We start from the raw sequence: 67577 nt of genomic DNA, 5'->3' as shown, positions 1-67577 counted from the left end.
ATGGGTGTAGATGAATATAAATACGATGGATGGAGTTTTATTTTTAAATACATAGGTACAACTGGTAGTGTATACCGCCTAAACCTTTCAGAAGAAGAGAAATTTCAAATTATACAACGTGTCAAGAGTTCTGGACTAGATGAATATGAAGACCATGGATGGATGTTTAAATTTAAATATAAAGATACAACTGGTAGTATATACCTCAAGGACCTTTCAGAAGCAGAGAAATTTCAAATTATACAACGTGTCAAGAATTCTGGACTAGATGAATATGAAGATCGTGAATCAATGTTTAGTTTTAAATACAAAGGCACCACTTATAGAGCAGAACACAGAGATTATCTTTCAGCAGAAGAAGAAAAACTTCAATTTATCAAAGACATTAAGAACTCTCATGAATCGCTCGTTAGTGAATGTGATGGATTGGGGAATGAGAATACAACTTTAGTGATTTACGTTGATGAAAATAAGGAGATAAGTCAAATGTATTTTCATAATCTAGACAAGAATATATTCAAATGGTTAGATAAGACACTTATAAGCAGAAGTAAACCTGAAGAAGATGTGGATGACACAGCAGGAAAAGAGCCTGAACCAGAATCAGCCGAAGAGGATACTCAGCAACCCAGTAATTTCTTATCCAATATTTTTTCAACAATTAAATCCATTATTGATTCTATCTCATCACTCTTTTCATGGTTATTTGGGTCGAAAGAGAAAGAGTCTAATCAACAATCTGATGATAATCCTTCTTTGTTTAAGCTCGATGCTAATGAGTTAGATCACGAAGTTAAGCCTGATGCCAATGAGTTAGGTCACGATGTTAGAGATCACTTATCAGACAATTATAACCATTACAACTCATCTGATGGGCTAATGTAATATAGCTAATTTACAGTATCTGTTCAGATGCATGGCTAATGTACAAATATTGAAACAAAAATTCCAGTGCCCCTGTGATGTCATTCCAGTGCTTGACACTGGAATCCAGCTTTTAATCGAAAATGTTGTATAGTACACAATCAAATTTTCTGGATCCCAGTGGGCTTTATTGCATCGCTCAAGTGAAAAGAACTGGCAGTTACTGACAAAATTCATTATAAATAGCCATTTAACTGTTGAAGAAAAAATATGCCACAAAAAATGAGAGTCAGTAACTGCCATGAATATAACAAATTTCTCCAAGAAAGAGGAAGCATTTTTTGTTATATCAATGACGCCATAGAAAATTGGTACGAGAATTGTCCAAAAATGCAGGGCGGCAACTATATTTATAGTGATAAAGTTGTGATTTTGGTGCATATAATCGTCAGTTTCTTTAGAATTGGTTTAAGACAAACAGTCGGGTTTATAAAAGGGTATTTGCAACAAATAGGAAGAGATTTGCAGCTATTCACAAGCATCAAAAGAAACTTAATATTAAGATAAATGATTGCAGAATTGATAAAAATAATATGGAAGATATCGAAATTGCTATAGACAGTACAGGAATTAGTATATACAACAACACACAGCAAGGAAAATAGCACTGACAGAAAATATCGTGGCTATGAGCAAACGAGAAAATTGCACGTAATGTTGAATATAAACAACAAAAAAGCCATAGCTGTAAAATACAGTAACGGTGTCTACTCTGATCACTATGGAGCTTGTGATTTGCTAAAAGAAGTTGATTTTCAGCATGCCATAAAAGCACTATATGCAGATAGAGCATATGACAGAGAAAAGCTCTATAAGCTGTGTAATCAATATGGTATAAAAACGAAAATTCCTCCGAAAAACAACGCAGCAGAGCATCCAAAGTTAGACTATATGGCTGAGAGAAATTCTGCAGTCAAGCTCATAAAGTCATATGATGAAGATGGTATAAAGAAGTGGAAAAAAGAGATGAGTTATGGAAAAAGATCTTATATAGAAAGTTTTTTCTCGCGACTGAAACAAACATTTGGATTTAGTTTTAGGAACAAATCTGAAATGAATCGTGAGAGGGAACTGCTACTCAAATGTTATTTGCTTAATAAATTCACTGATATTGGTATGGCTAAATTTGAGATAGTTACATGAATTTACCATAAATCACCATCTCATAAAGTGTGATGCAACAAAGCCATCCCAGTGTCAAGCACTGGGATGACACCCATTTGTTCCTATAGTTGTCTTTTCTCGTCTACCTTATTTTGCCACTCTGCTGAACAGATACAATTTACAACCACCCCCCTACCCTTTTTAGTTGTTCAGCAAATATAGAGAGGTTAAAGGGAGTGGTATTACTTAAACAACTAAATAAAAAACCAGGTAGATCATTCTGAAATTCTTGCATTTTTGTCCATAATTTTGTTAAATAACTTCCCTTTTGGTCATATCGAACCAAATTTCTTTTTCACACCACCTTTTAAGCCACTTTCGTTAGTTTTTGTCATAATGCGATCAAACACTCCCAATAACCTCTTTAATAGGTTTGGAGTTAGCGAAGAGATAAGATCAACAGATACGTTATTGTTTTTGTCATCACCACTTGCTTTATAGTCTATTGAAACGATTCCCCTACTTTTCCCACCAGTAAGAAGTTTTCCAATTATAGGAATTTTTAACAAAGATTTATTAATTGAATATGCTGGTATTACTTGTCCTGCAACCTGGAATTTATAATTTCTAATATCGAGCTTACCACCAGTGCTAATACCTAACTCCGCCCCTTCAAGCCAAGATTCTTCAATTTCAATAGTGCCATCTTTGTATGAAAAAGGTGCATTACATTTGTAAAAGTATACACCTTCATTTTTTATGGCATTTACAATGCCAGGCAATGAAGACATCGACAATAAAGTAGTAAGTAGTGGAGCATCTTTGATGTAGAAATTGCTAATGGATAACGTACCATAATGTTCTCCACTTTCTCTCTGAGGAGAGAGATAAAAAGACAATTTGCCGTTTTTAATTGATTTACTAATGCCTAAGGAACGCAAAAGCATACCTGAATTATCCGCATATATTTCGAGCCCTATTCCACTGTATTCTGCTAGTATGTTGCTGCTATCTTCCAGAAACTGCCCTGTAAATTGACTTCCTTTGCAATTACCTTTAGTACAGGTTACATTCAGCTTAGCATTTTTGATAACGATGCCTTCTTTCATAATTACATTGTCAACATTCATACTAATCTCTATATCTTTATTTAATCCATTACTGTTTTTGCCAAGCAAGCCTAAAATATCACTTAAGTTAATTTCCTCACCATAAATAGTTATGGCATTTTTCTCCTTACCTGATTCAATTTCTATACTAAAATCATTATCAGGCAATTTAAAGCTACTAGAATTTAAATATAAATTTCCATTTTCTACTCTTCCGCTGAATTTTATATCTAGGTCATTTCCTACAATGTCTAATTTATCTACTAACAATTCACCTGCTCCTTTTAACCTTGTAGAAAACAAAATTTTATTGTGATCTTCAAAGCGATTTTTCCACCCTAAGTAGCTTGAATGTGATTCAAATTCTGATAAATCTATATCACCATTAACATACCCCGTCTTATCTTGATTTATCACTGACTCTAAATTTGCACTGACATAGCCACTATCAAAATTAAATATTTGAGCGGGTAAATCTCCGGTCAAATTCCAGGCGAAACTTTCATTCCTATTGCTACTTTTCAGGTCAAATAATAGCTGTGTGTTATTCACCATACCACTACCATTTAAATCTATAAAGTCACTGCCAAAACTAAGCTTAATATCATATTTACCAAGACTTGCATTATAGACGGCCAAATTGTCAATTTCAGAATGAAAATTTGCTGAGAAGTCTACTTTTTTGTCATCAGCATTTAGATTAAAAATGCGAAAATTAAATACGGATTTTGCCATTCCACTTACTTTATCCCTTTCAACCTTCACCACATCATCCAGCTTAAATCTTATAGGCTCATATAAACCATACGCATCACTTACAGCTTGGCCATTAATGGTTAGAACTGAATTTTCCTTATTTAGAGATTTCATTTCAATATCACCACCATTAACAGTGAAATTCTGAAACTTAGCGCTATTTACAGTAATTTCAAGATCGTTATTCTTGATAATCAAATCACCCTTTAATTCCTTTACTTGCTCAAAATCTTCATCAAATTTTACGCTACCGTTTTCTATATCAGCAACAATTACAATGTCTGACAGATCGTCATCAACCAATTTGCCATTGAAACTTACAATGGTATTTAAAACATCCCCATCAATATTATCACAATACCAGCTTTTAAATTTACTATTCACTACACCATCTGGTACATAAGTACATAAATCTTTTGCAGCAAACTTACTAATATTAATTCTAAGCAAAGCATGACTTGTACTAAAGTTCATTTTGCCTATTAAAGAGAGATACGTGCCATTTAACTTAAAATGAAAGTTTTTTACACTAATAATTCCATCACTATATGTTAAATTTATATTTACATTAGTTAAGGCCAAATTTTTGTTCAAATAATTTTCTGTATTCAATACGTATATATTTCCATCTACAATTTCATCCTTTTTATTAATTTTCACTGAGAAGCTTCCTTTGAATCCTATATTTTTGTCCAAATTGTAGCTTTTAACTAATGTAGAAAACTCGCTTAATAGTCCCAATTTTAGATCATAAAATGTCCCGTACACATTTAGCAAATTGTTGCGATTTTTTATCGTAATTGATAAATCATCCAAAAATCCCTTTTCATCTTTTGTATTCACATGAATATCTAAAACATTAAAATCTTCCCCCTTCCCTATATATAATCTATCAATAAAAAATTCATCTTCTGTGCTTTTATCAATAGCGATGTTAGTAAATTCAATTTTTGAATCCGCATTTAAGTCAAAAAAAAATTCCCTTATTGTTTTTACTGAGTTTTGCAGATTAAAATTTACTGTTTTAAAGTCAGCTTCTTTCTGATTGATACATACATGCACATTATCAGCCGAAACCTGAGAGAGATTTGTGCTAGCTTTAAATAAGGAACTTAACTTAAAATGTACAAAAAGCTCAGGAACTTTTATAGTAAAATTAGGGTTTGCTATTGCCAAATCTGTAATGACTAAATACGGATCTTTGCCATCTTTCTGCCAAACAACTGAGGTATTCTCCATATTAACGCTTGAGCCAACAAATATTTTTGATATTTTATGTTTAACATAAAAATTAATATAATTAATATTGATTTCTAAAGGCTTTAAAAAAATAAAGAAGCACAATATGAACAATAAAGCTACGGAAAATAATACAGTAATTTTTTTAAGCATCGATTATTGCTTTTCTCGCTAAACTATCAGCCTCCTCATTATACTTATCGCCACTGTGTGCTTTAACCCACTTCCAATCAATTTCGTGTTGTGAAGCAACGTTGTCTAGCTCTTTCCACAATTCCATATTTTTTACTGATTTTTTATTACTTGTTTTCCAGCCATTCATTTTCCACTTATTTATCCACTCTGTTATGCCATGTTTAACATAAAGACTATCCGTATATAAATTAATATTACAAGAAAATTTCAATACTTTCAGCCCATTGATCACCGCTGTTAACTCCATTTTATTGTTTGTGGTATTTTCTTCTCTACCATAAATGTCTTTTCTATAATCTTGAAATAATATGATAGCTGCCCATCCTCCCGCTCCAGGATTACCAGAACACGCCCCATCCGTATATATTGCCACTTCCTTTTTGCTCATCTTTAACTGTAATGAATTAATAAAGTATATAGTTGCTTCTATGAAAGCACAATTTCTAAAGGTAGTTTAAGCTGCACCTTTAAATTTTATTATAGAAACAAAAAAAAGTGTGACAACGAGCATTACCAAAAGGAAAAGTAAAAAACAGTTTTTATGCTTCTGCCGTTCTTTCATAATTAAAATAAATCAATAGAACAAAAAATAATACTGGCGAATAGGGAAAATAGATAAGAAATTGAGTAAGAAAACATTTGTTTCTGTGAGTTGTGGTTCTTGAATCTGAGAATTGATATAGCGTACCAAATAAAGATGCAACCTGCAAAAATTGCCATGCTTAGATAAAGTAAAGCCTTTTTCAAAAATAGAGCCGGAAGCAAGCTAGTTAGCACCAGCAAAACACTATAAATTAATATATATTTTCTTGTTTTTTCCGGACCATAAACAATATTGAACATTGGAATTGATGCCTTTGCATAGTCTTCAGACTTATTTAAAGATAGGGCCCAAAAGTGTGGTGGAGTCCACATAAAAATTACTAAAAATAAAATGAAACTTTCCCAACTTACAGAATTAGTCACAGCTGCCCAGCCAATCATTGGAGGGAAAGCACCTGCTGCACCACCGATAACGATATTCTGCGGAGTACGCCTTTTTAGCCAAATTGTATATATGAAAACGTAAAATAATATGCTAACAGCAAGCAAAGCAGCAGAAATATAGTTTACTGCTATTGCCATGATAAATACTGACAATATTCCAAGAGTTATACCAAATTCAAGCGCACTTTCTGCAGAAACTCTACCTGAGGGTATAGGGCGGTTTTTTGTCCTTTCCATGAGCAGATCTATGTCTCTGTCATACCACATATTTATAGCACCTGCAGATCCTGAGCCAAGAGCAACACATATAAGAGATATTAGTGCTAGAAAAGGGTGCATACTACCTGGTGCAGTAACCATACCAGCAACTGCAGTAAATACCACAAGATACATTATCCTTGGCTTCAGCAAACGCCAAAAATCCAGTATTGTTGATTCAACATTTAGCAAAACACTTGTGTACATTCTATTTTACCACTGGTGGTTTTTCGAAAGTATGAAAAGGCGGTGGTGAAGATACCGTCCATTCCAAGGTGTCACCTCCCCAAGGATTATCTCCAGCTTTCTTGCCCCATTTAAAAAGATGTATAACTATAAACACAAAAAACATAACTGAAACAAAGGACATATACGAACCAATTGAGGATATATAATTCCAAGGGATAAACGCATCAGGATAATCAGGTATACGCCTTGGCATACCAGCTAATCCTAAGAAATGTTGAGGTAAAAAAGTGATATTGGTGCTAATAAAAGTAAGCCAAAAGTGGATTTGACCTAAGCGCTCATTATATTGTTTACCCGACATTTTACCAATCCAATAATAAAAGCCAGCAAAAGCTCCAAATAATGCAGCAAGTGACATGACATAATGGAAGTGAGCAACAACATAATAGGTGTCGTGCAGGAGCTTATCTATTCCACCATGAGAAAGAATTATTCCCGTTATGCCACCGCCAACAAACATAAAAATAAAACCTAGTGCAAATAGCATAGGGTTTTTAAACTCAATTGCTCCGCCCCACATAGTTGCAATCCAGCTAAAGACTTTTACACCAGTTATAACACCGATAAAAATTGTGGTAGTGCTAAAAAATGCAGCAGCGTCAGCACTAAGCCCAACAGTGAACATATGGTGAGCCCAAACCATAAAGCCAAATACTGCTATACCTATCATTGCATAAACCATCCCTATGTAACCAAATACAGGTCTGTGAGAAAAAGTTGATACAACCTGACTTATGATGCCAAATGCAGGAAAAATAATTACGTAAACTTCTGGATGACCAAAAAACCAAAATAGATGTTGAAATAACACAGGATCGCCACCACCGGCAGGATCAAAAAAGGAAGTACCAATATTGCGATCAGTAAGAAGCATAGTTATAGCACCGGCAAGCACTGGTAAGGCAACAATCAACATAAATGCTGTTAGCAAGACAGACCAAACAAACAGTGGCATCTTAGTTAATGACATGCCTTTTGCGCGCATGTTAAATATAGTAACTATAAAGTTGATCGCCCCAACAATTGACGACATACCAGCAACATGAAGTGCAAGTATAGCAATGTCAACTCCTGCACTTGGATGGGACATTACCTGTGATAAAGGTGGATATAAAGTCCAACCTGTACCTGGACCTTCACCAATAAACACTGAGAGAATGAGCAAAATAAAAGATGACACTAATAACCAGAAACTCAAATTATTCATACGAGGAAACGCCATATCTGGTGCACCGATCATAAGAGGCACAAACCAATTACCAAATCCTCCCATGAGGGCTGGCATTATCATAAAAAACACCATTATCAACGCATGCCCTGTAACCATTACGTTATATAATTGATAATTATTGTTAAGTATATTAATGTGCATTAGCTGAGTGCGAATAATCACCGATAATAATCCACCAATAATTCCAGCTAATATGGAAAAAATAATGTACAGTGTCCCTATATCTTTATGATTGGTGGAAAACAACCAACGCTTTACGCCCTTTGGTACGTCACTCATATCTATACTCCAAATTTAACTCACTAATTTTCTATTTTCAATCCACTTATTAAAATCTTCTTTGCTTACTGCTTCAACAACAATTGGCATAAATCCATGGCCTTGACCACACAATTCATAGCACTGCCCGTAATAAACACCAGACTTTTTGATATTAAACCACGCCTCATTCAGCCTACCTGGTATCGCATCAATTTTTACACCAAAAGCCGGCACTCCCCAGCTGTGTATCACATCTCCTGCTGTAACTTGTAAACGAACATTAGTATTAATGGGTAAAACGATGTTGTTATCAACAGAGAATAGCTTTAAATCTCCTTCGATAAAGTCTTCTTTTCCCTTAATATAACTATCAAATGACACACCTTGATATTCTGGGTATTGGTAACTCCAATACCATTGATGGCCAATAACTTTCAGTGTTATATCAGCTTTCGGTATTTCTTCCTGTAGCTTCAGTAATTTAGCGTTTTCAAAGGCTAATATTCCAACAATGATAGTTGGTATAACAAACCAAATAATTTCTAAAGGAACACTATGGGTAGTTTTACTTATGTTTGTTACTTTGCTTTTACGAAAGCGAAACGCTATATAAGCAAGCAGCGCCCACACAAAAAGCATTATTGTAACCATCACAAGCATCACAAACGAATGTGACCTAACTACAGCCTCCATTACTTCAGTTGCAGGAGCAGGAAATCCAAATTGCCAGGAAGTAGGAGCAGAGGCAACAGATATATTTGAGTAAAATATTATCAATAGTGCAAATAACTTCACCATATCTTTTGTTTGTTTGCTGTAAAACTAAATGATATACTGTATAATAGTATATATAAACTTACTATGCAAATAGAGATTAGTGATGGTTAATAATTTTTTAGCATTCAACAAGTATAATAGTACAATACTAATTTGAGTAAAAAAGCATTTACATAAATCTATTGTAAGTAAAAATATTATAATATTTTAAATTAAGTATTTACTTTAAGTAAATTCTATAATAAGTTTAATAGTGTCTGTTACTGCTAATAACCCTCTAGCCTCACACCTAAAAGCAGTAACAGACACTATTAAACTTTATGACAAATTTGCTTATCTATAATTTGCAAGATCAAAATCTTACAAGTGTCTTTATTTCATTATACATTGCAGTTTGTTAATTAACTTTTAATGCCTATGGTGGCATTTACAGCTTGGACCAAAGGTTTATGTATTATAGAAAATAATTATAAAAAAACACACTATTTGTATACCATACAAACTTTTTTTATTCTGCATAGCTGAGTTACTAGATTCTGTAAACGAAATCTTTAGAGAAGCCAAATGGGCAAAGTTTCATGAAGGTCTTTGGCATCTCTTAGCATAGATCCCTTACTTAACCATCATACCGCGATTCATTCGCAGTATCTCAAAGCATAGATCCCGCTAACACGTAGCGGGATGACGATTGTCAGGCTAGCTGTCATCCCAGTGTCAAGCACTGGGATGACAAGGTATAAACCTTATCGTCATGCCGCCACAAACCGTCATACCGCGATTCATTCGCGGTATCTCTAGATCCCGCTAACAAGTAGCGGGATGACGATTGTCGTTTAGCTATAAATATTAAGAAATTTACCAAATAAAAAAAAAGGCAAAAGAAGCCCTGGGGTTATTATCCGCTTTAAAATATTGGCGTTTTTTATGTTTTAAACGCTTGACAAGCAAGATTAAGCTGCTTTTAATTGCAACTAACTTACGCTGCAAATGTTTAAGAAGTTTACTAAGCAGAAAAAAAGACAAAGAATCCCCGTGTTAGCTAGTCTTTTACTATCTCTGTCGAGTATTGGCATTTTTTGATGTCTTGTAACGCTTTATAAGCGCGTTTCGGCTTATATAGGTAAAAACCCAGAAATTTTTAAAGACATGCGATGCACGTAGTGCGAAAAATTAAACATGAGACGCCAAATACCCTAAGTTTGACTCGCGACATAATGTTGAACATTTTTTTTTGCATTTCCAGAGCAAGTTCTTGAAACCTAAACATTATATGTACATCATCATGATCAATTCTAATGCATCTAACTAATGCTATGATGACCTTACCCAGAAAAAGTGGAGAGAAAGTTTGGAATGTTTTTTACAAAAAGAATGATGCATCAAATTGTTCTGGAATGCAATAGTTAATAGTGACGTTGTTTGTTATAAAAAATTTCTATATATTCAAATATAGCAGTTTTGGTATGCTGTTTAGAGTGCCGAGAGGTGTCTATTGGTAACTCCCTTTTTAGAGAACTGAAGAAGCTTTCCACAACAGAATTGTCGTAACAACAACCTTTATTACTCATCTATATTCTTTACAGCTAAGAGATATTGATACCCTTGCGCAGTATATTGTGAACCTTGGTCACTGTGCAGCAGTAGATTTTTAACAGGTTTACGCTTGTTAACGGCCATTAATAAAGAGTCCATAACCAATTGTTTATTTATTGAACTGCTCATTAACTACCATGCGTGAATATAGATCGATTATTGTTGCCAAATATAGCCATCCTTCTTTGGTTTTTATATAAGTAATCCCATACTTTATTTGGTTGATCGACAATAAAGTTTTGGTCTAATATATTGGGAGCTACTGTCCGTTTGTTGTTTCTTAATTTTAAATTTTCTTCTCAATATAGCCTGAATACCATTTTTCTGCATAATACTTTGCACTGTTTTTAAGTTGCAACTTTTACCCAAAGCCTTTAATTCAGCATGAATTTTAGGAGCTCCATATCTACATTTAGAAGCTTATATATTTTTTGAATATCTGCTAATAACTCTTTATTTGCTGATTCTCTACTGCTTATTTTCCTTGTAGTCCACTTATAGTAGCCACTAGCAGAAAACCCTACATAATTCCTGCACTTTATAGTGTTTACTATGCTCTTTTATGAAAAAATATTTTACTCTTTTTGACTGGCCAGGGCTTTTTTTAAAATGTCTCTTTCCCTTGTTACTCTTGCTTTGTAAATCAAATCTCTCTTTGTCATAAGGTGCTACATCTGGAAATGCATTTGCCGCTGACTTTTTTTCGTTATATTTCTTCATCCATTTTCCTAATACACTATCCCTTATTCCTAGATCTCTTGCTACTTTTGCAACTGGTTGACCTACCTTTCTTTGTTCATTTGTCAGCTTAACAGCTTCCAATTTGAATTCTGCCGTATATTCTCTTGCCATTTCTAATCCTCCAAAATTTTATTTTACCCGAAAAAACTCCTTTCTTTCTCTCCACTTTTTCTGGGTAAGGTCAAGAAGCCTATTGTCTAATTATGTACCTAAATTTTATTACGGCACTTTCACTACTACTTTAACGAGTGAGCTACCTTTCTATAAAAGACCTATCGACTGTTGCAATTATAGGCGTAAACAAGAATGATAAAAGAGTACGGGATTGAGTAACTATGTACACTTCTGCTGGCATACCAGGGTATAGGTATACATTTTTAAATTGAGCAAGCTCTGACTTTGGTATCACTACGCGCACTGAATAATAACGCCCTAGTCTTGGATCATCAAGAGCGTCAGGAGAAATATGGCTTACTATACCACTAATTAAACTTAAACGACGTGCACTGTAAGCACTTAACCGGACTTTAACCTTTAGCCCTTCTAGCCCATCAATAGAGACTATGTTGCTATCTTTCTTTTGTGCTGACAGTACCTCTTCTATGTTTCTGGTCTGAATTTTAGCATCTATTATTAGGTCATCATCCGATGGCACTACGCTCATGATCGGAACTCCAGATTGTATAACACCACCTTCAGTATGGTATCTTATATCTGTAACTATCCCATCTTGAGGCGATTTAATTATTGTACGTGCCAATGAATCTTCAGCAACCATCAGCCTCTCTTTCAAGTCTGCAATAGACGTACTAACTTCCTTAAGTTCAGCGTTTGCTCTTTCTTGAGAATCATTTTTTACGTTTATAATTTCTAATTCGTTCTCTCCAATTTTTTGCTGCACTTGAGATATTGCAGAACGGTAATGTCCAACTCTGCCTTCAATTTCAGCAAACTGTTTTTCTAAAGCTAAAATGTGTGGTTTGCTTATATGGCCACTATCAAGTAATTGTCTTTTTGTTTCCAACTCCTCAGTTATCAAGTCATATTGCTTATGAGCTGCATTTAGTTGAAAGTTTAGCCCCGCTAATTCATCATTTAACTGCTTTATACGTTGTTGCAGTATGTCTGTTTTTCCCAATATGCTCTTTCTCTGAGAGTTGAACAACTTTACTTGATTCTTTATCACTTTATTTACAAGTTCATCGTTAGATAATTTTTTAACCTCATCAGAAAATTCTAGTGTGTCCAAATCTACTCTGATTGCAAGAAGCCTTGCTTCTGTTGCTAAAAATGATAAGAGCTTCTCTTTGATGATACTTAAATTCGCCTTCTCGTTAACATCACTTAATAAAACTAAAGGCTCATCTTTTTTAACCGCTTGGCTCTCTTTTACTAAAATTTTGCTTATTATTCCTCCACCCAAGTGTTGAACTATTTTCCTATTTGAAGATACAATAACTTCTCCACTTGCATGCACCGCACCGTCAATTGGAGCTATAGCCGACCAAATACCACCTATCCCAAAAAAGATGAGTATTACTACCAGACCAAAAAATAGTGGTCCCCATGTTACTTTCAGGACTTCATTTACGTTATTACTTTCGCGTTTTAAAATAAAATTTATCACTGCATCAATCAATGCAAACGTCTTATCCAAAAATTTTGGGTACTTCTTCTTTTTATTTTTTGCTCCTTGCATATTTATATTATCACCATGGCCAATCAAGCCTGTCAAAGAAAATCCAGCGCTAAGCTTTTTTAACTTACTTATCATAATACTACTGTGAATTTGTGTTAACTCAAGATAACACACAAAAACAAAGAATCTATAATTTAAGCATTCCATTTAGACTGTAGAGCACCAGAATAAACTATTTAGTAACAATTCCTGCATCAATTATGTTTTTAAAATTTTTTGACGTTTAACTTTATTATAACTTTTCCTTTATTTTGTGAATATCTGAGTTACTTATATTATGTAAGAAATCTATTGCCAACCAGTCGATATTCTGTTAGGAATTAAGATAATATAAAGTTATTATGTTTGGATTGGAAAGCAGAAAGTTCCTGATCACTGGCGCATCAGGCGGAATAGGGCAAGCAATTGTAAAAATTATGCACAAAGCTGGAGCAACTTTATGTATTTCTGGCACAAAAAAAGAAGTGCTCGAAGAAGTTGCTAAACAATATGAAAAAAACATACACATACTCCCTTGTGACTTATCAAATGCTGAGGAAGTAAATCAACTAATAAATAGAGCAAGTGAGTTGATGGAAGGCTTTGACGGGCTTGTATGCAATGCGGGCATTACGCGAGACAGTTTATTACTGAGAATGACAGATGAAATATGGCAAAAAGTAATTGATATTAACTTGAGTTCTACATTTAAGCTGAGTAGAGAAGCATGTAAGAGACTAATTAAGAATAATTGGGGAAGAATTATAAATATTTCCTCAATAATAGGGCTGACAGGAAACGCCGGGCAAGCAAATTATGCGGCGTCTAAAGCTGGAATAATAGCTATGAGCAAATCTATAGCAAAAGAAGTTGCAAGTCGTAATATAACAGTAAATTGTATTGCTCCTGGGTTTATAGATACTAAAATGACTGAAGTTTTAAATGAAGTGCAAAAGGGAAAAATATTAGATAATATTCCAATGAAAAGAATGGGAACAGGGGAAGAAATAGCAGCAGGGGTCTTATTTTTAGCAAGTGATGAAGCAAAATATATAACAGGGCATGTGCTTAACATTAATGGTGGGTTATTTATGTAGCAACACTTATGTATGGACAAATTATAATTTTTACTTTAAAATAAAAATATGTGTAGGTTTAGGTTTGCGTTAATTTATTATTTAGAGGCAAAAAAATGAGCTCTATAATAGGATTTTTTGGTGTTTTGTGTGTAGTATTGCTTTTCTCTTTCTCAGGTTATGCAGATAACCCTGGTGTTGATATGGATGACACAACTAAAGTAATATGCAATATTATTGGTTATGTTTGGGGGATAGGCGGTCCACTTATGACTGTAGTAATAATTGGTGCAGCTTTGCTTGCAATATTTGGCAGGATGCCGTGGCCAGCCCTCTTTGCTCTTGGCATGTTCTGTGGTGTATTTTTTGGCGCTAAATCTATCATAACGAAAATTATTCCCAACGTAAGCGATGAAGCAAAAACTATGTTGGAAAAGTGTGGACAAAAATAATCCAAAAAGTGCAGAAATGCTTTTTTGTTATCCATTAAACCGCTTCATATCTTCAACTTGCAACAAATAAGGGCTATCTTTTGGTAGAGTTTTAACAGCTAACTCAGCGTATTTCATAAATTGCTTTAAATCACCTTCAATACAAGCCTTTTTTGTCAAGGCAAAATAATGCATTGCCGTATCAGCTTCACATTTATATGCAATGCTTAAATATTTCCAGACAAAAGCGTTATTTGGTTCTACATTCAAAATCTGCTCCAGGTAAAAAATCGCCTTTTTTGCATCACCGTGTAATAATAAAGTATGAGATAATGCAAGTTTCACTAAATAACTGTTTTTCTCAGATAAATACCTAAGCGATTCCTCATACATTTTTATTGCTTCACTTAAATTTCCAGCCTTGTATAGCATTTCTGCTTTTAATTCATATAGGTATGGATCACTGTGTGATTCTTGAATCAATGAGTTAACTTTAGCAATAGCCTCTTCTATCTTTCCTTGCCTATAGCAAACTATAGCATTTACATACTCAGAATTATCTTCATATTTATTAGATAACACATGAATAGGAGCAAAGAAAGAGTCTAGCTTTGCAACCACACGCTCAAACTTTAGTAACTTATCCGCAAAAATTGGTTTTACGTTGTTTTTAACCTTATAATTTTGTACAGCAAATATGCGTTTCTCACTAAGTGGGTGAGTGCGGAAATATTCCTCGGTGTTCTCATGCTCAATACTTTTAAAATAATCAAAAATCTCTTTCATACCTGAATTATCATAGCCAGATTCATCAAGATACCTTAAAGCATAGCTATCTGCTACACTTTCTTGCTCTTGAGAATAGTTAAAAAATAGCCTTGAACTAAACGCTACACCACTAAGCAAAATTGCACCAGCAACCTGAGGGTTAATGATAATACTAGAAACTAATCCTACCATATAACTAATCATTGCTATCGATTGAAAATAACCCATAGCACTACTCATTTGCAATATATGACCAGCAGATATGTGAGCAATCTCATGTGCTAATATACCAAGCAGGACATAAGGTTTAGCCGAATATTGTAAAAGTCCTAAATGAATGAAAATACTGTTATTGTTAATTACAAAAGCATTAATCGAATTGTCATTAATTATAAAAACTTTTATTTGCTCATGATCAATATCCGCAGCAGAAAATAAAGGTTGCGCTAGCTCTTTCACTATTGCTTCCACTTCACTATCTCTAATAATGTTAATAGAGTAAGCATTATTACAATATGCAAAAAAGAACAATAAGGTCAAAAACTTAGCAACTCTAAACATGAAAATTCTGTGCTTGTATAATTTATAGAAATTCTATATTTTAACACTTAAATTATACAAATTTATAAACGCTAGTTTAAATTTTTAACGTAACTGATAAGTTTGTCGATGGTAGTTAACTTAATTTTATGTTGTTCAGCAAATTTAAGTAACTGAGGTAAGCGCATCATAGAGCCATCATCATTCACTAATTCACAAATAACTGCTGAATGATCAAACCCTACTAACTTCGCCATTTCAACACTCGCTTCAGTATGACCAGCACGTTGTGCCACCCCACCTTTATGTGCAATTACAGGAAAAACATGACCTGGAGTTATGATGTCATCCTGAGTACCATCCTTGTTGATAGCAGCATGTATAGTTTTCGTTCTATCCTCTGCTGAAACACCGGTTGTAATGCCATAACGTGCATCAATTGATGTAGTAAATGCGGTATGATTTTCACCAATATTTTTCTTTTCCATGAAATTAAGGCCCAACCTTTTCATGTGAAATTTAGTCATTGCTAAGCAAACAACCCCTGTACCGTACCTAACCATAAAAGCCATATGTTCCGGCTTTATTTTCTCAGCTAAGACAATCAAATCGCCTTCATTTTCTCTATTTTCATCATCAACTAAAATGAATAATTTACCGGAACGAGCATCCTCTAATACATCTTCCACAGAAGAAATACCTGGTAGACTCATTGAAGCATAAGTGGCCTGTACCATAATAATTTACTTAAATTCAATCTTAACTATTTTATACAATTTCTCTCCATTTGGCACTGTCACTTCCACATATTCACCGACTTTTTTGCCGATTAAGGCACTCCCAAGTGGTGAACTAGTAGATATTAACTGCTTTGAAACATCAGCTTCATATTCGCCTACAACCTTATAAACATATTCCACTTCACCGTTATTATCACTTAACATGCTTAATGTCACAGTTGCACCAAACATTACTGAATCACCAGACAAATTTTTTACTTCTATTACTTCCGCATGTGAGAGCTTACTTTCTATCTCCATTATACGGCCTTCAATAAAACCTAACCTTTCCCGTGCTGCATGATACTCTGCGTTTTCAGACAAATCACCTTGATCACGAGCATCAGAAATAGCCTGTATCACAGAAGGTTTTTCTTCCTTTAATTTTTCAAGTTCGGCTTGCATATTCTCAAAACCTTCCCTCGTCATAGGAAATTTATTAATAATGGATGAAGCCATAATCACCACCTAAACGCAATTAAATTGAGTAACGAAATTACTCACAATGTTAAAAATATCACCTTTTATATCATCACTCATGTCATTTGACAACTTTTTTAAAACCCCAGGGTGTACAGTATGAAAATAATTAATAAGATCATGTTCAAATTTATTAATGTAACTTATTTGTATTTTACTTAACTGATTATATAGGTTAGAAAAAATATACATCAGCACTACTTGCTCTTCTATTGACATAGGTAAATGTTGTTTCTGCTTTAATAACTCGACAAGATATTTACCCTTATTCAAGGATAATTGAACACTAGCATCAAGATCAGAACCAAATTTTGCAAAATCTTCTAATTCTCTATACTGAGCTAAGCTTAGCTTTATAGAACCAGCAACTTTCTTCACAGACTTTAGTTGTGCAGCAGAACCAACCCGTGAAACTGACAAACCTATATTTACTGCAGGTCGAAATCCTTTATAAAATAATTCAGACTCAAGAAAGATCTGCCCATCGGTAATTGAAATAACATTTGTTGGCACATATGCAGATACATCACCAGCTTGAGTTTCGACAATTGGCAAAGCAGTTAAAGAACCCTGCCCTTTTTTATCAGACATTTTAGCAGCTCTTTCAAGCAAGCGAGAATGTACATAGAATATATCTCCAGGGTAAGCTTCACGACCAGGAGGACGTCTGAGCAATAAAGACATCTGCCTATATGCCACAGCATGCTTAGATAAATCATCATATATAATCAAACAATGCATTCCATTGTCACGGAAAAATTCCCCAATAGTACAACCAGCATAAGGTGCTAAAAATTGCATAGGCGCGCAGTCAGATGCACTAGCCACAACTACAGTTGTATACTCTAATGCTCCACTTTCTTTCAGCTTATTTACCACTTTTGCTACTGTTGAAATTTTTTGCCCAATAGCAACATAAACACAGTAAACTTTTTGATTTTCGTTTACCTCATCGTTAATCTTCTTCTGATTGATAATAGTATCAAGCGCAATAGTAGTTTTACCAATTTGTCTATCACCAATAATTAATTCACGCTGCCCTCTACCTATTGGAATTAGCAAATCTATAATTTTAATTCCTGTTTGCAGTGGCTCATGCACAGACTTACGATCAATAATGCCTGGCGCTTTAGATTCTATATCCATTCTGTTTTTGGCTCTAATTTCCCCACCGTCGTCCATAGGATGGCCCAACGCATTTACAACTCTCCCTAACAATTCATGTCCTACAGGCACCTGCACAACATCACCACTACATTTTACAACGTCCCCTTCTTTCACATCACGGTCATTACCAAGCACAACTATTCCAGCCGTATCATGATCTAAATCGAGAACTATTCCTTCTACACCACTTGCAAAAAATACCTTTTCACCGAATTTTGCTTTTTCCAGCCCATAAACCAATGCGATACCATCTGTTACTGAAATTACTTCACCTATATTTTCCCGCTTTATAGGATTATCAAACGTCTCAACCTTTTCTCTTATTATACTTGCTATCTCAGAAACATTCATACTGTTCTTCATACAAAATTCCTTACTTTTAATATTTCCATTTTACTTAAGTCAACTAACCTATCCAAGTAACTTTTTAGCGAAGCATCGATCAAATTAAAACCATACCTAACTACGAAGCCACCTAGTATAGAAGGGTCAACCACATTGCTTACTTTTATTATTTTACCAAGAAAGCTCAAAGATTCAGTAATTATTTTTATATCAGATTCCTTTAAAGTTTCTGCTGACTTTATAGTAATTTCGAATTCATTTTCAATTTCTCTTGCAAGACTTAAGAATTTTTCTAATATAAGGATCAATAAACTAGAGCGTTTATTTGCAAATATAACCATAATAAATTTTACTAAATTCTCACTCAAGTGCTCATTTATAGAAAGCATCACTTCTTTTTTGTGTGCAAAAGAAATCATAGGATGAGATAGGTACACAAAAACATCACGTTGATCCTTAAAAAAAGCCAACAAAAATTCTACTTCTTCCCTTATAATACCTAACCTGCTTCCTGAGACATGAAATAGCACTCTAGCGTAAGATGAAACTAAATTATTGTATTGGGTCTTTTTCATATTAAATCCAGTAAATCTAAATTAATTCAGCTACAAATCTTTCATTCTTCAATCCAAGCATTTTTTATATAAACAGGTCTTCTCTTTAAGGAAAGAAAATATAAATCATATCTGACTGAATAATCTAAAAAACTAAGGTTTTTACTTAAGAAATACTTAGAAGAATTTATAATAGACTGACATTGAAGATGAGATATCGGTATTTCTTTTCCAAGTAAACTTGTTTTAACTTCTATAAAAATCAGCTCCTTTTTTTTAGATACAATTAAGTCAATTTCACCGAACTTACAACGGTAACGGCGTTTTATAACATTATACCATTTCAGTTTTAAATATACTAAAACTAATAACTCGCCAAAGTAACCTACAAAGTAGCGTAACCTACTTACCACAAGAAGAACAATTATGATAACAATTAACTTTGTGTAACTACTTTGCCTCCTTCTTTATTTTTACTATAAACCTTACCTCTTGCTGCAATATCCCTATCAACCAGTTCTATCACTGCCATTGAAGCGCAATCACCCTTTCGAGTGCTAAATTTTATTATTCTAGAATACCCACCTTTACGATCTTGATAACGGCTGGCTAAGACGTTTAATAACTTATCAACTGCTAACTTACTATTATGAAGGCGTGAAAGCAAAAGTCTTCTACCATGTAAAGTATTCTTATTCTTAGCAATTGTAATAAACTTTTCGACATATGGACGAAGTTCCTTAGCTTTTGGTAAAGTAGTTACAATCTGCTCATGGTTAATTAATGAGATAGATAGATTCTTTAACGTCGATAATCTATGTTCAGTACAACGAGATAGTTTACGTTTTTTTATTCCATGTTTCATATATCACCTAATCTTCATCAGTATGTTGTTTAGCCAACTCATCTATATCCTTAGGTGGCCAGTTTAGCACATTCATACCCAAAGACAAGCCAAAATTAGTCAAAACTGCCTTAATCTCATTCAAAGACTTTCTGCCAAAATTAGCAGTTCTTAACATTTCACCTTCTGTCTTTTGCACAAGATCACCTATATAAGTGATGTTTTCGTTTTTCAGACAGTTATGAGACCTGACAGATAATTCCATTTCATCTACCTTACGCAATAAGACAGGGTCATAACCCAAATCTTTAGCACCACTAGACGAAGAAACCTGCGATTTTTTATAACTTACATCAGAACTAATAAAGGGCTGAAGTTGCTCCTGTAATATTCTTGCAGCAGAGTCAACAGCTTGACTCGGAGAAATTGTACCATCAGTTTCAATTGACAATATCAGCTTATCCTTATCAGTCACTTGGCCAACACGACTGTTCTCTACCCTGTACGAAACCCTGTTGACAGGGCTATACAAAGCATTAACTGGAATAAAACCAATTAAATCCTGTTCACTCATAAGCTTCAAAAGTTCATTTTCTTTATATTTAGTTACAGGAAGATAACCTTTTCCGCTAGCCACGTATATGGTCATGTTAAGCTCCACATTTTGCCCCAGCGTACATATTAACAAATCTTTATTAACAATAGAGCATTGATCATCAGTTTCTATCATCCCAGCTAATACCTGGCAAGGCCCTTTAGCGTTTAAATTTAAGCATTTATTAGAAGCACCATTTAATTTACACCTCAACATACCCATATTTAATACTATATCAGTTACGTCTTCTCTCACCCCTTGAATTGAAGTGAACTCATGAGTTACACCTTCAATTTTTATTCCATAAACAGCACTACCTTTAAGAGAAGATAACATTACACGTCTTAATGCATTACCTAATGTTAAAGCAAAACCACTTTCCAACGGTTCTAGCACTATATCACTTTTTTCACTTGAATCATCTGATATTACCTTAACTGAACTAGGTTTAATCAATTTATCTAAATTGCTACAGAGAGAAACATCATTATTATAATACATAAAACAACCTTTTCAAATATCCTATACTCTTCTTTTTTTTCTTAACCTGCACCCATTATGAGGAATTGCGGTTTTATCTGCAATTGAAGTCACAGTCAACCCACAGCTCTGAAGTGCTTTAACCGCAGCTTCGGTACCAAAGCCAGGACCACGAATTATTACAGAGACAACCTTCATACCAAATCTCTCTATTGCATTCTTCGCAGCAGCCTCCGCAGCCTTACCTGCAGCATAAGGTGTGGATTTTCTCGAACCTGAAAAACCACATGCACCCACAGAAGTTTGACATAGCGTATTACCATGAACATCAGTTACATTTACAAAAGTATTATTAAAAGTTGCACGAATATGGACAACACCAGTAATAAACTCCTTCTTACTCTTACCAACCGTTTTGACTTTTTTCATTAAAACTCACAATAATAATAAATTTTATTTTTTCCCAGCAATAGGCAACCGAGATCTACCTTTACGAGTCTTAGCATTAGTATGAGTCCTTTGCCCTCTCACAGGTAAACCTTTTCTATGTCTCACCCCTCTATAGCATCCCATTTCCACTAAAGATTTTATGTTCATAGCCACTTCTTTTCTGAGCTCACCTTCTATAACATAATTTTGTCTAATGAAACTGCTGATCTTTTCTATATCTTCATCTCGTAATTCTGAAACACGTTTGCGCTTATCAACTTCGCAAGCGTGACAAATTACATTCGCAGTAGCAATACCTATACCATATATATAAGTTAATGCAAAAGGAACACATTTCCTCACTGGAATATTTATGCCTGCAATACGTGCCACTGGTACCTCGATACTTTATTAATAACAACTCTTAATTTATACCATAAAACAACTCAGAGTCAAACCAAATTACAAGAAATTTTACTTTCAATCTCTTGCGTTACCTCATCAACACTCAAATTAGCGTCAATTGTTAATAATTTGCCTTTATAATACTCGCGTAAACCTTTCATTTGAAGGTGATATTCACTTATTCTCTTATTAATTGCAGACATATCAGCATCATCAATTCTTTTCTCTAACCTCGTACTTTTACATTTAGCACAAGTAGTACTCTTAAAAGAAGATACACTATATATGCTTTTACAGTCCAAACACGCGAGACGATTTTTTAACCTATCGATTGCAATATTATCGTCAAGCTGTAGCTCAACTACAATGTCAACATCCCTATTATATTTTTCTTGCAAAACTTGAGTCAAAAAATGAGCCTGGTTTAAATTTCTCGGAAAACCATCTAATAAGCAATTATCATCCACTAATGCAAGCTGGTCACGTAATAATCCACATATAATTTCATCTTGAATTAAATTACCAGATTCCACGGTACCCTTTATTTTTTTACCTAACTCACTACTGCTAGATATAATATTCCTTAATAAATCCCCTACTGAAATTAATTTTAAATTATATTTTGCTATTAACAAGCTTGACTGAGTACCTTTACCAGAACCTGGAGGACCAAAAATCGTAATGATCATCTTACTTTCCTCGTTTTAGACTCATATTTCTTTATCCAGTTGTCGTACCTATTTGAAAAAATATAAGATTGTATTTGCATAATAGTATCAGTAATAACGTTCACTATAATCAGTAAGCTCGTCCCACCAAAAATAAATGGTATATCATAATAATATCTCATAACTTCAGGTACAGTACATATGACTACCAAATACGCAGAGCCAATGAATGTCAACTTAAAAACTATATCTTGAAGGTAATCAGAAGTATGTTTCCCAGGCCTTCTACCAGGTATAAAACCACCATTTTTTTTAAGAAAATCTGCGTTTTCCTCTGGATTAAATATAAAATTGGTATAGAAAAAATTAAAAAATACTATCAGCACCAAATAGGCTACAATATATACTACTTTATTTGCCATAAAGTAATTCAAAATAAAATCAGAAAAAGCGTGCCCCTTATAGAAATTTGCAATTGAAATAGGTGTCAATAAAATTGCATTAGCAAAAATGGTTGGTACTACACCAGATAAATTAATCTTCAATGGAATATAAGTAAAATCGTCATTATGTAATCTTTTAAATTGCTTTTTAGGATGTTGAACAATAACCTTTCTATAAGAAGACTCTACAAAAATGACTAAGAGTAGCAGCAAAAAAAACAATACCAAAACAAAAAGGATAATAAATAACGATACGCTACCGTTTTTATTTAACGTTAACAAAGATGACAAAGCGCTGTGTAACTCTGATATTATACCCGTGAAAATGATTAATGAGATACCATTGCCTATACCGCTAGCGCTGATTCGTTCACCAAGCCATATTAAAAGCATAGTTCCACCTAAAAGGCTGAAAACACCTATTGTACGAAACATAACACCAGGTTCGATTACAACCAATACCCCTTCCCTATTCATCCCTTCCAATCCAACCAAAATTGGAATTGATTGAAATACACAAATTACTATGGTCAGATAGCGTATATAAGAATTCATCTTTCTACGGCCTGACTCTCCATCATTCTTAACTTCCTTCATTCCTTTAATCGCAGAAGAAAGTAACTGAATAATGATAGAAGCCATTATATATGGCATAACGTTCAATGCTAGAATTGTCATTCTAGCCAATGCACCACCAGAAAATAAATTAAATACTCCAAAAACGCCTGAGCCATCTTTGGGAAATATATCATTAATTACATCAAGATTAATTCCAGGAATAGGCACATAAGTACCCAAGCGATAGCAAATTAAAGCTATTAGCGTAAAAAATATACGCTTTAATAAATCGCCTTTATATAACAACGTAGGATCCAAGCTATTAAATGCTGATTTATTGCCCATGACTTACGATAGTATTTCCACACTACCACCAACTGAAGCTACAGATTTTTTTGCAGCTTCTGACGCAAAATCAACATGAAACACAAATTTTTCGCTCAACTTACCTTTATTAAGAAGTTTAATTTTATCCTTAATAGACTTTATAAAACCTAATTTATACAGCCTCTCCTTATCTATAACAGAGTCTTTCACTATTTTTTTAGCTTCCATTAAGCGCTGTATATCGCCAACATTAATTATAGAGTATATGCTCCTACGTATAGGCTTAAAACCTCTTTTAGGCAAACGAGTATATATAGACTGTTGTCCACCCTCAAAACCATTTATAGAAACTCCACTTCTAGCCTTCTGCCCTTTATGCCCTCTACCGGATGTTTTACCTTTACCACAACCGATACCTCTACCCAGCAACTTAGGCTTCTTTTTCTTAGATAATTTAGTAAATATAGAGTTTAATTTTACAGCATTATTCATACTTTACCTGTTTCCAACTATCTCGCTAATCTTTTTGCCTCTTTTGCTTGCTACCTGACGAGGAGATAACATACTATCAAAAGCCTTAAACACCGCACATATAACGTTATGAGGATTATTTGATCTAGTGGATTTAGCTACCACATCCTTTATACCTAACACCTCAAAAACTGATCTAATCGCTCCACCAGCAATAATACCTGTTCCGGCTCTTGCGGTTCTTAAAACTATCTCACCAGAACAAAATTTAGCTTTAATATCATGATGCAAAGTTCTACCTTCACGCAAGTACACTCTAATCATTGATTTCTTTGCAGCATTTACAGCTTTGACTCTTGCTTCAGCAACTTCTGCGTGCTTACCTATTCCACACCCTACCCTACCCTTCTCATCGCCAACAACAACCAAAATTGAAAATGAAAATCTTCTACCACCTTTGGTAACCGTTGTCACTCTTCGTACCGAAACTAAAAGCTCTGATAAATCATTATTATTTTGTAAATTCTTTATAGCCATATTCAAAACCTTCTAAAATTCAAATCCAGAACTTCTTAAAGCCTCAGCAAATTGAGAAACTAATCCTGTGTATTTATACGCTCCACGATCAAACGTAAGCTGCTGCTCTAATTTCATGCCAGACAGACGCTCAACCATTAAAGAAGAAACCTGTTTTATAGTTTCAGCGTTGACTTTCCCTTTACATACATCCTTAATTTTAGCATCCAAAGTAGAAGCTGAAGTGAGAGTTATTCCTTTTACATCATTAATTAACTGGACATAAAAATGCCTATTAGATTTAAATATGGATATACGTAAACGTTCAGCGCTCTTGTCAAGCTTCGCTCTATTACGTAACTTCCTTTTTTCAGAATTACTTAAAAAATTATACGATCTTTTCATTTTTATTACTTCTTTTTACTTACAACCTTACGCAGCATAAATTTGCCTTTTATTACAACACCCTTACCTTTATAAGGATCATATTTTCTAATTTTGCATATATCAGACGCCACCATATAGACCTTCTGCTTATCCATACCACTAACTACTAAGTGAGTTGGCTTTATGCACTTAATCTCAACATCTTTAGGCACTTTATATTTAACATTATGGCTATAACCAAGATACAAAGTCAAATACTTACCATCACACTCTGCCTTATATCCCACACCGTTAATCTCAAGATTAACAGAAAAACCATCAACCATGCCGTTAATGATATTATTAATATTACTCCTATAAGTGCCCCACATAGGCTTTATTTTATCATAATTATCTTTATCTTGATCAACTCGAGTAGACTCGAGTAAAAAATAAAATAGCACAGTTATCAGAAAAGAACCCAATGCTTGGCCATCGAGGTTGTAGACTTGCCATTTCTCATCCTGAAATATATAGCATGCAGATTAGGGCAATACTTAGTGCTGCAAGTGAATTAAAGAAAGAAAAGAAGATAGAAGTGGAGCCTGAAATCATGATTCCTTTTATCATGAGCGAGAAAGAATTTATTCTGATATGCGAGCTAGCAAAGAAAGAATCCTCTGTTATCTCACAGACGCAGATTCCAGCGTCACGCGCTGGAATGACATCAGACAAGGCGTACTCAATTGGAACAATGATAGAGCTACCACGAGCGGCACTGATTGCTGATAAGTTAGCAAAACATGCAGAGTTCTTTAGTTTTGGCACTAATGATTTAACGCAAACAACCATGGGACTTTCAAGAGATGATTCAGTTAATTTCCTCGATTCCTATAAGAAAAACAACATATTTGACAATGATCCATTTGAAGTGCTGGACATCGAAGGGGTAGGGGAGTTAATCAAGATGGCCATTGAAAGAGGCAAAAAAACCCGAAAAGAAATAAAACTGGGTATATGTGGAGAGCATGGAGCAGATCCAAAATCTATAGAGTTTCTCATCGAATCAGGGGTGGATTATGTTTCATGCTCACCCTATAGAGTACCGATTGCAAAGTTAGTGGCAGCACAGTTTAATTAAATTAAAATTTTACTAAATTCTCACTCAAGTGCTCATTTATAGAAAGCATCACTTCTTTTTTGTGTGCAAAAGAAATCATAGGATGAGATAGGTACACAAAAACATCACGTTGATCCTTAAAAAAAGCCAACAAAAATTCTACTTCTTCCCTTATAATACCTAACCTGCTTCCTGAGACATGAAATAGCACTCTAGCGTAAGATGAAACTAAATTATTGTATTGGGTCTTTTTCATATTAAATCCAGTAAATCTAAATTAATTCAGCTACAAATCTTTCATTCTTCAATCCAAGCATTTTTTATATAAACAGGTCTTCTCTTTAAGGAAAGAAAATATAAATCATATCTGACTGAATAATCTAAAAAACTAAGGTTTTTACTTAAGAAATACTTAGAAGAATTTATAATAGACTGACATTGAAGATGAGATATCGGTATTTCTTTTCCAAGTAAACTTGTTTTAACTTCTATAAAAATCAGCTCCTTTTTTTTAGATACAATTAAGTCAATTTCACCGAACTTACAACGGTAACGGCGTTTTATAACATTATACCATTTCAGTTTTAAATATACTAAAACTAATAACTCGCCAAAGTAACCTACAAAGTAGCGTAACCTACTTACCACAAGAAGAACAATTATGATAACAATTAACTTTGTGTAACTACTTTGCCTCCTTCTTTATTTTTACTATAAACCTTACCTCTTGCTGCAATATCCCTATCAACCAGTTCTATCACTGCCATTGAAGCGCAATCACCCTTTCGAGTGCTAAATTTTATTATTCTAGAATACCCACCTTTACGATCTTGATAACGGCTGGCTAAGACGTTTAATAACTTATCAACTGCTAACTTACTATTATGAAGGCGTGAAAGCAAAAGTCTTCTACCATGTAAAGTATTCTTATTCTTAGCAATTGTAATAAACTTTTCGACATATGGACGAAGTTCCTTAGCTTTTGGTAAAGTAGTTACAATCTGCTCATGGTTAATTAATGAGATAGATAGATTCTTTAACGTCGATAATCTATGTTCAGTACAACGAGATAGTTTACGTTTTTTTATTCCATGTTTCATATATCACCTAATCTTCATCAGTATGTTGTTTAGCCAACTCATCTATATCCTTAGGTGGCCAGTTTAGCACATTCATACCCAAAGACAAGCCAAAATTAGTCAAAACTGCCTTAATCTCATTCAAAGACTTTCTGCCAAAATTAGCAGTTCTTAACATTTCACCTTCTGTCTTTTGCACAAGATCACCTATATAAGTGATGTTTTCGTTTTTCAGACAGTTATGAGACCTGACAGATAATTCCATTTCATCTACCTTACGCAATAAGACAGGGTCATAACCCAAATCTTTAGCACCACTAGACGAAGAAACCTGCGATTTTTTATAACTTACATCAGAACTAATAAAGGGCTGAAGTTGCTCCTGTAATATTCTTGCAGCAGAGTCAACAGCTTGACTCGGAGAAATTGTACCATCAGTTTCAATTGACAATATCAGCTTATCCTTATCAGTCACTTGGCCAACACGACTGTTCTCTACCCTGTACGAAACCCTGTTGACAGGGCTATACAAAGCATTAACTGGAATAAAACCAATTAAATCCTGTTCACTCATAAGCTTCAAAAGTTCATTTTCTTTATATTTAGTTACAGGAAGATAACCTTTTCCGCTAGCCACGTATATGGTCATGTTAAGCTCCACATTTTGCCCCAGCGTACATATTAACAAATCTTTATTAACAATAGAGCATTGATCATCAGTTTCTATCATCCCAGCTAATACCTGGCAAGGCCCTTTAGCGTTTAAATTTAAGCATTTATTAGAAGCACCATTTAATTTACACCTCAACATACCCATATTTAATACTATATCAGTTACGTCTTCTCTCACCCCTTGAATTGAAGTGAACTCATGAGTTACACCTTCAATTTTTATTCCATAAACAGCACTACCTTTAAGAGAAGATAACATTACACGTCTTAATGCATTACCTAATGTTAAAGCAAAACCACTTTCCAACGGTTCTAGCACTATATCACTTTTTTCACTTGAATCATCTGATATTACCTTAACTGAACTAGGTTTAATCAATTTATCTAAATTGCTACAGAGAGAAACATCATTATTATAATACATAAAACAACCTTTTCAAATATCCTATACTCTTCTTTTTTTTCTTAACCTGCACCCATTATGAGGAATTGCGGTTTTATCTGCAATTGAAGTCACAGTCAACCCACAGCTCTGAAGTGCTTTAACCGCAGCTTCGGTACCAAAGCCAGGACCACGAATTATTACAGAGACAACCTTCATACCAAATCTCTCTATTGCATTCTTCGCAGCAGCCTCCGCAGCCTTACCTGCAGCATAAGGTGTGGATTTTCTCGAACCTGAAAAACCACATGCACCCACAGAAGTTTGACATAGCGTATTACCATGAACATCAGTTACATTTACAAAAGTATTATTAAAAGTTGCACGAATATGGACAACACCAGTAATAAACTCCTTCTTACTCTTACCAACCGTTTTGACTTTTTTCATTAAAACTCACAATAATAATAAATTTTATTTTTTCCCAGCAATAGGCAACCGAGATCTACCTTTACGAGTCTTAGCATTAGTATGAGTCCTTTGCCCTCTCACAGGTAAACCTTTTCTATGTCTCACCCCTCTATAGCATCCCATTTCCACTAAAGATTTTATGTTCATAGCCACTTCTTTTCTGAGCTCACCTTCTATAACATAATTTTGTCTAATGAAACTGCTGATCTTTTCTATATCTTCATCTCGTAATTCTGAAACACGTTTGCGCTTATCAACTTCGCAAGCGTGACAAATTACATTCGCAGTAGCAATACCTATACCATATATATAAGTTAATGCAAAAGGAACACATTTCCTCACTGGAATATTTATGCCTGCAATACGTGCCACTGGTACCTCGATACTTTATTAATAACAACTCTTAATTTATACCATAAAACAACTCAGAGTCAAACCAAATTACAAGAAATTTTACTTTCAATCTCTTGCGTTACCTCATCAACACTCAAATTAGCGTCAATTGTTAATAATTTGCCTTTATAATACTCGCGTAAACCTTTCATTTGAAGGTGATATTCACTTATTCTCTTATTAATTGCAGACATATCAGCATCATCAATTCTTTTCTCTAACCTCGTACTTTTACATTTAGCACAAGTAGTACTCTTAAAAGAAGATACACTATATATGCTTTTACAGTCCAAACACGCGAGACGATTTTTTAACCTATCGATTGCAATATTATCGTCAAGCTGTAGCTCAACTACAATGTCAACATCCCTATTATATTTTTCTTGCAAAACTTGAGTCAAAAAATGAGCCTGGTTTAAATTTCTCGGAAAACCATCTAATAAGCAATTATCATCCACTAATGCAAGCTGGTCACGTAATAATCCACATATAATTTCATCTTGAATTAAATTACCAGATTCCACGGTACCCTTTATTTTTTTACCTAACTCACTACTGCTAGATATAATATTCCTTAATAAATCCCCTACTGAAATTAATTTTAAATTATATTTTGCTATTAACAAGCTTGACTGAGTACCTTTACCAGAACCTGGAGGACCAAAAATCGTAATGATCATCTTACTTTCCTCGTTTTAGACTCATATTTCTTTATCCAGTTGTCGTACCTATTTGAAAAAATATAAGATTGTATTTGCATAATAGTATCAGTAATAACGTTCACTATAATCAGTAAGCTCGTCCCACCAAAAATAAATGGTATATCATAATAATATCTCATAACTTCAGGTACAGTACATATGACTACCAAATACGCAGAGCCAATGAATGTCAACTTAAAAACTATATCTTGAAGGTAATCAGAAGTATGTTTCCCAGGCCTTCTACCAGGTATAAAACCACCATTTTTTTTAAGAAAATCTGCGTTTTCCTCTGGATTAAATATAAAATTGGTATAGAAAAAATTAAAAAATACTATCAGCACCAAATAGGCTACAATATATACTACTTTATTTGCCATAAAGTAATTCAAAATAAAATCAGAAAAAGCGTGCCCCTTATAGAAATTTGCAATTGAAATAGGTGTCAATAAAATTGCATTAGCAAAAATGGTTGGTACTACACCAGATAAATTAATCTTCAATGGAATATAAGTAAAATCGTCATTATGTAATCTTTTAAATTGCTTTTTAGGATGTTGAACAATAACCTTTCTATAAGAAGACTCTACAAAAATGACTAAGAGTAGCAGCAAAAAAAACAATACCAAAACAAAAAGGATAATAAATAACGATACGCTACCGTTTTTATTTAACGTTAACAAAGATGACAAAGCGCTGTGTAACTCTGATATTATACCCGTGAAAATGATTAATGAGATACCATTGCCTATACCGCTAGCGCTGATTCGTTCACCAAGCCATATTAAAAGCATAGTTCCACCTAAAAGGCTGAAAACACCTATTGTACGAAACATAACACCAGGTTCGATTACAACCAATACCCCTTCCCTATTCATCCCTTCCAATCCAACCAAAATTGGAATTGATTGAAATACACAAATTACTATGGTCAGATAGCGTATATAAGAATTCATCTTTCTACGGCCTGACTCTCCATCATTCTTAACTTCCTTCATTCCTTTAATCGCAGAAGAAAGTAACTGAATAATGATAGAAGCCATTATATATGGCATAACGTTCAATGCTAGAATTGTCATTCTAGCCAATGCACCACCAGAAAATAAATTAAATACTCCAAAAACGCCTGAGCCATCTTTGGGAAATATATCATTAATTACATCAAGATTAATTCCAGGAATAGGCACATAAGTACCCAAGCGATAGCAAATTAAAGCTATTAGCGTAAAAAATATACGCTTTAATAAATCGCCTTTATATAACAACGTAGGATCCAAGCTATTAAATGCTGATTTATTGCCCATGACTTACGATAGTATTTCCACACTACCACCAACTGAAGCTACAGATTTTTTTGCAGCTTCTGACGCAAAATCAACATGAAACACAAATTTTTCGCTCAACTTACCTTTATTAAGAAGTTTAATTTTATCCTTAATAGACTTTATAAAACCTAATTTATACAGCCTCTCCTTATCTATAACAGAGTCTTTCACTATTTTTTTAGCTTCCATTAAGCGCTGTATATCGCCAACATTAATTATAGAGTATATGCTCCTACGTATAGGCTTAAAACCTCTTTTAGGCAAACGAGTATATATAGACTGTTGTCCACCCTCAAAACCATTTATAGAAACTCCACTTCTAGCCTTCTGCCCTTTATGCCCTCTACCGGATGTTTTACCTTTACCACAACCGATACCTCTACCCAGCAACTTAGGCTTCTTTTTCTTAGATAATTTAGTAAATATAGAGTTTAATTTTACAGCATTATTCATACTTTACCTGTTTCCAACTATCTCGCTAATCTTTTTGCCTCTTTTGCTTGCTACCTGACGAGGAGATAACATACTATCAAAAGCCTTAAACACCGCACATATAACGTTATGAGGATTATTTGATCTAGTGGATTTAGCTACCACATCCTTTATACCTAACACCTCAAAAACTGATCTAATCGCTCCACCAGCAATAATACCTGTTCCGGCTCTTGCGGTTCTTAAAACTATCTCACCAGAACAAAATTTAGCTTTAATATCATGATGCAAAGTTCTACCTTCACGCAAGTACACTCTAATCATTGATTTCTTTGCAGCATTTACAGCTTTGACTCTTGCTTCAGCAACTTCTGCGTGCTTACCTATTCCACACCCTACCCTACCCTTCTCATCGCCAACAACAACCAAAATTGAAAATGAAAATCTTCTACCACCTTTGGTAACCGTTGTCACTCTTCGTACCGAAACTAAAAGCTCTGATAAATCATTATTATTTTGTAAATTCTTTATAGCCATATTCAAAACCTTCTAAAATTCAAATCCAGAACTTCTTAAAGCCTCAGCAAATTGAGAAACTAATCCTGTGTATTTATACGCTCCACGATCAAACGTAAGCTGCTGCTCTAATTTCATGCCAGACAGACGCTCAACCATTAAAGAAGAAACCTGTTTTATAGTTTCAGCGTTGACTTTCCCTTTACATACATCCTTAATTTTAGCATCCAAAGTAGAAGCTGAAGTGAGAGTTATTCCTTTTACATCATTAATTAACTGGACATAAAAATGCCTATTAGATTTAAATATGGATATACGTAAACGTTCAGCGCTCTTGTCAAGCTTCGCTCTATTACGTAACTTCCTTTTTTCAGAATTACTTAAAAAATTATACGATCTTTTCATTTTTATTACTTCTTTTTACTTACAACCTTACGCAGCATAAATTTGCCTTTTATTACAACACCCTTACCTTTATAAGGATCATATTTTCTAATTTTGCATATATCAGACGCCACCATATAGACCTTCTGCTTATCCATACCACTAACTACTAAGTGAGTTGGCTTTATGCACTTAATCTCAACATCTTTAGGCACTTTATATTTAACATTATGGCTATAACCAAGATACAAAGTCAAATACTTACCATCACACTCTGCCTTATATCCCACACCGTTAATCTCAAGATTAACAGAAAAACCATCAACCATGCCGTTAATGATATTATTAATATTACTCCTATAAGTGCCCCACATAGGCTTTATTTTATCATAATTATCTTTATCTTGATCAACTCGAGTAGACTCGAGTAAAAAATAAAATAGCACAGTTATCAGAAAAGAACCCAATGCTTGGCCATCGAGGTTGTAGACTTGCCATTTCTCATCCTGAAATATATAGCATGCAGATTAGGGCAATACTTAGTGCTGCAAGTGAATTAAAGAAAGAAAAGAAGATAGAAGTGGAGCCTGAAATCATGATTCCTTTTATCATGAGCGAGAAAGAATTTATTCTGATATGCGAGCTAGCAAAGAAAGAATCCTCTGTTATCTCACAGACGCAGATTCCAGCGTCACGCGCTGGAATGACATCAGACAAGGCGTACTCAATTGGAACAATGATAGAGCTACCACGAGCGGCACTGATTGCTGATAAGTTAGCAAAACATGCAGAGTTCTTTAGTTTTGGCACTAATGATTTAACGCAAACAACCATGGGACTTTCAAGAGATGATTCAGTTAATTTCCTCGATTCCTATAAGAAAAACAACATATTTGACAATGATCCATTTGAAGTGCTGGACATCGAAGGGGTAGGGGAGTTAATCAAGATGGCCATTGAAAGAGGCAAAAAAACCCGAAAAGAAATAAAACTGGGTATATGTGGAGAGCATGGAGCAGATCCAAAATCTATAGAGTTTCTCATCGAATCAGGGGTGGATTATGTTTCATGCTCACCCTATAGAGTACCGATTGCAAAGTTAGTGGCAGCACAGTTTAGTGTTAGATCTAAATTTGCTAGGTAAGTATAGTGGCAGTGTTGGCTACTCATATGGTTTGAGGTATCCGTTCAGCGGAGTGGCAGAATAAGGTAGACAAGGTGATCTAAAAAGATAATCATAGAGCAAAAGTGAAATAATATGGTAAACCTTTTAGAACTTTGCAAAAATTTACAGCAAAAAATAGAAAGGTTAGAAGCAAAAATAGAAAGATTGGAAAAAGAGAATGAAAGTTTAAAAGCAGAAAATAAGGCTTTAAAGATAGAAAATGCTGAGTTAAGAGAAAGACTCGGTTTAAGCTCAAAAAATTCATCAATACCAAGTTCCAAAGAGTTGTATAAAATAAAAAAGAATAAGCCGAAAAGCGAAAGGAATATTGGCGGTCAGGTTGGTCATAAAGGAAGTTTTCGCGCCAACATGGATGCAGATAAAGTAGTAAAGATAGAGTTGCCTAATACTTGCGAATGCGGAGGAGAAATTGCAATATGTGAAAAACCATATATTCATCAGAAAGTTGATCTTCCAGAAATCAAGCCTTATGTAGTGGAATATCAGTTAGAACATGGCCGTTGTCGGAGATGCGGAAAGAGAAGAAGTAGCAAGTTACCGGAAGGTGTTACGCCAGATACATTTGGTCCAAGGGTTAAGTCAATAATTGCAGCGTTCAGCGGATTCTACAAAAATTCAAAACGCGAAATAGCGAGTGTCGTAAATGATATCTTCAATTTGAACATAAGCGTCGGTAGCATATCAAATAGTGAACATAGAGTTGCTTCAAAATGCAAAAAAATGTATGAGCAGATCGAACAAGAGATAAGTAGGAGTAAAGTTCTACATATTGATGAAACGAGCCATTATAACAAAGGTAAACTCGCTTGGTGTTGGATGTTTGCAAGCAATACGGCAAGTTTTGTAAAATTTACAGAGTCAAGAGGAATGAAAGTTTTACAAAATAGTAAATTCTGCAATCGCAATAGCTTGGTAATAACTGACAGGTATGCAGCATACAATTATTTTGCCGATAAAAACAGGCAAATCTGTTGGGCACATTTATCAAGAGATTTTGAAAGATTAGCACATAGTTGGAATATTGAAGTTAAAGTTCTGGGTTGTTACTTGAGAAACGTGGCCACTGAATTATTTGCACTAAAAAAAGCTTTACTAAAAAGTGAGATAGATGTTTTGAGGTTTGTCAGACGTGCCAGAAAATTAAGAAAACGTACAAAGTATTACTTGAAGGAGATATCTCGTTTACCTGAAGCAATTGGAGCCTCTCGAGTTGCAAAAAATGTTCTGAGATCTGAAAGAATGATGTGGAAATTTTTAGATGACCCAGAAAATATTCCGCTGACAAATAACCACGCTGAACGGCAAATTCGGCATTATGTCGTTTATCGCAAAAACTCATATTTTACACAATCAAAGCGGGGAAATACATTCCTTGAGCGGATAATTTCATTATACTTAACTTGGAAACAAAGGGGTCTCAATCCTTTCCAAAATCTCCTATCTATTGTTTCTTAAACCACTCTCCTGAACGGATACGGTTTGAGCCCACCAGAGGGTGTCATTCCAGCGCGTGACGCTGGAATCTAGTTTTTATTATGGCCTTCTGGATCCCAGTGTCTGGGCACTGGGATGACATCCTGTTACACGTTCAACTTCATTCTCTCTCATCTCCCTATAACTTGGTAATGTAGAATTTTTTACATGCAACCCGGTGTATATTGCAACCAAAGCAGCTATGACACTGCAAACTACTGCACCAGCTACAAATGGAACCATTACAGCAGCAGTAATGAATAATCCTGTAATAACAACTCCAACAACATCTTTTGTCAATGAGGTGTAAAAATCCTTTTTGCTCTCTTTATATTTAGTTTCTTGTTCATTTGGCATAGAAAATTGAGCATCTACGAAGCCGTTAGCTTTATTATCATTATTTGGTGTGGCAGTTTGCTTAGTATTTGTTTCCTCTGGTATTACAGGCGTTTCATTTTCGTTACTATGACCTGGCTGATCATTAACACTACTTGACACAGGTTGGTTAGCATTTGCTTCTGTTACTATAGGAGGTGCTGGTACTATATTTTCTTCTACATTGGATGTTTCTGGTGTAATAAAATTTAATAGTATCTGAGTAATTTCTTCAACTTGTGTAGTTTGTTCTTTATCCATGGCCACCTTTAAAGCCTTTTGCATGTTTTCATCATTTACATGACCTAACAATAATTTAACTCCCTGGACATACTTTTGAGTAACAGCACAGAGCAAAGCGTTAAATTTTTCTTCTTCATTAAACTTACCACTATCCAGGAGTATTCTTACAACATCAGCTTGCTTAGTCGTTATAGCTTCGCTCAATCCAGCTTTTACATGTTTGAATTGACCAGTATTGCCTTCAGTTTTCAACTCTGTGAGTAATTTAATAATGTGTAGAAATATAGCACGATCATTGGTGTTGTCTGTAATATTAGGTCCCTTTGAATTAACAATATGCCCAAGTAAAGTATAATGATATTTATTTGTTTTTTTTATGTTTATCCTATTTTCTTTGAGCTTCTCACCAAACTCCTCAGCAGTTATATTAGGATTGTTAGTTACAATTTCCTTTATCTTTTCATAAGTCATGTCAAATTTTACCACTATTACTATCTAATTTATTATAGCAACTTTCCCATAACCAGTCAAGACATATTGCAGTTTCAAGCAGCATGATATATATTCAATGCTTTATTTATGGTTCTTAAAGCAAATGATGGAAGATTTAGCCTATAAATTAGTTAAAGTGACCGAAGCTGCAGCACTTGCTGCATATAAACTAGCAGGCTTCGGCGATGAAAAAAAGGCTGATCAGGTTGCAGTTGATGCAATGCGTACAGTATTAAATTCAATGGAAATAAATGGTACTATCGTAATTGGTGAAGGTGAGAGAGATGAAGCGCCGATGCTATATATTGGCGAGAAGGTTGGCACTGGAAATGGTCCTGAGATTGACATTGCTGTTGACCCACTTGAAGGCACTACGATTTGTGCTCATTACAAATCAGGGGCAATGTCCGTTCTTGCTGCAACGAAAAAAGGTAATTTTTTACATGCACCTGATGTTTATATGGAAAAGATAGCAGTAGGAAAAAATCTTCCAGAGGGTGTAGTCTCACTAAAAAATAGCATTGAAAAGAATCTAGACAATTTAGCCAAGGCAAAAAAATGCAAAGTGAATGATCTCGTGGTAACTGTACTTAAACGTGAAAGGCATGGTGAATTAATAGAGAAAATCAGGAAATTAGGAGCAAAAATTAAACTAATAGATGATGGTGATGTTGCGGCCATAGTTTCACTAGTAAATGGCAATCATGATATGTATATCGGTATAGGAGGAGCACCAGAGGGAGTGCTTGCGGCTGCAGCGCTAAGCTCTATCGGCGGACAGATGGAGGGAAGATTAGTACTTGACACGGATCAGTTAAGAGAAAGAGCAAAAAATTTAAATATTGATGACCCAGAAAAAGTCTACGCCGTAAAAGATATGGCAAGAGGTGAATCAGTGTTCATTGCAACTGGAGTAACAAGCGGAGAACTTGTGGATGGAGTTGATAACATATGTTCAACTAGTTCTTTAATAATTCTACCTAACAAGCTGATAAAGCTGCAAGTTATAAATTAGGTTAATTATTTTTCAATACACCTAAACTTTAGCTTTACAATACTGATATTAGAATATACTATTTATATTGTTTCTATCTTAAGAAAAAGGAGGTCCTGGAGTGGTAGGTTTATTGTTTCAATTATACAATAAGGTTCAATCTATAATTGACCCACATGATAAAAAGGTTCAACCTATAGTTGACCCACGTGATAAAAATGCTACAGAGGGTATTTCGCAAGAGAAATTAATTGTACAAGAAGTTTCCAAAGATGAATGTATGTTTGATAATAATCCTGAAGTACAATATATATTGTCAGACTTTGATAATTTAGATTTCTCAAATGGTCCATTTAACTATTCTTTGTATGATATAAATTATAATGAAGGTAAAGAGGCAAATCCATTCGATAAAATAGCAAAATATTATGGAAGAAAGAAAAATGTTTTTCTTTTTATCTCCATGCTGCAGAACAGTGAACAGTTAGAAAAAATAATCAATATAATAGGTGAGAAATGTAATGCTCAAGATAGAAAGAAATTCACAGAAAGATTGAATATATATTTGGGTAGAATTAGAGAGGGGGACCAGGATGCAAAAGAATTATTAAATGGCGATTTCCCTGGTGCTTTTTTTAATGGACCTCATATTGGAAAAAATCGCAATATTCATCAGAATCTTAATATTAAAATTAAACCTGGGCAAACTTTAGAAGTTAGTAGCTTATTCAACAAAAAAAGTGAATTAGAAAGAGAAAAAATATACAACGAAAAAGGTCAAAGAATAGCAACGATTGAGAAGAATGAGAAACAACAGAGGAACTACTCCTTTACAAAATTTGCAATACGTGACACCGAAATTAGTTGGGGTGCAAAAGATGAATCTGAAAAAGGCCTTAATTGCGCTGTTGTTTTAAATATAAATTTAGGTCAAGTTAGTATTAAAAAATCAACTATTGACGGTAAAGATGTTGAACCAAAGAAAATTTTAGAGTTAACTAAGCAAAACGAGGCTGTGCTTATAAAAGGTAAAGCTTTACATGAAGTTTTAGCAGCACATTTCATTAAGCAAACACCATGTGAGGAAAAAGAGAACATACAACCACACGAGAATATCATTGTACCTGATTCTGGTGCACCTAGCTCGGCTATTGATGAGAAAATAACTGTAGAGCATCCGTTCGGGAAAGCAGCAAATAAGATGGACAGAGAAGAATAATAAAGATAATCATAGAGAAAATGTGAGGTAACATGGTTGATTCTTTAGAATTGTGCGAAAATTTACAGCAAAAAATAAAAAAGTTAGAAGCAAAAATAGAAAGACTGGAATAAAGAGAATGAAAGTTTAAAAGCAGAAAGGATAATTTCATTATATTTGACTTGGGTATCTGTTCAGATGCATGGCTAATGCTGAAACAAAAATTCCAGTGCTCCCTTTCTTGTCATGCCAGTGCTTGACACTGGAATCCAGCCCTTTTACGCAGTCCCATTAAAAACGTTGTATTTTAACGTAGAATTAGCTACTTTTATACTCACCAATTTAATCTCTAATCAAAATTCCTGGATCCCAGTGTCTGGGCACTGGGATGACATCCTCCCTAGTGGATTCAAATCACAATATTCGTATAGTAAGCACTGATCACTTTTGCTTCAATATTTGCGATGCCCCTGAACAGATACAATTATTCTATTATCAGGAGGATGCCGTTAATCGCCTTGTATGATGCTACTTGTAACACTTATGCCCTGAACGGAGACAGTTTAGGCTGTTATGCCTGGCGACTTTATTGAAATAAGTTTTTCAACACTGCTAACAATAAAATTAGTTATACTGTTAGCTACCTCATCGAATTTATCATTTATCTCTTTTCCTATTTCTTGATTTTTAACATATTCGTGTAGAGCTAAAGCAGTTATAGCTGCACATGCTGCAATTAAGCCAGTTTGTGCTATAATGAATAGTGATAATCCTCCTACGAATATAGATGTTAATCCAATAGCCAGGTTTATAATTTTACTTTGTGTTGTTTGTTGCGTCGCTTGGCTTTGATCTGCCTGTTTATCCTCTAAAGCATTCGATATTGTTTTTAAGGCAACTTTTATCGCTATTGCTGCAACTGAAACCATAATTAGCCCTATAGCTATTTTTGCTAAAAGAAGAATCGACGGTAGCATCATTACAAATAATAGCGCGCCAATTCCTCCAGCTAACCACTTCTCATTTATTTTTTTTGATTGATTTGTACCAGTGTTCATTATTACCCTCCACTTTACTTATGATTTACCTATATCTAATACGAAATATGAAGGTAGTCAACTATATATTTTATATGAAAGATTGTATTAAAAGTTTTTCATGTTATTTTTTGCTGCTTCGTGGTTAAATTTGGAATTTTAGAAAGAGTTACGTATTATTTGAAATTCTTGTATACTGTTTTGAATCAGTTAAATAGATAATGAAGTGCAGGACGCAGTTTTAATTTTACAAGATGGTAAATGCTTTTGGGGAAAATCAATAGGTAAAAAAGGTAAGTGCATAGGTGAGGTCTGTTTTACCACTGGTATGACCGGTTATCAGCATACTATAACTGATCCTTCTTTTGCCGATCAAATTATAACGTTCACTTTTCCTCATATTGGTAACGTTGGAATAAACCATAAGGATAATGAAGGAAAGAAAATTTTTGCAAGTGGTGTGGTTATGCGTGAACTTTCTTCTATGTCCCACCCTTCTTCATATATCAGTTTAAATGATTGGTTAGAGAAAAATAACGTGATTGGGATATCAGGAGTTGATACTAGAGCTTTAACGAGACATTTGAGAGAACATGGATCTCAAAATGGAATGATATGCTCATCGAGTAAGGCGCATGCGTTGGACAAATTGAAGGAATACAAATCTGTAAATGGGATAGAAATAACCAATAAAGTCAGCTTGCATAGTAATTTTAAAAGTGACCTTAATGCAAAATATAGGGTTGTAATCGTTGATTTTGGCGTAAAAATCAGTATAGTTTCACGCTTAATAGAACTTGGTTGTACAGTTGAATTAATCAGACCAAGCACAGGTTTTGCTCAAAAAGTGTTGAGTATGAATCCAGATGGGATAGTGCTTTCAAATGGTCCTGGTGATCCGCAAGAAATAGGAGAAAGTGTAGTTTCAGAAATAGACATTATTATAAAATCTAAAATACCAATTTTTGGCATATGCATGGGCCATCAATTACTTGCGATTACTTTGGGGGCAAAGACCATCAAGATGGATATAGGTCACCGAGGGAGCAACCATCCAGTTTATGATGTAAGTAGTGGAAAAGTTGGGATCACTAGCCAAAATCATGGTTTTGTTGTTGATTCAGCTTCTCTTCCAAGTAATGTTGAAATTACTCACATTTCTCTATTTGATAATAGTGTAGAGGGAATAATGATGAAGGATTACTCAGTCTTTTCTGTGCAATATCATCCAGAAGAAGCGCCAGGTACGCATGATTCGCATTATTTGTTTAGACGTTTTATTGACAATATTGTGTTGTATAAAATGAAATCTGCATGATTTTAATTAGGGTAGGTTTTATTGCTTGATTTTTTAATTTTAGGCGTTTAGTATTAAATACAATAAGAGCTTAAGTTAAGATGCTAAAATAGTATTCTCTTAACAAATTTTTGCGGAGGAGTGACCGAGTGGTTAAAGGTAACAGACTGTAAATCTGTCCGCGTGAGCGTACGTAGGTTCGAATCCTACCTCCTCCATTGTGCGGGTATAGCTCAATGGTAGAGCTCTAGCCTTCCAAGCTAGTGACGTGGGTTCGATTCCCACTATCCGCTCTTTTTTTTGTTGTATTTTTATAAAATCAACATATTATTTATTGATGTATTTGTATTTTAGGTAGAAAAGTTTAAATTATGACAGCAGTAGTGGAAGCATTTGGAAAGCCGCATGTAAATGTGGGAACAATAGGACATGTGGATCATGGGAAGACAACGTTAACAGCGGCAATAACAAAGCATTATGGAAATTTTGTAGCGTACGATCAGATAGATAAAGCGCCAGAAGAAAGGAAGAGGGGGATAACGATAGCAACAGCGCATGTTGAGTATCAGACGGAAAAAAGGCATTATGCACACGTTGATTGTCCTGGACATGCTGACTATGTAAAGAACATGATAGTAGGTGCAGCACAGATGGATGCGGCGATATTGGTAGTGTCAGGGGTTGATGGGCCAATGCCACAAACGAGAGAGCATATATTGCTGGCGAAGCAGGTAGGTGTTGGATATATCGTGGTGTATATAAATAAAGCTGATGTTGCTGATGCTGATATGATGGATTTAGTAGAAATGGAAGTGAGGGAATTGCTGAATAAATACGGATTTCCAGGGGATGAAGTTCCTGTGGTAGTGGGATCTGCATTGAAAGCGCTGGAGGATGACAGCAGCGAATATGGAAAGAAATCAATAGATAAATTGATGGAAAAGTTAGATGAATATGTGGCGGTTCCACCAAGGCCTGTGGATTTACCATTTTTATTGCCAATCGAGGATGTATTTTCGATATCGGGGCGAGGAACAGTGGTAACAGGAAGAATAGAGAAGGGAGAGATAAAGACGGGAGAAGAGATAGAGATAATAGGTTTAAAAGCAACACAAAAGACGATATGTACAGGTGTTGAGATGTTTAAGAAGTTGCTGGATAAGGGAAGTGCAGGGCTCAATGTAGGAATATTGCTGAGAGGAACAAAAAGAGAAGAAGTGGAGAGAGGGCAAGTATTAGCAAAACCGGGGACGATAACGCCGCATAGAAAGTTTAAGGCGGAGGTTTATATATTAAAGAAAGAGGAAGGAGGAAGGCATACACCATTTTTTGCGAATTACCAGCCACAGTTTTATTTAAGGACAACGGATGTAACTGGGAGCATAAAATTACTAGATGGGAAGGAGATGGTAATGCCAGGAGATAATGTGAGTGTAGAAGTAGAATTGCAAGTACCGATAGCAATGGATAAGGGATTGCGTTTTGCGATAAGAGAAGGCGGTAGAACTGTTGGTTCTGGTGTTGTTTCTGAAATTTTGGAGTGAGTGTAGTAACTAAGATGAAGCAAGATATATATATTAACATTAAGGCTTTCGATTGTTCTTTATTGGAGGAGTGTGTTCGAAAATTTGTTGATGAATTAAAGCGGTCCAGTGCAAAATTATCTGGTCCGATTGCGTTGCCAAGGAAAGATTCTAAATTTATTGTTAATAGATCTCCTCACGTTGATAAAAAATCTCGTGAACAGTTTGAAATGAGAACTTCTAGGCGTTTGATTGTTTTACATGATCTTACTCCTACTATGATGCAGATGCTTACAGGTTTATCTTTTTCTGCTGGCGTAGAAGTGGATTTAAAAGTCAAGGAAGTTAAGGTTTAGGAGAAGGAAATGAAGAGAATAAATTCGCTGAGGAGAATTGGTTTACTAATGATGAATATTGGTCATACTGCTATGTATTCTGACAATAGTCGCATGGCTGTAACTTTATTGCATCTCAGCGAAACTTATATTATTGATATAAAAGGACAAGATAAATGTGGCTATAATTCAGTCATTTTAGGCACAGGAGATTTTAAAAATATAGCAAAACCTCAGTTGGAATATTTAAAGAAAAAGGGTATAAATAATAAATGTAAGTTATACGAAAGTAGATTAAATGACCTGTCGGGAATAGAATGTGGTAAAAAAGTGGGAATCAATCATTTTGTGGTTGGTCAATATCTTGATATTACGGGTTATTCTATAGGTAAAGGATTTGCTGGTGTGATGAAGCGGCATAATTTCAGTGGGCTTAGGGCATCTCATGGTGTTTCTATTGCTCACAGATCACAAGGTTCCACTGGCCAATGTCAGGATCCTGGTAGAGTATTCAAAGGAAAGAAAATGGCTGGTCATTTAGGTAACAGCAGGATAACTGCACAAAATATGAAGATATTATCCATTGATCATGAAAATAGTATAATTGCTGTGAAGGGTAATAATGTTCCTGGGTTTAAAAATTCCTATGTTTTTGTAAGAGATGCAGTTAAAAAATCTTTACATAAAGATGTTCCTTTTCCGGTAGGTTTACTGTTAGATGTAAATGATGATGCTAGTAATTTGGTAAGTTAGTTATGGAATGTAATTTAGTTAATCTATCTAATGATAATGTAGGTACTGCTCAGCTCAATCCTTTGATATTTTCTGCTAAGCAAAAATTGAGTATTTTGCATGATATAGTGAGATGGCAATTAGCGAAGAGAAGAGCTGGTACTCATAAAACAAAAGGTATTAGTGATGTCTCTGGTACAACAGCTAAACCTTATGGTCAAAAACGTACCGGTAGGGCAAGACAAGGGAGCTTGCGATCTCCTCAATTTAGAGGTGGTGGGATTATTTTCGGCCCTGTTGTGAGGAGTCATACTTATTCTCTTAATAAGAAGGTACGCAAATTTGGTTTAAAAATTGCTTTATCTCTAAAGTATTTAAATAATCAAGTAATTATTCTGGATAATTTAAATATTGATGTGAAGAAAACGTCTGAAATGTGTAAATGTATTAAAAATTTTAAATTTTCTTCCTTTTTGATAGTTGGTGATTATGGAGATGATTTGTTGCGTGCGGCTAAAAACTTGCACTATGTAGACTTAATCAAACCTATTGGGTTAAATGTTTTTGATATATTGAATCACGAATGCGTGATGTTGACAAAGGATACTTTAAAGCATCTTGAAGGTAGATTGTTATGATCAAATATAATAATATAATAAAATCTCCTATAATTACAGAAAAGGCCTCTTTTTTGAGGGAGAAGTTTAATAAATATTCTTTGTATGTTTTTGTAAATGTAAATAAGCGTCAAATAAAGTTGGCAATAGAGTCTCTATTTGATGTTAAAATTTCTTCTATAAATGTTGTTAGAATTAAGCCTAAATATAGGCGTTTTAGGGGTGTGATTGGTTGTGAAAAACAGAAAAAGAAAGTTTATTTTTCTTTGATGGGTGGTCAAAAATTAGATATAATGAGCGTTTAGTATGGGTATGAAATTTTTTAATCCTGTTACTCCGTCTTCTCGTGGGACTGTGTTAGTAAGTAAAGTTGGTTTATCAAAAGATGAGCCAGAAAAGTCTCTTACATCCGGTAAAAAGTCCAGTGGTGGAAGAAATAATCATGGTAGAATTACAACTCGTCATAGGGGTGGTGGTCACAAAAAGAAGTATAGAGTGATAGATTTTAAGCGTAATAGAAGTGGTCAAGGTATAGTTGAAAAAATAGAGTATGACCCAAATAGAAGTGGGTTTTTGGCGTTAATATCATATAAGGAGGATGATATTAAGTCTTATATATTAGCTCCTCAAGGTATGAAGCCAGGTGATGTTGTTACAGCTGGGAATGATGCTGATATTTTGCCAGGGAATTGTTTACTACTCAAGCATATACCTGTTGGTTCTTTCGTTCATAATGTTGAGCTGAAGCCAGGTAATGGTGCTGCGATTGCTAGAGCTGCTGGTTGTTATGCACAAATCATTGGTCGTGATGGCCAATATGTTTTATTACGACTCAGGTCTGGTCAAATTAGGTTGATTTTATCTTCTTGCAAGGCTACTATTGGTGTAGTATCTAACCCTGACCATAAGAATAGAAAGTTGGGTAAAGCTGGGAGAAGTAGGTGGCTTGGGATTAGACCTACTGTACGTGGAGTTGCAATGAATCCGGTTGACCATCCTCATGGAGGCGGGGAAGGAAAAACCTCTGGTGGTCGTCATCCTGTTACTCCTTGGGGTGTTGCAACAAAAGGAAAGAAAACTCGGAAGAGAAATAAATCTAGTGATAAGTATATAAAACAATTGAAAGGTTAGTTTATGAGTAGATCTGCATGGAAGCCTCCTTTTTGTCATCCTTCTATATTAAAGTCGGTGAATAATGCTTTAAACAAGGGGTTTGTTAACATGGCTATAAAAGTTCATTCCAGGGCTTCTGTAATTCTTCCTAATTGTTTAGGTTTAAAATTTGCTGTTTATAATGGTAAGGATTATATTCCTGTGAATGTTAATGATCAGAATATGATAGGTCATAAGTTTGGTGAGTTTTCACCCACTCGTAAATTTACTGGGCATAGTGGTGATAAAAAGGCGACAAGAAGGTAATTGATATGAAAAACAGAGATGTAATAGTTAAAGCTGGTTCTAGGGTTTTAAAATCAACTCCTCGTAAATTGAATTTGGTTGCTGGTTTAGTACGTAATAAAAAAGTTTCTTTTGCCACTGTGCAATTAAGATTTTGTGAAAAGAAAGCTGCAGGTCTTATAAGGAAGGTATTAAATTCTGCGATTGCTAATGCTCAAAATTATGGATTGGATATCGATAATTTATATATAAAAGAAATTTTAATAGGTAAGTCTCTTACTTTGCGTAGGGTATGTCCAAAAGCTATGGGTAGAGCTAATAGAGTTAGTAAACGTTATAGTAATATAACTGTAAAATTGGGGGAAATTATATGATTCATAAAAATAGAAAATTAATAAGGAAAGTGCAAAAATATGGGAAACGTTAATCCTAAAGGATTTAGGTTAAAAATAATTAATACTTGGTCATCTATTTGGTATGCTGAGAAGGGTTATAAACAAGGGTTGCATCAAGATTTATCTATTCGCAGTTATATAAATGAATCTTTTAAGCATGCTGGTGTTTCTAAAGTAATTATAGAGCGTACGATCGATTTGGTATCTGTAATAATACATTCTTCTAGACCTGGAGTGATAATAGGTAAGAAAGGCTCGGATATTGAGAAGATAAAGCAAAAGATAGCTGAAAAAGTAAAAAATAATGTGGAAGTGAATGTAGTAGGGGTTAAAAGGTCTGAAATAGATGCAGTTTTAATATCAAACAGCATTGCACAGCAGTTAGAAAAAAGGTTTTCATTTAGAAGAGCGATGAAAAAAGCTATTCAAAGTTGTTTGAGGATGGGTGCTAGAGGTATTAAAGTAAGTTGTTCTGGGCGCCTTGGCGGAGCTGAGATAGCTCGTACTGAGTGGTATAAAGAAGGCCGTTTGCCTTTGCATACTTTACGTGCTAATATAGATTATGCTTTTGCTGAAGCAAAAACTATATATGGCATCATAGGAGTTAAGGTCTGGGTTTATATTGGTAACTAATTAGGTATATTGAAATGTTTATTCCTAAAAAAAGTAAATATAAAAAAGTATTTAAAGGACGAATTAAGGGTAACACGAAAGGTGGTAGCACATTATCTTTTGGAGATTATGGTCTAAAGGCTATGGAAGCAGGTAGGATTCAATCTAAGCATATTGAAACTGCAAGGCGTGTAATATCTAGAACATTAAAACGCTCTGGTAAAGTGTGGATAAGAATTTTTCCTGATACCCCTGTTAGTAAAAAGCCGGCGGATGTGCGTATGGGTAAAGGGAAAGGTAGTGTTGAGTTTTGGGTATTTAAAGCTAAGCCCGGTAGAATGTTGTTTGAAATTAGCAGTGATGTTCCCATGCATTTAGCAAGATTGGCGCTTGAAAAGGCAACTGCTAAGCTTCCTATGAAGTGTAAATTTGTATCTAATCATAATTAAATGGAGTTGCAATGGATATAGCTGACATTGAATCGAGGTCCTCGCAAGAATTGCATGAAATTCTTGTGAATTTGAGAAAAGAGTTTGTTAATTTGGTTTTTCAAAAGAAGCTGGGCCAGTGCAACAATATTTCGCGTTTTAGCTTAATAAGAAAGAGCATAGCTCGTATTTTAACTACATTAAATAAAAGAAGAAGAGAGGAAAAGAATGCCTAAAAAGGTTTTTTGTGGTACTGTAACTAAGGCTAAGTGTGATAAGACTGTAAAGGTTTCGGTATTACAAGTGTATAAGGATGAGCTGTATAAAAAGGTTATAAAAAAATACAAGAAGTATACAGCACATGATGAGAATAATAGTTGTAAAGAAGGGGACAAGGTTTTAATACAAGAACACAAGCCTATTTCTACTACTAAAAAATGGGTTATTGTTAATAGCTCACATTGAATAGGATATTTATATGATTCAAAAAAATACATTGTTGGAAGTAGCTGATAATTCTGGCGCGCGAGTTTTGTTAACATAGTTATGTTAACTTTAGATAAATAAAATTAATGTTTTTAATTTTGTAACTTCTGTTTATTTCTTTACGATGTGTTCTTGTTCGCTTCTGCTCACCAAGTCAGCTCAAAAGCTTTTTCTTGTACCTTCTTTGAAGTCGAGAGAGCTTGTGATCTCTCTCTCTCTCTTGTTAAATGTAAACGAAGAGAATGGAAGCTTCGACTACATAACTTCCCCATCGCTTAAATTAAGACTCTCCTGAGTTTTACAATTTGGTTATGAAAAATATACATACATAAGTGTTAGGAATACAATTATAGTAGATTACGTTAAATTTGAAGTCTGATATTTCTTCTTTCTTTTTATATTGGAGCTATGTACATTGCTTAAATTAAATTTCCTATATTTCGGTTCATTTTTGTGTCTTAGAGATTTATAGTTTTTTATATATCCCTTATTTCTAGTTTCTTCAAAATTTTCTCTGGTTTGGTTTAAAGATGTAATGTAATTTTCCTTATATTTTAGAATGTTGTTACGTATAACTTGTTTGTCACAATTTCCATATTCAATATTCAGTGGCGTGTTTTGTATTGTTGAGTGATAGCTGTTATTATAATATTCTATAGCTTTACTAACTTTATCTTTGATTGATAGATCTTTATTTTCGAGGTATATTATTCTTATCTTTTCTGTTAACGTGTTGTGGAATCTTTCAACGTCTGCATTGCCAGTGTGACTGTTCGGTTTCACAAAATGAACTTCTATATTTTCATTTCTTAAATATTCTTTTATATTTACACTATTAAATTCATTATCAGTTATTAATTTTTCAAAATTTCCTCTTTGGGATTTGTACAAGCGCATTTTTTCGATTATAGTTTGGTTATTGCGATCCTCAAGGTAGAATGCAGTAGCAAATTTTGAAAATCGGTCAATAAAAGTTAGAAAATTACATTTTGAATTTGTATAGATATCCATATGAACAATTTTTTTTATATCGTTTGGTGTTTCTGTATATTTAAATTTTTCTTTTACTGGGTTCCTATCATATTTACATTGATTACAAATATCACAATTGTTGATATACTTTTGGATGTAATGTTGAAGTTTTGGAAAGTAAATAATCTTTTTTAAGCTTTGATAATTTTCATTTATACCTGAATGACCAGTATCATATTTGTGGAATCTTTCAATTTCTTTGTACACATCTTCTTCGTTTTCAATGTCTTTTGCATGAAATGAGCATTTTACAAATTTTACATTTTTATTACCTTCAAAAATTTGGATAATTTTGTTTTGAAATTTATTGTATTGATGATCGTTATATTCACTGAATATTCCTACTTTGCCTTTTATGATATGATGCTTCAAAATTTCTTCCATTCTATTTTCGAGATCATTTAAATTTAAATAAATTTTCTTATTTTTATTTTTATATTCAAATTCAATGGTTTTTTTATCTGTTAGAATGATTTGTATTTTAAATCTATTAACAACCGTTTCTAAATTACCTAAAATAGTTGTGTCCACAAAGTCTTCAGCTTGTGTATGTTGTGTACTAATATCATCAACATTGTTTTCTAAAGAGCTACACGATTCAGCTGTGTTTACGGCACAAATTTCGTAGTTACTTATTCGACTTAAAAAATCAGCTACCTGATTATCTTTTCCTTTAATGTATGATACGTTTATATTAAATTGGCTGAGCTTAACAAGCCATCTATAAAGTATTTCATTAAGTTCTTTTCCTTTATATTTAATTAGCAGCCACTTAAGTGGTTGGTGGTCGGATAAAATATCGAATTTAACTCCATAGAGATATGGGCGGAAATAAGCTGTTGCCCACACTATAGCTAGTAATTCCTTTTGTATAGAAGAGTAGTTTTTCTCATGGTCATTCAATGTGCGACTTGCATAGCAAATAGGATGATTATCTTGTTGCAAAACCGCACCTAAAGCTATATTACTAGCATCAGTAATAAGCTGAAATTTCTTTTTGAAATCCGGATACTTAAGTACCGGTGCCTCAGTTATGATTCTTTTTAATTTGTCAAATGCAATCATGAAGTTGGGTTCATTGACATCTATTTTGGCGTCCTTTTTAAGGCATTTAATTAATGGATAAGCTACTTGCGAGAAATCCTTTATGAACTTTCTATAGTACCCAGTTATTCCTAGAAAAGCTCTAATTTGTTTAATATTTCTCGGAATTTTAAGCTGAAGAATGCTGTTAACTTTTTCTGGGTTAGGCTTAACTCCTTCGGGGGTTAAAACATGGCCCAAAAACTGAGTTTCTTTTGAAAAGAATTTGCATTTATTAATTTGAATCTTAAGATTTGCTTTAGAGAGTTTTTTAAAAATTGTATGAATGTGGCCAACATGTTCTGAAAAACTAGTAGAAAAAATAAGAACGTCGTCAAGATAGACCACACAAATTTTATTTATTTCTTCTTTTAAGACTGTGTTTATGAGGCGTTGAAATGTGGCAGGGGCGTTTTTGAGTCCGAATGGCATCCGATTAAACTCATAATGCCCGTGAGGAGTAGAAAATGCTGTCTTTTCCCTGTCTTGTTCCTGAACAAGAATTTGGTGAAAGCCCTTCGCGAGATCTATAGTAGAAAAATATTGCGCTCTTCCTAACTTATCCAATATACCTTCTATATTTGGGATAGGAAACTTATCATCTACTGTGTTTTCGTTCAATTTGCGATAATCAATAACTATACGCCACTTTTTTGTTCCACTATTATCAGCTTTTTTTGGGACAAGCCATAGAGGGGCATTATATGGAGAATTGCTTTTACGTATAATGCCCTGATGTAGCATTTCTTCAATTTGCTTATAAATTTCTTGCTCATGTACTTGAGGATATCTATAAATCTTACAATATACGGGTTTATCCATTACTGTTTTTATCTGATGCTCGATAATGTTTGTATTGCTAAGACACTGACCTTCAAGAAATATTAATGTTTTAAATTTACTTAAAATTTTATTTAGAGCATTGTTTTCTTCTTGATTTAAATTATTGAAAAGAATTTTTTGTATTTTATCATCTATTTTTATTGGTTCAATTTGATTTACCTCATCAGAGTATGGTGAACTATTTTGAAATTGGATAATATTATTATTAATTGTAATTGTATTGTGATAAAAATCAATTACAGCATTTAATGGCTTGAGAATATTTTGACCTATTATAGCATCGAACGATTTGTTATTAAATATGGCCAATTTCCAACTCATTGTGGCATCTTCTTTAAATTCAAGAGGTAAATCAGTTACAATTTCTTGCGTTATTAGCGATTTTGAATTTAGAGATGAAAATGATATTGGATGACGCAAAGTACTTCGAGGATATTGTAACAATTTATTTCTATCTAACATGGAAGTTGTTGAACCAGTATCAATCAAGGCTGTGATTATTTCATTGTTTATAGTTAAGTTAATCAAGGGAAGTGATTTTTCGAGGCAACTATATGAAAATTTGCATGACAAGGACAGTTCATTGGTTCTGGCATTGATTCAGAAATGAAGCTTTGATCTTGATTATAGTTTTTAAATTGGCTACAATTAGTTTTATCTACCTCGACATGATCGATTTCCATTTTTGAAATATGGCTTTGTTGATTTGTACAGTTTTGATTTGAATTTAAATTTTGTGTTCCTGATCGAAAGTTCCCTGAATTAGCTTTTACATTTTGGAAATTGTTGTTGTGGTTTGCATTCTGATCTTGATTATTATAATTTAGTTTGTAAAATCGGTCTCTTTGATTATTTGCATTATGATAGTTTTGATTTTCCGTTTTGTTCGGTTTTTCGTTACTTTGAGGAAATTTTGTTTTAACACTTTGAGTTCTAACAAGACCTTCGGTTTCCAATAAATCGAAAGCTTCTCTTAAATTTTTTACATTTCTATTAATTATAACTGAAGCTAAATTTACGTCAATATTTTTCAAGAATGTTCTTAGCATAGCTTCTTCAACATTTTTGGGACTAAACTCAGAATGTTTTACGTTATCATATTCATATTTTTCATTAACTTTACACATTATACTTCTTAAAGACTTAAAATATTCTGTAATATTGTTGTTGTTACTTAGCATAAATGCTTCTTGGTAAAGTTGATTATAGGACTCTTTTACGCCAAAATTCCGAATAAGAATCCTCTTGATGTCATCCCACGACGGCTCGGAGTTCTCGATGGTTCTCACAACATGTAGGGCTCCGCCTTGGATTTTGTTGAGTATGACACGGCGAAACACGTAGGCTCCTGCAGTAGTTGTGGGAGGTAATAGTGACAATATCATCTCCACTTCGCGAATGAATGATGAAAGAGCCCTTGAATGATCTCCTCTGTACTCGTGAATGTGGTGGGCATCCTTAAGAATATCCCCAAACGATAAAGTAAAATCGTTTGCCATCGTTCGTAGTTAGAATAAATAGCCGTTGAGTTCTTTGGAACTTAGAATATTCTAACAGAATTAGTTCTGTTAGTTTTCGTTGCTCATCGATATCAGACGTTCTTATGAACTTGTTATCGAACTACTTATGAACAGAATAAGTTCGCTCTGAGATGCTGGTGTGTGAAATTGTTGGTTTATACACACAGTCACACATACATACAAATATAAGTACAGTTTCAAAATGCCGGCACGCTGCACACAAAAAAGAGGTGCACCAGATACCTCTTTGCTAAAAAACAAAGTTGAACGGGATGCAGCAAATATCCAATGCACAAAAACAGCTTGTTGGTCTTTTTCTTCTCTTTTTTTTTTTGTACGCACTTTTGCGAGTCTTTTTGTCAAAGTCTGTATGTTTTGACAAAACGTGCCTTTTCAGGTTATGTGTCTTTTTCACAAGATAATTGTGGGATTAGCACAAGCACCAATTCACTCAACACTGCACTTAAGTGGATTTTTTTAATGTTTTCGGTTACTCCGTCGACTGCGCCAGTTTTGTTAACATAGTTATGTTAACTTTAGATAAATAAAATTAATGTTTTTAATTTTGTAACTTCTGTTTATTTCTTTACGATGTGTTCTTGTTCGCTTCTGCTCACCAAGTCAGCTCAAAAGCTTTTTCTTGTACCTTCTTTGAAGTCGAGAGAGCTTGTGATCTCTCTCTCTCTCTTGTTAAATGTAAACGAAGAGAATGGAAGCTTCGACTACATAACTCGCGTGCAGTGCTTTGTATTGGTTTATTGGGTGGTAGAAAGTCTGCATCTATAGGTGACACAGTTATTGTATCTACTAAATCTATTACTCCAAGAGGGAAAGTTGAGAAGGGAAAAGTATATAGAGCAGTTGTGGTGGTAATATACGCCGTGTTTTGCGGTAAAACTTGCAAAGAAGTATTTTCTACTACCTCTGGTACTCCTCTTTTAGCTGCTTCTTGAAATATCTCAGTTAAAGTTTTAAGCTGACAAAACAGTTTCACCATTGGCACTACATATAAACTCAATAATAGATTCGGTATATCTTTTTTTAGAGTTATTAGAACTGTCGGATGGACTCTAAGTTTATCTATTGTTAAAAATATCGCATCAGTACAAAAATCAAGGATTATTAGATTTACAATGCGACCTTGATTACAAATATAATAAACTCCTTTTTCTACTTTTTCCCACATAAGTCTTGAATCATTCAACTTTATTTCAAACCAGTCTATGATTCTCTCTGTATTTAAGTATATGGATAAGAGATGAAATCTCTGTTTTTTATAAGTATTAGGCAAAATATGACGAGAGCAGTTTTCACAAATAGCGTCATCACATGCTTCATCAAAGTCTGGATCAATAAAAATCTCATTGCTACAACTTGGATCAATTACATTCGGCCAATCAAGATGATCTTCTTCACGAGAACAAACAATATAGCACCTTTCTTGCATTTTTATCAATCCAAGATCAAATAAGTATCTTGCTGCTTTAATATGATTTTGACTTGGATTGATCCAGGAATTATTCAAACTTAAAAGATCAGCAATTTGCTCGTGAAAGGATTTTAAGACCATAAGATTGTTCCATATGTTTCTTCAGGTCCTCTCTTTCTTTTTTATTGAGTGGATGCTCTGAATAATAAACTTCCCCACTTATTTTGAAAGAAAATGTTACCTTTTTGTTTTGGAACATTACTTTAGCTGATTGAATAGATTGTAGTATGTTGCCAATAGCTGGCTTTAAAATATGTAACTCTGGTGCAATAGGATCATATGGCTTTACACTCAAAGTAAGATATGTATTACTATTTTTAAAATAATCTGACTTAAAATTTAACTCAAATATACAAATGTCAGGGTCAGAACCATCTATACATGCTTGAAGAAATTTGTACACTTGTAATGGAAAGTTCTTATCTTGTATATTTACAAAAGTACATTCGCAGTTAAAATAACCACTTACAATACTATTTGCTATTTCCACAGCTTTATTGGTATTTTTAGCACAGAGATTAACCTTTGTACCATCAATCGAAAAATCTAAAATCATCCACTCAGGTTTATGGCCATGAACAACTTTGTTTGAATTAAGCAGTAAATCCATGTCACTTCCTCGACGTACAAACATATATATCCGATCTTGATGATGGAAAAAACCCTGCAATTGGTTTTCAAACTTCAGTATCTGCTCTACAGCTTCTTGTGACATAAATTCCTTGAATGAAGTGTTTATTTGTCTTGGTGATTTCTGTAGAGCAAATGATACGAAACCTCTCTTTTGTACTTTATCAAAGTGATAGACAGATTTTAGAAGTTCACAATTTATGTGAAATAGTAAAAACAATAAGGATCTTTTATCATACTTGGTATTGTTTTTTACCAGGTACGATCTCATTAACTTCTCAGTCAGAGCAAATCTTGCTACTTCACTAACTGTAGCCTCAAGTTTTGTACGATCAAAGTAGCTAATGAGATAATAGTCAAAAAGAGAGTCAGAGTAACTGGTAAGTATCTTACGTTTTTGTTGAGTGGATCTATCGTCATAATTTCCGTCCTGAAAAAGTTGCCCATTTAAATGATTTTTAAAGCAATGCTGAAAAATGATGCTAAGTTGTTTACCAGAAAGGGAATCTAACCAAGATTGACGTACATTAGAATCCTGAAAACGTTCTAGTAAGAGGTTAACAGGAACTTCTAAATCACTCTCCCAGAATTCATTACTTGGATAAACATTCATGATACTTTAAATAAGCTATATCATATATAATATGATAATTTAAGCAAAGATTTTTTGGACATAATTTTTTCAAATCTTGTATATTTATTAGGGAGAATTTGTGTGAACTAGACAGCTTTCTTAAATAAGGTGTGCGTTGATTTAGTTTAATAGGAGTCTCCTAACCTTATAAAAAAACTCACAGGAAGAAAAACATGCAAAAAGGGGAATTAACTATTAATTGCCGTTATGAACCTCACAGATTGGCGAGTACATATTTGGCAAATGCTTATGAACAATTATTGAAATATAAAATAAAGGAGGTAGAAGAAAATGGTAACGGTAAGCTTGTATGCAAGAGTTTCATCAAGACAACAGGCACAGGAGAATACAATAGAGAGTCAGATTGTAGAACTGGAGCGTCGCATTAGTAGTGATGGACATGAGTTATTAGATGAGCACAGGTTTGTCGATAATGGTTATAGTGGATCAAATTTAGAACGTCCTGGCTTAGAGAGTTTACGTGATAGAGTAGCAGAAGGTAAGATTGATAAGATATATATTCATTCACCTGATCGGCTATCACGTAAATTTTCATATCAAATGATCTTACTCGAAGAGTTTAAAAAGGCTGGATCTGAAATAGTATTTTTGAATCATAAGTTTGATGATAATCCTGATTCCCATTTATTTCTACAGATTCAGGGAGCAATAGCAGAGTATGAACGTGCAAAGATTATGGAACGAAACCGTAGAGGTAAACTTCATGCGGCCAAAGCTGGGTGTATAAGTGTGATGGGTAGGGCGCCTTACGGTTATCGCTACATAGCAAAACATGTAGGTGAAGGAAGTGCTCAATTTGAGGTTGATGAAGAAGAGGCAAATATAGTGCGTAAAATATTTAGTCGGGTTGGCCAAGAAAGAGCAAGTATAGGAGAAGTTGTACATGAACTGAATAAGATACCGATAATAACACGAACAGGAAAAAGGTATTGGAAAAGGAGCACTATTTGGAACATGTTAAAAAATCCTGCTTATATAGGACAAGCAGCTTATGGTAAAACTAGGACATGCTCAAAACCACAAGTAAAAAAATCAAAAAAAGGAACTTGTGGTAAACTTAAAAGTGGTCGCTTTAATAGTGATAAAGAGAATTGGACTTATATTCCAGTACCAAAAATAATCAATGAAAATTTATTTGATTCAGTGCAAACACAATTAGCTGAAAATAGACAAAGAGCAAGAGTACGGCAAAGAAGAGAAACATATTTATTACAAGGTTTAATGGTATGCCAACGTTGTCAATATACTTATTGTGGTACAAACCACGTTCATAAAAAGTCGACATATTATTACTATCGTTGCTCTGGTACAAACTCTAGCAAATTTAATGGCAATAAAATCTGCGATAATAAATCAATACGCACTGATGTACTCGATACAGTCGTATGGGAGGAAGTTAAGAGTATATTAAAAGAGCCAGATAGGATTGCAAATGAATATCAACGTAGATTGTCAGAGAACAAAAAACCTTTACATAATCAAACACGTGAAAAGCAAGAAAGTAAGTTAAGATTAAGTATCAAAAAATTTATCGATAGCTATGCCAAAGGGTTTATAAGCCAAGAAGAATTTGAGCCAAGAATTACAACAATGAAACAGCATTTGAAAGAAATTGAGGAGGAAAAAGAAAAAGTACTTGATCAAAAGAAATTACAACAAGAATTGAGCCTTGTTACAGATAGCTTGAAAAACTTTTCCTCAAGTGTTGAATCAAAGCTTGATCAAGTAGATTGGCAGACTAAGCAAAATATTATTAGAATGTTAATTCATCAAATTGAAATCAACCACAACCACTTATACATAGTATTTCGCATAAAAAGTCTTGCAAATTTTGATCAAAATAGGCATAATAGAATTATGCAATGTTGTACTAGCAGTCAATATTGTTGGATTGCCAGATAAAACTGTTGCGGAATCCAAAGAACGCATCAGAGCAGCGTTAAATTCAATCAATCTACTACTACCTCCAAAAAGAATTACAGTTAATCTCTCCCCTGCGGATTTGCTGAAAGAAGGCAGTCATTATGACTTGGCTATTGCTATTGGACTACTTGTTGTAATGAATGTGATACCAGTTGAAAAAGTTCAGTCTTATATAATCATGGGTGAACTGGCTCTTGATAGCAGAGTTATTCCAGTTTCAGGTGTGCTGCCAACAGCAATTAATGCAAAAAAGGACAATAAAGGAGTAATTTGCCCGAGAGGAAATGGTGTAGAAGCTGTATGGGTGAAGAATGTTTCAATTCTGGCTATAGAGAAATTAACTGATATTATCAGACACTTTAAGGGTGAGCAATTAATTCAGCCAGTAATTTTTAATTATAGTGATGCACCCAAAGAAAAAAGATTGGTTCCCGATATGAAGGATATCAAAGGCCAAGTTGTTGCAAAAAGAGCAGCTGAAATTGCAGCAGCAGGTGGGCATAATATGCTTCTTGTTGGCCCTCCTGGTACTGGAAAATCAATGCTTGCTAAGCGCTTTATAGGATTGCTGCCTGATTTAACCGAACAGGAGATGATTGATGTTAATATTATTTCCAGCATAACAAAAACTGGTAATGAAATATTCAAAGTAACTCGTCCCTTTCGTGAACCTCATCATTCATGCTCTATGCCAGCGATGATAGGGGGAGGAAAGAATGCAAAACCTGGAGAAATTACCATGGCTCACAATGGCGTGTTATTCCTTGATGAGTTGCCAGAATTTCCAAGACTTGTGCTTGATTCTCTGCGCCAACCACTTGAAGATAGAAAAGTTACCGTTGCAAGGGCAAATGCTCACATAACCTACCCTGCAAATTTTCAACTGATTGCTGCAATGAACCCTTGCAGGTGCGGTTATTTAGGTGATGCAAGCAGATCGTGCAACAAAGCTCCAAAGTGTGGCACAGATTACAAAAACAAAATATCAGGCCCATTGCTTGATAGAATAGACATATGCATTGAAATGCCAAACGTTAGCATACTCTCTCCTGAAATCTCTGTGGAGGGAGAAAGTACTAAAATCATAAGAGAAAGAGTGATAGCAGCAAGAAAAGTTCAAACTGAGCGCTATAGTGAATTAAATATTCGTTGCAATTCAGAAGTAAGCGGTGAAGCATTTAATAAATTTACTGAACCAGATCAGGCAGGGTTAGAATTGCTAAAATACGTACTGAAAGAAAATTACATTTCCAATCGAGGCTACACACGCGTATTAAAAGTTGCAAGAACTATTGCAGATCTTGCAAAAAGTGAAGAAGTAAAAAGAGCACACATTGCTGAAGCGCTCAATTACAGAATAAAGGTATATTAAAAAATTAGTTTACTTGACAGGCAATTTTTTTTACTATATGCTTCCTTAATGAAATTTTAACATTCTATTTAAGGAGTAGAGTTATGGCATTAACAAATTATGAGTATGGAAAAGGGGATGGCATTTTTTATGCTATTCCACAAGGATATATACAAGCTGAAAAATACTGGGGAATTCCCGGTGCTGCTAGTGGAGCTGGTCAGTACGCTATGCATAATAAAGGGAGAACAGCATTATTTCCGCTTGCAGTTGCAAGTGTTGTCTTTACAGCAATGCATATGAAAGCAGGCTTTGTTAGTGCAGCAGAAGCTTCTGGGTTTCTTGCTAAGACTGCCAGTTACTTTGTTGGAACAAATCAAGCAATAGCTGCTTCATTACCTGGATTTATCGGAACAGGTGTTGCTGGTCAGATAGTTGCGGGTGCCATAATGGCAATTGCTGCAGTTGCTGCTGTTTATGGAACATATCAAGTTGCCTCAAAATTAAAAGATGTTGCAGTTGAAGCATTGAAAGGGAAAGGTCAGGAAGTATAATAATCTTCAACAAAATAAAAAGGGATAGGTTTCTGTCCCTTTTTATAAACGTTTTCTATTTTTTGCATCGGTTAAGTGATGTCATCTAAGAATCTAGTTATTATAATTAACGGCACTTATTAGTATAAATGTTAAGAATAAGTAAATCCCGTTTACTGTTTACGCCTATAGAAGTGAAAAGTATTTGCATATTATTAAAAAAGCGGTAACTTATTATCAAGTGAATTCGCTAAATTTGAGTAATTTAAATGTCTATTGATCTTAGTCTGCCGGAGTTACCTATATTGCACCCAAGGATTACCGTTGTGGGAGTGGGTGGTGCTGGTGGAAATGCTGTGAATAACATGATCCAATCTAATTTGCAAGGAGTGAATTTTGTTGTCGCAAATACCGATGCTCAAGCACTAGAAAAGTCGTTATGTGATAAAAAAATTCAGCTTGGCATTAATTTAACTAAGGGGCTTGGTGCTGGTGCTTTGCCTGATGTTGGCAAAGGTGCAGCAGAAGAGTCAATTGATGAGATTATGGAGCATATAAAAGATAGTCATATGCTTTTCATCACAGCAGGAATGGGCGGTGGTACTGGAACCGGTGCAGCACCGGTAATTGCAAAAGCAGCCAGAGAAGCAAGAGCCGCAGTTAAGGATAGAGCGCCAAAAGAAAAAAAGATATTGACTGTTGGAGTTGTAACTAAACCGTTCGGTTTTGAAGGTGTGCGCCGTATGCGCATTGCAGAGCTTGGACTTGAAGAACTGCAAAAATACGTGGATACACTTATTATCATTCCAAATCAGAATTTATTTAGAATTGCAAATGAAAAAACTACATTTTCTGATGCATTTAAACTTGCTGATAATGTTCTGCACATTGGCATCAGAGGAGTAACTGACTTGATGGTCATGCCAGGGCTTATCAATCTTGACTTCGCTGATATAGAAACAGTAATGAGCGAGATGGGCAAAGCGATGATCGGCACCGGAGAGGCAGAAGGAGAAGATAGAGCAATTAGTGCTGCAGAGGCTGCAATATCTAATCCATTGCTTGATAATGTATCAATGAAAGGTGCGCAAGGAATATTAATTAACATTACTGGTGGCGGAGATATGACTCTGTTTGAAGTTGATGCTGCAGCCAATAGAGTGCGTGAAGAAGTAGATGAAAATGCAAATATAATATTTGGTGCTACTTTTGATCAAGCGATGGAGGGAAGAGTTAGAGTTTCTGTTCTTGCAACTGGCATTGATGGTCGCAATAATAAATCAGAAACTTCACCTATAAGTCAGAGCGAAGACTCAGAGAAAGAGAAATTTAAGTGGCCATATAGTCAAAGTGAAAGTACACAAGACAAAACACTGGAAACAAAACCAGCTGAACAGGTAAGCGAAGGAGCTAAGTGGGGCAGCAATATCTATGATATACCAGCTTACTTAAGAAGAAAAAAATAATGCAATTTTGGCTACTTAAGTCAGAGCCAAGTGAATACTCATGGCAAAAAATGGAAAAGGAGCAGGTAGTTGAGTGGGATGGTGTGCGCAATTATCAAGCTCAAAATTACATGAAAATTATGAAAGCAAGCGATCTTGCGTTTTTTTATCATACAGGTAAAGAGAAAGCAATACTTGGAATCGTTGAAGTATTTAAAGAGTATTATCATGTTAATGATCCCAAGTTCGGATTAGTGAATGTAAAGTTTTTGAAACCTTTAAATAACCAAGTAACGTTAAATAATATAAAACAAAACCCACTTTTGAAAAATATGACTATATTAAAACAACCACGTTTATCAATTGCCCCAGTTTCGGAAATTGAATGGAATGAAATAATAAGGATGAGTGATGTGTAATACCTGTCATTTCAGTTCCTAAATGATGTCATCTCAGCACACAACGCACAGCTGTATGAATATTTGTCTCGAAGGCAGTGCATTAAACGTTATAGCCGATTTTGCATCAAACACAAAGGTGTCATTCCAGTGCTTGACACTGGAATCCAGCCTTAATGCAACCACATTAAAGCCGTTGTGTTTTAATATAAGATTAGCTACTTTTATATTCACTAACTTGATGTCTAATCAAAATTCCTGGATCCCAGTGCCTAGACACTGGGATGACATCCTTCTAGTGTACAATATTCGTACAGTTGTGTACATGACACAAGGGTCTATAACTCTTCTTTTTTGGATTCCAGTGTCAGCTATTTGCATGACACCCTTACTGATGTGTCACTCATGTTAGAAGTAAATATTCTTGACAAGAAATGGTGCAGCATTATAGAAAATCCTAAAAATTTTGTATTAGGTGTCATCAATGCTTCTCTAAAAGAATTAAAAATAGACCACTATAAACCAAATATATCAATAGCTCTGGCTGATGATGACTTGCTACATCAACTTAATTTAAAATTTAGAGAAATGGATAAGCCAACTAACGTACTATCATTTCCGTATGAACAATTGTCTAATGAGTGCGATTTAGGAGACATAGCAATTTCAATAGACACAATAAAAAGAGAATCGCATGAGTATTATATACCCATTCTTGCTCACATTGCACACATGTTAGTGCATGGATTACTGCATTTACTTGGTTATGATCACCAAAAAAAAGATGAAGAAATTATAATGAAAAATCTAGAAAGAGAGATTTTAGCTTCGCTTGGCTACAATATGTGTGCGATTTAAAAGGAATTTAATAAAAATATAGTAGATGATAATAAAATATGTTATCTACAAAGGGTTTTAGCTATAAACAATAAAAGGTAAGTGATATGGTTCAGTTTTCTTTGCCAAAGAATTCTAAAATTAATCAAAAGGGCAAAATTTATCCTATTCCTGCTAGAGCAAAAAACATCAGAAGATTTCAAATTTACCGTTGGTCTGCTGATGACGAGAAAAACCCTAGAATAGACACATTTTTTATTGATATGGATAGTTGTGGCCCTATGGTACTTGATGCATTAATAAAAATAAAGGATGAAATAGATTCGACTTTAACTTTCAGACGTTCTTGTAGAGAAGGCATATGTGGATCTTGTGCCATGAATATTGACGGAACCAATACTCTTGCATGTACTAGATCTATACATGATATAAAAGGTGACGTAAAAATATATCCATTACCTCACATGTATGTAATAAAGGACCTAGTCTCGGATTTGAGCCAATTTTATGAGCAATACAAATCAATTAAACCTTGGTTACAAGCAGATAAGCCTGCCCTACCAAATAAAGAATACTCTCAATCTTCTGAAGATAGAAAAAAATTAGATGGCTTGTCCGACTGTATATTATGTGCTTGCTGTTCGACTGGTTGCCCAAGCTACTGGTGGAATAGTGATAAATTTTTAGGACCAGCAATACTATTACAAGCTTACAGATGGATTGCTGACAGCCGTGATAATAAGACAGGTGAAAGACTTGATGTTTTAAACGACCCATTCAAGTTGTATCGTTGTCATGCAATAATGAATTGCACAAAAACTTGTCCTAAAGGACTTAATCCAGCAAGAGCAATAGCGAAAGTAAAACAGCTCATGGTAGAGAGAGAAGGAGTTTAAGTATTATCTTTTGCATTCTTCGTAAGAGAACAGCAAACCTTCCGAAGCGTAGGGTATTGTTAATACCCTGAACGCTTTTCCGTTTGTGAAGTGCATCGTATCATCGTACGATTCAAATAATTTTTTGAACAACTCATGTCTTTGGTTACTAATAGTTTGAAAATCCTCTTTTTCTAAAAGCTTTTTAGATTCGAAGAGGTAAAGCATAACTTCGTGATAAGTTGGGTAAGATGCCAAAAATTTTGGGTCAAATTGAAAGGTTTTTATAAAAGCATTATTATAAAATTTTAGCTTTTGATTCTTACTATATATTACTATAGCAACCGGTAACCTCTCAAGCAAATTTTTCTGTGTAGCTAAATCACTGTTTAATTCAGTATATAATTTCTCTGCATCACTAACATCTTTCCCATACATTACTATGCTACCAGAACCTTGTATTGGAATTTTAACAAAATCGAAAACCTTAGGTTCGTTCTTATAAGTTATGACATGTCTTCCTGGTTTTGTGCTATGAGCGCTACCGGTAATAGCAAATTTCTTAGAACCATCTACATATTTATCATAAAACAAGTTATAAAATTCCACCTTTCTACTCTTGTTATATCTTAGTATTGGAAATGGTAAAGAGTTGAAAACGTTTTTATAGCTCTCCACTTCCTGTGTAAGCTTACTATTTTCTAACTCAAGTCCGTTAGCCTTTATCTTACAGTCTGAGACATTCCTTATCCATAACAGCACACCTATCACATTGTTAGAATCATCTATTATGCTTCTACCGTAACATATGCAATAAACCTCACTGTCTTTTGACTTTAAATCTAGAGTAAAAGATTTATTTATTTCCTTTGCCTCAACAAAATTTTTGATTAAGCTTTCTGATTGCTCAAAAAAATTCACAAACTCATTAAATGAGTAAAAAACAGTATTAAGCAAAATTAGTAAATTGGGAGAGAACTTTTCTATACGTTTTTTTGCATCCCAAATATAAAACCCATCATTCACAGTATCAATTAAATTATTTATGATAACATTTTGATGCTGTAAGTTCTTAATCTTATTACTAATTTTTAATTTAGAATAAGAGAGAAAGAATAATATTAGAATCAATATTAAAACCACTTCATACAAAAAAAACATAGCACTTTTAAAACAAATGTAAAAATTTGTAACCGCTCAGAATTATGCTGAAGAGGTATATAAGTAAAGATTGCCTAACATTTGAAAGCCCAATCTCTTATAAAGGTTCACAGAAGATTTCATACAATGTGCTACTATATATTTGCATTCAAGCTGTTTAGCTATCTTTATTCTTTCTAAAACCATTTGGGTACCTATTCCACGATTCCTGTAAATTGGTAAAACTCCATCACTATAAAAACCAGCTACGCTATCTTGAACATAAAGACCGCATGTCCCAATAATTTCATTATTTAGTGTTACAAGAAAAAATCTTAATCTTGAGTTCTTATCATCATAATTTGATAATCCGCGAAAAAATGTGCTGACAATTCCAACGCCATGATAAAAAATTTTAGAAGTGTGTAGATCTAACTGTTCTAAGAGGTTGCTACCATTCACAGCATTTAACCTCAAGTTTGGAATAACATCAGCAGGTAAAAAGTAATTTTTCATATTAAGTAAAGCTTTTTTTGGTGTGCTAACGTGTTTTATTTCACACTTTTCTAAAATATCTCTTATTTTCATATGTGAATTTATTACCCATGTTGCTTCTATATCTCTTGTTCTGAGATAATCTAGAGTTTTTTGTATAGAAAGCTCGGTACATTGATCTCCACAGAACACAAAATTAAATAATGACTCCCTGGTACCATTTATTGTAAATATGATGTTATCAAATTCATCGTGTACTTCCCACTCAGATAAATTCGCTGTGTACAGTATATAATCCTTTAGATTTTGAACAATTAAGCTTGAATAATAAATTTTTTTATCCTGCATACACCAACAATAAACAATAAAAGGCTCCTATAAGAACACAGGCTAAAATTGCAGCTATAACGTCATCTAGCATAATACCTAAAGGACCTTTGGTATTTTTATCGATTAAATTTATAGGCCACGTTTTTATTATATCAAAAAACCTAAAAGAAAAAAAGCACAACAACAATGAAGAACAATTCATCTCTTGGCTTAACAATATCGAAACTAAAAGTATCGTCAGCAATTGACCAACCACTTCGTCAATTACTACCTCTTTTGGATCACATGAAGTCTTGTAATGTTTTATATAATTACCTGTAGACCATAATCCAATTAAGAATAAAAAAGAAATAATTGCTGCACCTAAAATTTTGTTGCTCAGGATTACAGGAACAAGCGGAAAAGAAGCCAAACTACCCACAGTACCTGGCATTTTTTTTACTGTTCCAGACAGCCACCACGTTGATATTAATTTATATAAAAATTTCACAATATATCCAAATACAAAATTAACTTATAAGAACAGAAATAATATCCTCTATAGAGGCGCTTTCATACAATAATCTATAGACCGCTTCACATATAGGCATTTTTATCTTTAGCTTTCCTGCTAAATTAAATATGGACTCAGCAGTGCTAAAACCTTCAATCACTGACTTGCCTTCTGACAAAATCTGCTGAACATTAAAGCCATTGTCACTATTACCTATTTTAAACCCAAAAGATAAGTTTCTTGAATTCAAGGATGTGCATGTCATAATTAGGTCACCCAGACATGCTGGCCCAAGTAGTGTATTTATATCCACACTACCGTCACCAATTTTTGCTGAGTATAAAGCCTTAATTTCGCTCATACTTTTCGTAATCAATGCTGCATGAGCATTAAACCCAAGTTTACTACCTAGAACAATCCCACACGCTATAGCAAAAACGTTCTTTAACGCTGCACAAATCTGTACTCCTATAATGTCGTTACTAAACTCCAATTTAACATTTTCTTGTTGCAGCTCTGATACTAGCTTTGAACCTAATGTGTTATTTTGGCATGCAAGAACCATTGAATAGGGTAATTTTCTTGCAACTTCTACAGCAAAGCTAGGACCTGAAAAAATAGCAATAGGATTGTTAGGTAAAATTTCATTTACTATTTCACTAGGTAATTTTAATGTAGACTTTTCTATTCCCTTACAAGCTAAAATTATTGCTACATCTTTTTTCAGATTACAATTATGCAATTGCTGACATACCTTCCTCAGAGACTGAGTGGGAACAGCGAGGATTGTTACTGAAGCATTAATTGTGTCTTCAATAGCCAATTTTACTGACACATTATCAGAAATTCGACAACCGGGTAGCTTGTCACTTTCTCTTTTCCCGTTGATTGATTCAAATGTAGTTTCATTGCGAGTCCACAAAATCACATCTTTCTTACTACCTAATGAAATTGCGATTGCTGTACCCCATGCACCAGCACCTAAAATTGATATTGCCACACAATATTCCTGAAAATATTACTTATACTTTAAAATAGTAGGATAAGTAAATTAAAAATATAACACAGACATATAGAATAGTTAAATATTTATTAACCGAAGTATTCTTTTAATAATAGTAACTTTAATTCAATATTTACTAAAAATATTATTACTATCATGGTATGTCTATTATATTTTAGATCTATTTATATAACTTTGGAACAATATATTTACTATTAATTAATAAGTGTAATTTTGATCATTTGTTAATAAAAATTTGATTTATTACTTTCCTTAGTTATATATATTACTAAAATTATAAATTATTTATGGGGTGTAAAATATGCGTATATTATTAATTGAAGATGATCAAGTAAGTGCAAAGACTGTGGTTAACGCCTTAACTTCTGATGGACATTTCTGTGACGTTGTTACTTCTGCACAAGATTATAACAATAATATGGTTTCCTCAAACGGAGATTACTATGACCTAGTTATTTTAGATATACACTTGCCTGGTGATATTGACGGATATGATATATTGCTAAGACTAAGAAGTGCAAAAATCAAAGTTCCTGTCTTAATACTTTCATGTATATCCGCTGTCAATCACAAAGCTAAAGGACTCGGGTATGGTGCCGATGATTACTTAACCAAACCATTTCATAAAAGTGAGTTATTAGCTCGAATTAAGGCCATAGTGCGTCGTACTAAAGGCCATCCTGAATCGGTGATAAAGATTGGTAATATAAATATCAATTTTGATCACAGGATTGTTGAGGTGAAAGGTAAAACGGTTCACCTTACTAATAAAGAGTATTCTATGATAGAATTGCTAGCACTGCGTAAAGGAACAGTATTAACAAAAGAAATGTTCTTAAATCATCTTTACAATGGCTTAGATGAACCTTCAGATAACAAGATAGTTGATGTTTTTATGTGCAAATTACGTAAGAAACTTGAAAGTGCAAATGATGGAAAAAGCCACATAGAAACCGTTTGGGGCAGAGGGTATGTTCTGAAAGAGTATATTGATGATGATGAATATTCTAATGTTAATGTAGGCGAAAGTAGTGATGGCTATCAAGCAGAACAAGTGAAGGACAACGCATGAAATGCCTACACATTTAAATATAGCATGGCTTATATCGCACGTATCATGTGAACGCCTAGGTGAAATATAAGCCGAGTTCTGTTTATGTAGCTATTTATCTGGAGTAAATGTTACCATTTACCGCATGCGATTTACCCGAGTAGATATGAGGAAAACATAAAATCTACTTCTATTTAATCTTGCTCCTAGTGTTGGTTACTCGACTACCAATGTTGCCATTGCCATGGTGTGCTCTTACCACACCTTTTCACCCTTACCTAAAAATATTTTAGGCGGTAATTTTCTGTAGCCCTATATCTGGAGTTACCTCCGGCGGGCATTACCCGTCACTATTTTTCCTTGGAGCCCGGACTTTCCTCTGCTATGTTTATCACACAACAGCAGCTACTTATTTCACCTAGGAATTATACTTTAACATGAAAATCACAAAAGCAAAAGACAATTTCCTAACAGTCTACATATTAAAAACATTTAGACAAATAGCTAAAGGTGATATTCCGGCACATCATCACTATCCCAAGATAAGCTTTTTTCACTTTTAGACTCCGCTTCAGTTAGTCAAGAGCCTGGTCCACCGCTTGAAGACGATGAGCTACTTCTTGATCGACTACTACTTTCTACTGATATACTATTTAGCACTGTTTCAGATTGATATATAGTTCGCATTCTGTTACCAGTGGTAAAAATTTCTTCATCGCTACTTGAAGATGATCGCCTTCTATAACCCAAATCAGTTAGTTCTAATACAGGAGCAGCATTACGACCCTTA

At 34.2% G+C, this 67577-nt stretch overlaps 4 protein-coding genes and 2 non-coding genes across 6 annotated transcripts; 5 read left to right on the top strand and 1 right to left on the bottom strand.

Moving 5' to 3' along the window:
• Window positions 1–13384: 13384 nt before the first annotated feature.
• On the top strand, window positions 13385–14444 carry LOC123258042 (nodulation protein G-like). The gene has a single exon (XM_044717952.1). It carries the CDS (start codon window positions 13465–13467, stop codon window positions 14197–14199), a length of 735 nt encoding a protein of 244 aa, XP_044573887.1. The 5' UTR covers window positions 13385–13464; the 3' UTR covers window positions 14200–14444.
• Window positions 14445–15955: 1511 nt separating this feature from the next.
• Window positions 15956–18844, bottom strand: LOC123258039 (ATP synthase subunit alpha). Its single transcript, XM_044717949.1, has one exon. The coding sequence runs from the start codon at window positions 18704–18706 to the stop codon at window positions 17165–17167; it is 1542 nt and encodes a 513-aa protein (XP_044573884.1). The 5' UTR covers window positions 18707–18844; the 3' UTR covers window positions 15956–17164.
• Window positions 18845–41226: 22382 nt separating this feature from the next.
• Window positions 41227–43703, top strand: LOC123258040 (elongation factor Tu 1-like). Its single transcript, XM_044717950.1, has one exon. The coding sequence runs from the start codon at window positions 41486–41488 to the stop codon at window positions 42656–42658; it is 1173 nt and encodes a 390-aa protein (XP_044573885.1). The 5' UTR covers window positions 41227–41485; the 3' UTR covers window positions 42659–43703.
• Trnay-gua lies at window positions 41250–41332 on the top strand. Its single transcript has one exon. It is a non-coding gene; the product is annotated as a tRNA-Tyr (tRNA).
• Trnag-ucc lies at window positions 41337–41407 on the top strand. The gene has a single exon. It is a non-coding gene; the product is annotated as a tRNA-Gly (tRNA).
• Window positions 43704–59510: 15807 nt separating the features above from the next.
• LOC123258041 (succinate dehydrogenase iron-sulfur subunit-like) lies at window positions 59511–62674 on the top strand. Its single transcript, XM_044717951.1, has one exon. The coding sequence runs from the start codon at window positions 61487–61489 to the stop codon at window positions 62273–62275; it is 789 nt and encodes a 262-aa protein (XP_044573886.1). The 5' UTR covers window positions 59511–61486; the 3' UTR covers window positions 62276–62674.
• The last annotated feature ends 4903 nt before the right edge of the window (window positions 62675–67577 follow it).

Source organism: Drosophila ananassae (genome assembly GCF_017639315.1).
Source record: "Drosophila ananassae strain 14024-0371.13 chromosome 4 unlocalized genomic scaffold, ASM1763931v2 tig00000241, whole genome shotgun sequence".
Taxonomy (NCBI): Eukaryota; Metazoa; Arthropoda; class Insecta; order Diptera; family Drosophilidae; genus Drosophila; species Drosophila ananassae.
This window is presented reverse-complemented; position numbering and strand designations above follow the sequence as displayed.

Bases quoted from the DNA above. Each gene is read 5' to 3' on its own strand.
- LOC123258039 (XM_044717949.1), bottom strand. From the start codon at position 18,706: ATGAAGAACAGTATGAATGTTTCTGAGATAGCAAGTATAATAAGAGAA.
- LOC123258040 (XM_044717950.1), top strand. From the start codon at position 41,486: ATGACAGCAGTAGTGGAAGCATTTGGAAAGCCGCATGTAAATGTGGGA.
- LOC123258042 (XM_044717952.1), top strand. From the start codon at position 13,465: ATGTTTGGATTGGAAAGCAGAAAGTTCCTGATCACTGGCGCATCAGGC.
- LOC123258041 (XM_044717951.1), top strand. From the start codon at position 61,487: ATGGTTCAGTTTTCTTTGCCAAAGAATTCTAAAATTAATCAAAAGGGC.